Source organism: Bombina bombina, chromosome 5 (genome assembly GCF_027579735.1).
Source record: "Bombina bombina isolate aBomBom1 chromosome 5, aBomBom1.pri, whole genome shotgun sequence".
Taxonomy (NCBI): Eukaryota; Metazoa; Chordata; class Amphibia; order Anura; family Bombinatoridae; genus Bombina; species Bombina bombina.
The window spans coordinates 402,212,400-402,284,488 of record NC_069503.1 but is presented as its reverse complement, the minus strand read 5'-3'; positions in this window follow the sequence as shown (position 1 = coordinate 402,284,488).

The following is a 72,089-nucleotide window of genomic DNA, read 5'->3' as shown; positions in this document are numbered from 1 at the left end:
ACTTGGTGATAAAACTTATTGGGGCTTGATTTTTACCACATGGCCATTTTTGTTTTCTGCATAGAAACAGTTTCTGAGCTTTCCCACTGTTGTAATATGAGTTGGAGGGGCCTATTTTAGCGCTTTTTTGCGCAGTAAAAATTCAGTCACAATCTGTCTACTTCATCCTCCATGATCCAGATCGTCTCTAGAGAGCTCAGGGGTCTTCAAAATCCATTTTGAGGGAGGTAATCAGTCACAGTAGTCCTGTGACAGTGTATTTGACTGTGAGAAAAACGTTAATTATATAATTGTTATCCGTTTTTGGGTACTAAGGGGTTAATCATCCATTTGCTGGTGGGTGCAATCCTTTGCTAACTTAATACATTTACTGTGAAAATTTGGTTGCTATAACTATTTTTGTTCATTGTTATTTCAACTGTGTCAGTTTTTCTGTGCTTCTTAAAGGCACAGTAACGTTTTTTTTATATTGCTTGTAAATTAATTTTGAAAAGTATTTCCAAGTTTGCTAGTCTCATTGCTAGTTTGTTTAAACATGTCTGACTCAGATGAATCTCTTTGTTCACTATGTTTAAAGGCCAATGTGGAGCCCAATAGAAATTTATGTACTAATTGCATTGATGCTACTTTAAATAAAAGTCAATCTTTACATGTAAAGAAATTATCACCAGACGACGAGGGGGAAGTTATGCCGACTAACTCTCCTCACGTGTCAGTACCTGCGCCTCCCGCTCAGGAGGTGCGTGATTTTGTGGCGCCAAGTACATCAGGGAGGCCCTTACAAATCACTTTGCAAGACATGGCTACTGTTATGACAGAAGTATTATCTAAGTTGCCAGATTTAAGAGGCAAGCGCGATAGCTCTGGGTTAAGGATAGAGCGCGCGGATGAGATGAGAGCCATGTCAGATACTGCGTCACAGTTTGCAGAACGTGAGGACGGAGAGCTTCATTCTGTGGGTGACAGATCTGATCCAGGGAGACTGGATTCAGAGATTTCCAATTTTAAATTTAAGCTAGAGAACCTCCGCACATTGCTAGGGGAGGTATTAGTGGCTCTGAATGATTGTAACACGGTTGCAATTCCAGAGAAATTATGTAGGTTGGATAAATACTATGCGGTACCGGTGTATACTGACGTATTTCCTATACCAAAAAGGCTTACAGAGATTATTAGCAAGGAGTGGGATAGACCTGGTGTGCCTTTTACCCCTCCTCCCATATTTAGGAAAATGTTTCCTATTGACGCCACCACACGAGACTTATGGCAGATGGTCCCTAAGGTGGAGGGAGCAGTTTCTACTTTAGCTAAGCGTACCACTATCCCGGTGGAGGATAGTTGTGCCTTTTCAGATCCAATGGATAAAAAATTAGAGGGTTACCTTAAGAAAATGTTTGTTCAACAAGGTTTTATTTTACAGCCCCTTGCATGCATTGCGATTGTCACTGCTGCGGCAGCATTCTGGTTTGAGTCTCTGGAAGAGGCCATTCGCTCAGCTCCATTGGATGAAATAATGAACAAGCTTAAAACACTTAAGCTAGCGAACGCATTTGTTTCTGATGCCGTTGTGCATTTAACCAAACTTACGGCTAAGAACTCCGGATTCGCCATCCAAGCGCGCAGAGCGCTATGGCTTAAATCCTGGTCAGCTGACGTGACTTCTAAATCTAAATTGCTTAATATTCCTTTCAAAGGGCAGACCTTATTCGGGCCCGGCTTGAAAGAAATTATTGCTGACATTACAGGAGGTAAGGGCCATGCTCTACCTCAGGACAGGGCCAAATCAAAAGGCCAAACAGTCTAATTTTCGTGCCTTTCGTAACTTCAAGGCAGGAGCAGCATCAACTTCCTCCGCTCCAAAACAGGAAGGAGCTGTGGCTCGTTACAGGCAGGGCTGGAAAGTTAACCAGTCCTGGAACAGGGGCAAGCAGGCCAAGAAACCTGCTGCTGCCCCCAAGACAGCATGAAGAGAGGGCCCCCTATCCGGAAACGGATCTAGTGGGGGGCAGACTTTCTCTCTTCGCCCAGGCTTGGGCAAGAGATGTCCAGGATCCCTGGGCGTTGGAGATCATATCCCAGGGATACCTCCTGGACTTCAAGACTTCTCCTCCACGGGGGAGATTTCATCTTTCAAGGTTATCAGCAAACCAAACAAAGAAAGAGGCGTTTCTACGCTGTGTACAAGACCTCTTACTAATGGGGGTAATCCACCCAGTTCCGCGGACGGAACACGGGCAGGGATTCTATTCAAATCTATTTGTGGTTCCCAAAAAAGAGGGAACCTTCAGACCAATCTTAGACTTAAAAATCCTAAACAAATTTCTAAGAGTTCCATCATTCAAAATGGAGACTATTCGAACCATCCTTCCCATGATCCAAGAGGGTCAGTACATGACCACGGTGGACTTAAAGGATGCCTACCTTCACATACCGATTCACAAGGACCATTACCGGTATTTGAGATTTGCCTTCCTAGACAGGCATTACCAGTTTGTAGCTCTTCCCTTCGGATTAGCTACGGCTCCAAGAATCTTTACAAAAATTCTAGGATCACTTCTGGCGGTAATAAGACCGCGAGGCATAGCGGTGACTCCGTACCTAGACGACATTCTGATACAAGCGTCAAGTTTTCAAACTGCCAAGTCTCATACAGAGATAGTTCTGGCATTTCTGAGGTCGCATGGGTGGAAGGTGAACGTGGAAAAGAGTTCTCTATTACCACTTACAAGAGTTCCCTTTCTAGGGACTCTTATAGATTCTGTAGAGATGAAAATTTACCTGACAGAGGCCAGGTTATTAAAACTTCTAAATGCTTGCCGTGTCCTTCACTCCATTCCACACCCGTCAGTAGCTCAGTGCATGGAAGTAATCGGCTTAATGGTAGCGGCAATGGACATAGTACCATTTGCGCGCCTGCATCTCAGACCGCTGCAATTGTGCATGCTAAGTCAGTGGAACGGGGATTACTCAGATTTGTCCCCCCTACTAAATCTGGATCAAGAGACCAGAGATTCTCTTCTATGGTGGCTCTCTCGGCCACATCTGTCCAAGGGGATGACCTTTCGCAGGCCAGATTGGACGATTGTAACAACAGACGCCAGCCTTCTAGGCTGGGGAGCAGTCTGGAATTCCCTGAAAGCTCAGGGATTATGGACTCAGGAGGAGAAACTCCTCCCAATAAATATTCTGGAGTTAAGAGCAATATTCAATGCTCTCCTAGCTTGGCCTCAGTTAGCAACTCTGAGGTTCATCAGATTTCAGTCGGACAACATCATGACTGTGGCTTATATCAACCATCAAGGGGGAACCAGAAGTTCCCTAGCGATGTTGGAAGTCTCAAAGATAATTCGCTGGGCAGAGTCTCACTCTTGCCACCTGTCAGTGATCTACATCCCAGGCGTGGAGAACTGGGAGGCGGATTTTCTAAGTCGCCAGACTTTTCATCCGGGAGAGTGGGAACTTCATCCGGAGGTCTTTGCTCAACTGGTTCGTCGTTGGGGCAAACCAGATCTGGATCTCATGGCGTCTCGTCAGAACGCCAAGCTTCCTTGTTACGGATCCAGGTCCAGGGACCCGGGAGCGGTGCTGATAGATGCTCTGACAGCCCCTTGGGTCTTCAACATGGCTTATGTGTTTCCACCATTCCCAATGCTTCCTCGTTTGATTGCCAAGATCAAACAGGAGAGAGCTTCGGTGATTCTGATAGCGCCTGTGTGGCCACGCAGGACCTGGTATGCAGACCTAGTGGACATGTCGTCCTGTCCACCGTGGTCTCTGCCTTCTAATTCAGGGTCCTTTCAAACATCCAAATCTAATTTCTCTGAGGCTGACTGCATGGAGATTGAACGCTTGATTCTATCAAAGCGTGGTTTCTCGGAGTCGGTTATTGATACCTTAATACAGGCTAGGAAGCCTGTTACCAGAAAAATTTACCATAAAATATGGCGTAAATATTTACATTGGTGCGAATCCAAGTGTTACTCATGGAGTAAGGTTAGGATTCTTAGGATATTGTCCTTTCTACAAGAGGGTTTAGAAAAGGGCTTATCTACTAGTTCGTTAAAGGGACAGATTTCTGCTCTGTCTATTCTTCTACACAAACGTCTGGCTGAAGTTCCAGACGTTCAGGCTTTCTGTCAGGCTTTAACTAGGATTAAGCCTGTGTTTAAGTCTGTTGCTCCGCCGTGGTGCTTAAACTTAGTTCTTAATGTTCTTCAAGGTGTTCCATTTGAACCCCTTCATTCCATTGATATCAAGTTGTTATCTTGGAAAGTTCTGTTTTTGATGGCTATTTCCTCGGCTCGGAGAGTCTCTGAGTTATCTGCCTTACATTGTGATTCTCCTTATCTGATTTTCCATTCAGACAAGGTAGTTCTGCGTACTAAACCTGGGTTCTTACCTAAGGTAGTTACTAACAAGAATATCAATCAAGAGATTGTTGTTCCATCTCTGTGTCCTAACCCTTCTTCAAAGAAGGAACGACTTTTGCATAATCTGGACGTAGTCCGTGCCCTGAAATTCTATTTGCAGGCAACTAAGGATTTTCGTCAAACTTCTTCCCTGTTTGTCGTTTACTCTGGACAGAGGAGAGGTCAAAATGCTTCGGCTACCTCTCTCTCTTTTTGGCTTCGTAGCATAATACGATTAGCCTATGAGACTGCTGGACAGCAGCCCCCTGAAAGGATTACAGCTCATTCTACTAGAGCTGTGGCTTCCACCTGGGCCTTTAAAAATGAGGCCTCTGTTGAACAGATTTGCAAGGCTGCGACTTGGTCTTCGCTTCACACTTTTTCAAAATTTTACAAATTTGACACTTTTGCTTCCTCGGAGGCTGTGTTTGGGAGAAAGGTACTTCAGGCAGTGGTTCCTTCTGTTTAATGTTCCTGCCTTGTCCCTCCCTTCATCCGTGTACTTTAGCTTTGGTATTGGTATTCCATAAGTAATGGATGACCCGTGGACTGACTACACTTAACAGGAGAAAACATAATTTATGCTTACCTGATAAATTCCTTTCTCCTGTAGTGTAGTCAGTCCACGGCCCGCCCTGTTTTTACGGCAGGTCTAAATTTTAATTAAACTCCAGTCACCACTGTACCCTATGGTTCCTCCTTTCTCGTATGCTTGGTCGAATGACTGAGTATGACAGGTGAGGGGAGGAGCTATATAGCAAGCTCTGCTGGGTAATTCTCTTGCAGTTTCCTGTTAGGAAGAGAAATATTCCATAAGTAATGGATGACCCGTGGACTGACTACACTACAGGAGAAAGGAATTTATCAGGTAAGCATAAATTATGTTTTTATAGGTAAGTATTTAGTTTTAAATAGGAATAATTTATTTAATTATAGAAATTTTATTTAGATTTATTAAAAATAGATTTAAGGTAGGGGGTGTTAGGGTTAGGGTTAGACTTAGGTTTAGGGATTAATACATTTAATATGGAAGCAGCGACGTTGAGGGCAGCAGATTAGGGGTTAATAAATATAATATAGGTGTCGGCGATGTTAGGGGCAGCAGATTAGGGGTTCATAGGGATAATGTAGGTGGCGGCGGTGTCTGGAGCGGCAGATTAGGGGTTAATAATATAATGTAGGTGGCGACGATGTTGGGGGCGGCAGATTAGAGGTTAATAAGTGTAAGGTTAGGGGTGTTTAGACTCGGGGTTCATGTTAGGGTGTTAGGTGTAGACTTCGAAAGTGTTCTCCCATGCGTTAGGAGCTGAACACTGCTTTTTTGCAGGTGTTAGACTTTTTTCAGCCAGCTCAGCCCCATTGTTTCCTATGGGGAAATCATGCACGAGCATGTTTTGCCAGCTTACCGCTACCGTAAGCAACGCTGGTATTACAGGTAGAAGTGGCGCTAAATTTGCTTAATGCTCACTTTTCTGAGGCTAACACAGCCATTCAGAAAACTTGTAATACCAGCGTTGTTTAAAGTGTGCACTGGAATAAAAAGGCTTGTTAGCACCGCAAGTTTTCCCCCACAAAACTTGTAATCTAGCCATAAGTATCTTGTATTTCCTTTACAGTGTACCTTTAGTACTATTATTTTTGTAACCGTTTATTCCACCTTGTGAAGAAAAGTTACATTAGCAGAAGAGTTTTATTACTTTCAGATTTAAAAAAAAACGGTAACATTAAATTTATATTTTATATTAAAAAAAAACCCAATATTTACTAAATTATGCTAAATATGATACATAACAGTGAAAAAGCATGAAACAGCTCAGTATGCACATATTTAAAAAAATATTAATGTCAATTCTTCTACAGACAATTTCAGTTGCTTGAGGTTTGTGGTTTAAATAATGTTTTTGTTTACAGTTTGCTATTAAAATATATACTGATTTTATTATTTTGTTTTATTATAACCATCATGCTTGAGTTCCTGTTTATGAATCTTTTAGAACTTTGTCTTGGAGTAATGTTGGCATAGCAACTCATTCCACTTCACACTTGTCTTGTTATCGATTGCAGTAATGTTTAATGACTGTTTACAAAAAAGATTTAAACATTTTTATTCCAAACTAAATTACATTTTTTACACAAAGTTTTAAATAAAAATAATATTGACAATATGAATAAATAAGGTTTAATTGCAAAAGTGTTTTATATATTTATTTCAAATTATATGAATTGCAGGTCCAATGTTGCTCGCTATACCCCAGAAACAAAATCTATTATGTTGGTAAAGAAATTCAGCATCTACAAGTATACTTCAGTGCTCTGTTCTGGAACAAATTGCTAAAAATTGTAAAAAAAAATACTATAGTAACAATCTAAATAATTCCCCATCCCAATCCATCCATTTGAACTGTTTGTGAAATACTTGTGTATATATATATATATATATATATATATATATATATATATATATATATATATATATATATATATATATATATATATATATATATATATATATATTCCATCCAATAAGATGCTCTTGTATTGAATAAAAATACTTCAGTTAGTAAATTTGTATAAAAGGAATATGTAGCTAACACCCCCTAAGAAAAAAAATATAAGAAACAGATGTATTACACTTGTAAAATATGACAGTTAAATCATTCAGTATTGAGGTTGACTGATGATTAATAATACATGCACAATGAGTGCTATACTACCACTTCTCATTGAAAGTATAGGGCATATTATTTATTTATCAAGTGCATTAAAATACCTTGGTTAAATTACATTTTAACCAACAAAATATAGTATCCAATCATGCGTTATTGTTTGTCTGATGCTGAGTGCAAAATATTGTAACACATGCTTACACTTATACTAGTCTGGTAATCTAGGCCTTAATATTTTAACTGCAGTTTAGAAGTGGGGTTGTCATCCCTTTTATATGGTTTGAACTTTCTAATTGGGGCATTGTTAAGACTTCCCTTTTACTTCTCAATATTTGAGTTATTTCTGTATTACAGTATCTACAGTTGGATAAAAGAAGCATATATAGTTGTTTACATATGCTTCACATCTGAGCGTTCTGTGACTGGAGTACTGTATTCATATTTGGTGGTGTCTGGATGGTCTAAGCATCCAGGTCACACAGTATGTGTATCACACCATGTAATCTGGACATTGGTGAGTTGCTTCTGTGAAAATTGTTGTTAACCACTATGTATACATATTAAGAAAATCCTTCATTGTTTTAGTATGTTTATTTGGAAATTTCCTACATTGTTAGATTTTATCATGCCTGTGCCTCATAATATATGGCTATTGGATTGACTTTATTGAAACAGATTTTAAATTTTTTGTAAATATTGTTTAGAATTATGTTTATTAATATAGCAATGCAATGTATAGTACATAGAAATGTGCTTTTACTAAAACTCAGTGCTAGATACATTAGATACAACAAGACTATGGCAATAAAGCTCTCAAAACCTTATTGATATTGTGACTTGACATTACTCTGAGATTCATTATAAAAAGAGGGTGAACCTCTGAGTGACAGAAAGTTGCAAACTTATGGATATGTTCATACCTGTTAGAATATAGTATGATGTTTATCTGTGTATTCAAATTCCAGGCCATGACAGTCCATCATATTTAGAATGATTAACTATTGTTTATTGATTACTTTTTTTGCCATTTTCATTTTTTAGATTCTATGCATTGGGCATCTTCAAAAGCAATATTCCAATCCATACTTTTGTATGATTTATGTATGTTTTTAATCCATACCCTCTAAAAAAAAAGATCTTGACTTTTGCATGCTTTTTTTTTTAGGCTGACAATCCCATGCATGCTCAGTTCATATTTAATCAAACATTTCTGTATATTACAGTTTTAAACCATGAAATTGAATTACATAAAATGATAGGAAATGACTGCATACATTGTCATGCATTTATATAATTAAAAATATAAATACAGCTTTGTAAAACACAAGGCAATCATGAATATTGAACCCATTTGTTGCTGGGTTTTTCTTTTGACATAGCTCTTTATATTTTGATTCCATGTAGTTCTATAGGTTTTTATTTATATACCTATTTATATATAAATAATCTAATCATTTAAATGTTATTGCATTTAGCTTAATTTAACAATTTAAAAACTGGAATAGCATAGGAAGTGAAAATATTTTCAAGTTTAACATATAGCAGATTGGAATCTCACCCCATCATCTCACATGTCTATGCACTTTATAGCAGCAGAACATTATCCCATATTATAAAAGAATAAAAAATGTGTACAAAAAAATAAAATAAAATTTAAACTTTCTAGAATCAACAATATTTATGAAAATTCTCACCTAGATTACAAGTTTGGCGCTATACAGGGTGCGAAACTAACGCAACAAAAGTTGCGTTATTTCACCCTCCATAGCGCTGCTATTACAAGTTTTGAAACAGCCGGCTTGTGCATGCGATATGGTGCTTTTAAGCTTCATACCGCACACAATTCAAGCTCTGTTTTGACGTGCTTGTGCACGCTTTCCCCATAGACATGAGATTTCCCATAGACATGATATTGGAATCAGCCAATAGAATGAGAGCTGCTTAAATGCTGTTGGCTGATTTAAACAACCAAAAGGATTTTAGCAGATTTAATTTGAAAAATTTGAATCAGCCAATAGGAATAAAACGGCTCCCTTGCATTAAAGATTCAGTTTACGGTGGCGACCATATGAAGAGGATGCTCCTCGCCGGATGTTTTCAGGATCAAACAGCTCCACGCCGCCGGGATCAAGATAGAAGATGCCGTCTGGATGAAGACTTCTCACCGCTTGGATGAGAACTTCGCCGCCGGGATGAAGATAGAAGAGGCCGCCTGGATGAAGTTTGAAGAGGCCGTCTGGATGAAGACTTCTCGCCACCTGGATGAAGATCATTCAAAAAGGACTTCAAAATCTGTAAGTTTTTCTTCGGGGGTTAGTGATAGGTTTTTTTTTAAGGTTTTTTTGGGTGGTTTTATTGAGTTTAGGGTTTGGGCAGCAAAAGAGCTAAATGCCTTTTTAAGGGCAATGCCCATCCAAATGCCCTTTTCAGGGCAATGGGTAGCTTAGGTATTTTTTAGGGTTAGGTTTTTTATTTTGGGGGGTTGATTGGGTGGGGGGTTTTACTGTTCGGGGGGTCTTTCTATATTTTTTTTACAGGTAAAAGAGCTATTTAACTTAGGGCAATGCCCTACAAAAGGCCCTTTTAAGGGCTATTGGTAGTTTATTGTAGGTTAGGTTTTTTTTTTATTTTGGGTGGGCTTTTTTATTTTGATAGGGCTATTAGATTAGGTGTAATTCTTTTCTATTTTGTATAATTTCGTTTGTTATTTTTCGTAATTTAGTGTGTGTTATTTTTTGTAATTTAGTCTTTTTTATTTTTTGTAATTAGATACTTTGTAGTGTAGTGTTAGGATTTTTTTAATGTGTAGTTTAGTTTAATTTAATTTAATTGGTAGTTAGTTTAATTTTAGTTTAAACTTAGTTTTTTTTTTAACTTAACAGGTAACTTATAATTTAATTTAAGATAGGAAAAATGTAATTTTAATCTAAAGCTAGGAGGGCGTTAGGTTTAGGGGTTACTAGTTTATTGCAATGTGGGGGCTTTCGGTTTAGGGGTTAATATTTTTACTTTAGTATATTTCGTTGTGGGGGGCTTGCGGTTTAGGGGTTAATAGGTTTATTATAGTGGCGACGGTGTAGGGCTTAATATCTTAAGTATAGTGGGGGCGGACAGCAGATTAGGAGTTAATAATATTTAAAGTGTCAGTAAACTTTAAAAATAATGTTATATAATTCTGCACATAGTGCAGAATTATATAACATTATATTAGCCAAACATTATAAAACATAATGTACCCTATTAATTTTTTTTAAAAAAAGGCTGTTTTACAGACCCGCTCTCTGTACTCTGCTGAGCGGGTCTGTTATATTTACTCAGCGCATCGGGCCAGCTGTATAGTCAGAGCCCGGCCCGACCACGCCATAAGACTAAGTGCAGCTCGCTCCTGCTGTCAGACAGGTAGTTTATGGGTGTTTAGAGCACTTTGCAGTAGTTTAGTTCTGAGTTTTATGTTACAGATTTGTAGCTTAAAACTCATAACTACTGCTTTTAGATGGTGTTACGGATCTTGTCGTTTTAGGGTGTAACACAGGTTTTTTAGCCTCATCGCAAAACTCGTAATGGCATCGCTATGAGAATCCCATGAAAAAAAATTAATTTTTACAAGTGCGAGACTGACGTTGCGTTACCGGCTAAAAGGCTTGCAGTACAGCTATACCGACAAGACTCGTAATGGCTGCGGTGCTGTTTTATTGCTGAAATTACCATTTTTTCAGCGTTAAAACAAACGCACAACTCGTAATTTAGGTGTCTGTGTATTGAATTACAGGGCTTAAGTTATTGTGGCCCAGATTAGAAGTGGAGCGCTATCAATGCAGGTTGTGCTATCAATATCGCAGGTCAGTTCTTAAAATAGTACAAATCTGGTATCGCACGTCAATTGCAAAAATGAATTAAAAGAGAATGTTTAGCACAGCCGAGATCTCTTTAAAGTGCCCTATACTTTTAATGTATAGTGCAGTCGCGCTAAACGTCTCTCAAATTACAAGTTGTGAGTTATGTGTCGCATGCAAACTGAAGTAAACTGTTAAGACTAGAGGAAAAGTATAACAAAAACAGGTTAATCATATTAAAATAAAGTATTATATATATATATATATATATATATATATATATATATATATATATATATATATATATATATATATATTTATATAAAATATGAAATATAGGTTTATTATTTAAATAAATATATAAAATATCTTTTAAAGGGATACGGTATATGACAATGTCTTTGACTGGGAAGGGCCCAAAGTTGTATACATACATACATACAAAAACATATAAGGAGAATGACTTATATTTTTTCTAGTGACAATAGGTAGTAAGCTGGGATAAATGATGCATGTACACATCACAGTTTTCTTCATTTGCAAAGACAAAATGGCAATACCATATAGCCAACTGGGATTTTTTAAAATTATTTTTAATTAGTTTCAGTTGATCCAGATTCCTGTCTCAGATACATTAAACTAAAGTTGTCATGTTATTCATAAATTATACCCATTGGACTTTAATTATTGTTTTGCACCTGATCCAACTTATTGCTGAGACCCAACAACCTTTAAAGTAAATAAGGTAAGAGAACCTCAAGGTTAGGGTTTTAAACAGCACTCATTCCTGCTAAGGTTTCTTAAAAATTGAATTTTTATTATAAGTTTAAGTTAAAAAAGAAAAAAGGATAACACCTTTATGAAAACGTACCCACTAAGCCGCTGTTCACCTTGTCCCCCTGTTTCCTGGCCGATAGCAGTACCCTCGGCTTCAGGTGACAGGGACAAGGGACAGCTAGTTAAAACCAACAAATGTGCACAGACGTGCTTACAGAGAGCACAAACGAGTTTTGGCTGTACTATTCAGCCTTTATCAATGTGGCAGGACAAACAGAGGCCCGGGTGCCACCGGTTATAAGTATATAGTACTCATAACCGGTCTAATAGCCAATCACATGTTTCCCTTTAAAACGCCCTTTAATTCGCCAATAGAAGGCTGTGTGCTGGGGGCGTATGGGAAAGCTTGTATCTGATAGGTGTTAATACGTCACCTTCGGCAATTACGATTGGTTGTGTGTTATAAACATTCTCGACTCTATCTGTTCATTGGATATTTGTTCTAACATTTTCAACAATATATGTTAAGCGGACATAGTGATAATATATATCATACCGTCCGTAATCGCACTTAAAGTATTTTCAGTTAAACACCCTTACAGTCTCATGTACATCCATCTTATGAGCGCAATTGTTTAAAAGCGCAAGTGTTTATATGTCATAGTATTCACCGTACACTGCATTATATGAGAGAACGTCTTTAGTTATCATCCATCAAATTACCGAACAGTGCTATAAAATTAATGCTGTGAAGTGTCCTTTCCTGTACATATGTTAGGAGTGTTGTCTTATATCCTATTTGATCAGTGCTGGCCTCTTTGTAAATTCATATGTATTGCGGCTGAGTCATGAAACGTATTCGCCGTAGATAGTGATTATAACGGTTAAAGTCATACACGTAGATTACCTAAATGGATTAATAGTTGCATTCATGTCATCTCAAATGTAATAAACTGATAATCAGCAATTAAAAACGAGAATGAAACCACCATATTCTACATTTGTATAATGGCTAATAACCTTTTCACTATTCTGGCCTGTTGATAATTTTTGGTCCCGATATGTTAGGACCCAGTCATACATTTTCAAAGACTGTGTGTGTGATTGTCCATTCCATAACGGACAATGTTTTTTTTTACAGGCAAAAGAGCAGAATTCTTTGGGGCATGCCCCGCAAAAGGCCCTTTTAAGGGCTGGTAAGGTAAAAGAGCTTTACAATTTTTATTTTAGAATAGGGTAGGGCATTTTTTTATTTTAGGGGGCTTTGTTATTTTTTTAGGGGGCTTAGAGTAGGTGTAATTAGTTTAAAATTCTTGTAAGCTTTTTTTATTTTTTGTAATTTAGTGTTTTTTTTTGTAATTTAGTGTTTGTTTGTTTTTTGTAATTTAGTTTAGTTGATTTAATTGTAGATAATTGTAGATAGTTTATTTAATTTATTTATTGATAGTGTAGTGTTAGGTTTAATTGTAACTTAGGTTAGGATTTATTTTATAGGTAATTTTGTAATTATTTCAACTAGGTAACTATTAAATAGTTATCAACTATTTAATAGCTATTGTACCTGGTTAAAATAAATACAAATTTGCCTGTAAAATAAATATAAATCCTAAAATAGCTACAATATAATTATTTTCTCTTGTAAGGTTTATCCAGTCCATGGATCATCCATTACTTGTGGGATATTCTCATTCCCAGCAGGAAGTTGCAAGAGGACACCCACAGCAGAGCTGTAATATAGCTCCTCCCCTAACTGTCATAGCCAGTCATTCTCTTGCAACTCTAAACAAGCAAGGACGTTGTAGGAGAGAGTGGTTAAATATAGCTAGTTTATTTTCTTCAATCAAAAGTTTGTTATTTTTAAATAGTACCGGAGTTGTGCTATTTTATCTCAGGCAGTAAATAGAAGAAGAATATGCCTGAGGTTTCTATGATCTTAGCAGGTTGTAACTAAGATCCATCGCTGTTCTCACATGTGTCTGAGGGGATTACACAGATGAGGTAACTTCAGCGAGAGAATGGCGTGCAGTTTATTCTGCTATCAGGTATGTGCAGTTATAATTTTTTCTAGAGATGGAAAACACTAGAAAATGCTGCTGATACCGGATTAATGTAAGTTAAGCCTGAATACAGTGATTTAATAATGACTGGTATCATCCTTACTCCCAGGGGTAATACCCTTATGATATTGCAATATAAAACGTTTGCTGGCATGTTTAATCGTTTTTATATATGCTTTGGTGATAAAACTTTATTGGGGCCTAGTTTTTTCCACATGGCTAGCTTAAATTTTGACTAGAAACAGTTTCCTGAGGCTTTCCACTGTTGTATTATAAAAGTTACAGTTGGTGCAGTTAAAATTACAAACTGTGACATCCAGCTTCCCTCAAAGGCCCTCTGAATGCTATAGGACATCTCTAAAGGGCCCAAAGGCTTTCCAAAGTCATTTATTGGGGAAGGTAGGGCCACAGCTTGCTGTGGCAGTTGGTTGTGACTGTTAAAAAATGTCTATTTCATTTTTTTTTTATCCGTTTTTTTAACTAAGGGGTTAATCATCCATTTGCAAGTGGGTGCAATGCTCTGTTAGCCTACTATACACACTGTAAAAATTGTGTTTGATTTACTGCATTTTTTCACTGTTTTTCAAATTCTGTCAAAATTTGTTTCTCTTAAAGGCACAGTACCGTTTTTTATATTTGCTTGTTAACTTGATTTAAAGTGTTTTCCAAGCTTGCTAGTCTCATTGCTAGTCTGTATAAACATGTCTGACATAGAAGAAACTCCTTGTTTATTATGTTTAAAAGCCATGGTGGAACCCCCTCTTAGAATGTGTACCAAATGTACTGATTTCATTTTATGCAAGATCATTTTCTGTCTTTAAAAAATTTATCACCAGAGGAATCTGACGAGGGGGAAGTTATGCCGACTAACTTTCCCCACGTGTCAGACCCTTTGACTCCCGCTTAAGGGACTCACGCTCAAATGGCGCCAAGTACATCTAGGGCGCCCATAGCGTTTACTTTACAAGACATGGCGGCAGTCATGGATAATACACTGTCAGCGGTATTAGCCAGACTACCTGAACTTAGAGGTAAACAAGATAGCTCTGGGGTGAGACAAAATGCAGAGCATACTGACGCTTTAAAAACCATGTCTGATACTGCCTCACAATATGCAGAAGCTGAGGAAAGAGAGCTTCAGTCAGTGGGTGATGTTAATGACTCAGGAAATACACCTGATTCTTATATTTCTACATTTAAATTTAAGCTTGAACACCTCAGCGTGTTGCTTAGGGAGGTTTTAGCTGCTCTGAATGACTGTGATACCATTGCAGTGCCAGATAAATTGTGTAGACTGGATAAATACTTTGCAGTGCCGGTGTGTACTGATGTTTTTCCAAATACCTAAAAGGTTTACAGAAATTATTAATAAGGAATGGGATAGACCAGGTGTGCCGTTCTCTTCCCCTCCTATTTTTAGAAAAATGTTTCCAATAGACGTCACCACACGGGACTTATGGCAGACAGTCCCTAAGGTGGAGGGAGCAGTTTCTACTCTAGTAAAGCGTACTACTATCCCTGTCGAGGACAATTGTGCTTTTTTTAGATCCAATGGATAAAAAATTAGAGGTTACCTTAAGAAAATATTTATTCAACAAGGTTTTATCCTACAGCCCCTTGCATGCATTGCCCCTGTCACTGCTGCTGCGGCGTACTGGTTTGAGTCTCTGGAAGAGGCTTTACAGGTAGCGACTCCATTGGATGACATACTTGGCAAACTTAGAGCACTTAAGCTAGCCAATTCTTTTATTCTGATGCCATTGTTCATTTGACTAAACTAACGGCTAAGAATTCTGGTTTTGCTATACAGGCGCACAGAGCGGTATGGCTTAGATCATGGTCAGCTGACGTGACTTCAAAATCTAAGCTACTTAACATTCCCTTCAAGGGGCAGACCCTATTCGGGCCTGGTTGAAGGAGATTATTGCTGATATCACTGGAGGAAAAGGTCATGCCCTTCCTCAGGACAGGTCCAAATCTAGGGCCAAACAGTCTATTTTCGTGCCTTTCAAAACTTCAAGGCAGGTGCGGCATCAACTTCCTCTAATAATAAACAAGAGGGAACTTTTGCTCAATCCAAGACGGTCTGGAGACCAAACCTGACCTGGAAAAAAGGTAAGCAGGTAAAAAAGCCTGCTGCTGCCTCTAAGACAGCATGAAGGAATGGCCCCCTATCCGGGAACGGATCTAGTAGGGGGCAGACTTTCACTCTTCGCCCAGGCGTGGGCAAGAGATGTTCAGGATCCCTGGGCGTTGGAAATTATATCCCAGGAATATCTTCTGGACTTCAAAGCTTCCCCCCCAAAAGGGAGATTTCACCTTTCACAATTATCTGCACACCAGATAAAGAGAGAGGCATTCTTACACTGTGTATGAGACCTCCTAGTTATGGGAGTGATCCATCCAGTTCCAAAGGAGGAACAGGGACAGGGTTTTTACTCAAATCTGTTTGTGGTTCCCAAAAATGAGGGAACCTTAAGACCAAATTCCTCAAAGTTCCGTCGTTCAAGATGGAAACTATTCGTACCATCCTACCACTGATCCAGGAGGGTCAATATATGACTACAGTGGATCTAAAGGATGCTTATCTTCACATTCCGATACACAAAGATCATCATCGGTTTCTCAGGTTTGCCTTTCAAGACAGGCATTACCAGTTGTAGCTCTTCCCTGGGATTAGCTACAGCCCCTAAGAATCTTTACAAAGGTTCTAGGGTCGCTTATGGCGGTCCTAAGGCCGCGGGGCATAGCAATAGCCCCTTATTTAGACAACATCCTGATACAGGCGTCAAACTTCCAAATTGCCAAGTCTCATACGGATGTAGTACTGGCATTTCTGAGGTCGCATGGGTGGAAAGTGAATGAGGAAAATAGTTCTCTATCCCCACTCACAAGAGTTTCCTTTCTAGGGACTCTGATAGATTCTGTAGAAATGAAAATTCACCTGACGGAGTCCAGGTTATCAAAGCTTCTAAATTCCTGCCGGGTTCTTCATTCCATTCCGCGCCCTTCGGTGGTTCAGTGTATGGAAGTAATCGGCTTAATGGTAGTGGCAATGGACATAGTGCCGTTTGCACGCTTACATCTCAGACCGCTGCAACTATGCATGCTCAGTCAGTGGAACAGGGATTACACAGATTTGTCCCCTCAACTGAATCTGGACCAAGAGACCAGGGATTCTCTTCTCTGGTGGCTATCTCGGGTCCATCTGTCCAAAGGTATGACCTTTCCCAGGCCAGATTGGACAATTGTTACGACAGATGCCAGCCTTCTAGGTTGGGGTGCAGTCTGGAACTCCCTGAAGGCTCAGGGATTGTGGACTCAGGAGGAGTCTCTCCTTCCATTAAATATTCTGGAACTAAGAGCGATATTCAAGGCTCTTCAGGCTTGGCCTCAGTTAGCAACTCTGAGGTACATCAGATTTCAGTCGGACAACATCACGACTGTAGCTTACATCAACCATGTTAGAGATGTTAGAAGTTTCAAAAATAATTCGCTGGGCAGAGATTCACTCTTGCCACCTATCAGCTATCCATATCCCAGGTGTAAAGCACTGGGAGGCGGATTTTCTAAGTCGTCAGACTTTTCATCCGGGAGAGTGGGAACTCCATCCGGAGGTATTTGCACAACTGATTCATCGTTGGGGCAAACCAGAACTGGATCTCATGGCATCTTGCCAGAACGCCAAGCTTCCGTGTTACGGATCCAGGTCCAGGGATCCCAAGGCGACACTGATAGATGCTCTAGCAGCACCCTGGTCTTTCAACCTGGCTTATGTGTTTCCAACGTTTCCTCTGCTCTCTCGACTGATTGCCAAGATCAAGCAGGAGAGAGCATTGGTGATTCTGATAGCACCTGCGTGGCCACGCAGGACCTGGTATGCAGATCTAGTGGACATGTCATCCTTTCCACCATGGTCTCTGCCTCTGAAACAGGACCTTCTACTTCAGGGTCCTTTCAACCATCCAAATCTAATTTCTCTGAGGCTGACTGCCTGGAGATTGAACGCTTGATTTTATCAAAGTGTGGCTTCTCCGAGTCAGTTATTGATACCTTAAGACAGGCACGAAAGCCTGTCACCAGGAAAATTTACCATAAGGTATGGCGTAGATATCTTTATTGGTGTGAATCCAAGGGTTACTCATGGAGTAAGGTCAGGATTGCTAGGATATTATCTTTTCTCCAAGAAGGTTTGGAAAAAGGATTGTCAGCTAGTTAAGCGTCTGGCAGATGTTCCAGACGTTCAGGCATTTTGTCAGGCTTTAGTTAGAATCAAGCCTGTGTTTAAACCTGTTGCTCCACCATGGAGCTTAAACTTGGTTCTTAACGTTCTTCAAGGAGTTCCGTTTGAACCTCTTCATTCCATAGATATCAAGCTTTTATCCTGGAAAGTCCTTTTTTTTTTTTTGGTAGCTATTTACTCGGCTCGTAGAGTCTCTGATCTATCTGCCTTACAATGTGATTCTCCTTATCTGATTTTTCATAAAGATAAGGTAGTCCTGTGTACCAAACCTGGGTTCTTACCTAAGGTGGTATCTAACAAGAATATCAATCAAGAGATTGTTGTTCCATCCTTGTGTTACACGATCTGGACATGGTCCGTGCTTTAAAGTTTTACTTGCAAGCTACTAAAGATTTTCGTCAAACATCTGCTTTGTTTGTTGTCTACTCTGGACAGAGGAGAGGTCAAAAGGCTTCGGCAACCTCTTTTTCTTTTTGACTAAGAAGCTTAATCCGCTTAGCCTATGAGACTGCAGCCTCCTGAAAGGATTACAGCTCATTCCACTAGAGCTGTGGCTTCCACTTGGGCCTTTAAAAATGAGGCTTCTTTTGATCAGATTTGCAAGGCGACGACTTGGTCTTCGCTTCATAATTTTTCAAAAATTTACAAATTTGATACTTTTGCTTCTTCGGAGGCTATATTTGGGAGAAAGGTTTTACGAGCAGTGGTTCCTTCCATTTAAGTTCCTGCCTTGTCCCTCCCTTCATCCGTGTACTTTAGCTTTGGTATTGGTATCCCACAAGTAATGGATGATCCATGGACTGGATACACCTTACAAGAGAAAACACAATTTATGCTTACCTGATAAATTTATTTCTCTTGTGGTGTATCCAGTCCACGGCCCGCCCTGTCATTTTAAGGCAGGTAATTTTTAAATTTAAACTACAGTAACCACTGCACCCTATGGTTCCTCCTTTCTCGGCTTGTTTTCGGTCGAATGACTGGCTATGACAGTTAGGGGAGGAGCTATATTACATCTTCTGTGGGTGTCCTCTTGCAACTTCCTGTTGGGAATGAGAATATCCCACAAGTAATGGATGATCCGTGGACTGGATACACCACAAGAGAAATAAATTTATCAGGTAAGCATAAATTGTGTTATTTATATTGTAGCTATATTAGGGTTTATTTTACAGGTAAGTATTTAGCTTTAAATAGGAATAATTTATTTAATAAGATTTATTTTATTTCGTTAGATTAAAATTATATTTAATTTAGGGGGGTGTTAGGGTTAGATTTAGCTTTAGGGGTTAATACATTTATTATAGTAGCGGTGAGGTCCGGTCGGCAGATTAGGGGTTAATACTTGAAGTTAGGTGTCGGCGATCTTAGGGAGGGCAGATTAGGGGTTAATACTATTTATTATAGGGTTTTTGAGGCGGGAGTGAGGCGGATTAGTGGTTAATAACTTTATTATAGTAGCGGTGAGGTCCGGTCAGCAGATTAGGGGTTAATAATTGTAGGTAGGTAGCGGCGATGTTGGGGGGGGCAGATTAGGGGTTAATAAATATTATGTAGGGGTCGGCGATGTTAGGGGCAGCAGATTAGGGGTACATAGGGATAATGTAGGTGGCGGCGGTGTGCAGTCGGCAGATTAGGGGTTAAAAAAATTTAATATAGTGGCGGCAATGTGGGGGGCCTCGGTTTAGGGGTACATAGGTAGTTTATGGGTGTTAGTGTACTTTAGAGCACAGTAGTTAAGAGCTTTAGGAACCGGCGTTAGCCCAGAAAGCTCTTAACTCCTGGCTTTTCTCTGCGGCTGGAGTCTTGTCGTTAGATTTCTAACGCTCACTTCAGCCAAGACTCTAAATACCGGCGTTAGAAAGATCCCATTGAAAAGATAGGATACGCAATTGGCATAGGGGGATCTGCGGTATGGAAAAGTCGCGGCTGGAAAGTGAGCGTTAGACTCTAAATACCAGCGGGCGGTAAAAACCAGCGTTAGGACCCCCTAACGCTGGTTTTGACGGCTAACGCAGAGCTCTAAATCTAGGTTTGTTCGTTTATAGAGATGGAATGTAAACAATCGCCATTACTCTATATAGGTAACTATTAATGTGAGATGTTTTCCTTTATTTGATGCCTTAGTATGATGATACATATGTATCGTTTTGGAAAACAAAATGTATAACTTAATGTATTGAATTTCATTCAAAAGTATTAATCTAAAAACAATACCAATCCGATGGAACCAAGTTGTTAGAGATTGACATCAAGGTAGTTATAAAAAGTACTATGGGTGGCATTTAGATATTATATTTCATTTTGTATATCTTCTATTCGAGTTAATTACTATGAGGTCGGGATATTTTTTCATATGACCATTTCAGATCACCTCTCATAGTTAGAATATCCTTCAGTGTACCTCTGAATTGTTTACAACCATTTTCATTACAAGTGGTAGAATATAATATGAAATAGAATACAGAGTATAAATACTGCTAGTTATTCATCATATAGTTTATAGGAATACCCAATAATTATTGGCTTCATTCATTCTGTGTGGCATTACTGTATTTAATTTGAATATCCAGCCTGTTTCCTTTTGTAACAGAATATTTTCAGTGTTTCCACCTCTGATACCAGGTTTAACTCTTTCTATACCCCAGCACTTGAAGGATGTAGTTTTACCTGCATGACATTGCAGGAAATGTTTCGCTACGCTTGTGATTTTTTTACCTTCTTTCTGATCTTTTTAGGCGTTGCGTATATTACTGAGGTGTTCTGTAACTCTGGTGCTCAATTTACGAGTTGTCATGCCTGTATATACCAAATTACATGAGCATGATAAACAGTATATGACATTATCACTCTGACAGTTAATATGAGTTTTTATTTTCCAATTGTTTGAAAATCTGTCAGTATAAATTCTTTTTTAGTCATAAATTGGCAGGTTTTACAGTGGCCACATGGGGTAGAGCCTTGATGGATTGGCTTTTTATTCCTATTTCTTTCAAAGTGGCTTTTCCTGAGATTATCCATTAAGTTCCTGGCACCTCTAAAAGAAAAGGACGGTCTGTCTGGTAGTAACACTTTTAACCATTCATCACTTTGGAGGATATGCCAGTATTTTTTAACAATCAAACTCACTTTCTCACTTTGATTACTATAAGTAGATATAAATCTAATAGTATTTTGTTCTGATACACATTTTTTGTTCTTAGGTTTAAGAAGATCTGACCTATTTTTAGCTAGTGCTTTTTGATAAGCCTTTGCTAGTAATTTCCTATAGTAGCCCCATTGGAGAAGTCTTTCTCTTAGTTCTAACGCCGATTTTTTTGAAAGAATTTATGTCTGTGCAATTTTTCCTTATTCTAAGATATTCACCATATGGGAGACTGGTTATTGTAGACGGGTAATGATTGCTCTGTGCGTGTAAAATATTATTTGTAGCAGTGGCTTTTCTATATGTATTCGTCACTAGTTTGTCACTATTCTTAGAAATTGTCAGGTCCAAAAATTCAACTTTATCATAACTCACATTATATGTCAGATATAATCCGAAGGGATTGGTGTTGAGTAGTTTAATGAATTTTTCCAACAATTCGATTGGACCCTCCCATATAAAGAGAATGTTATCTATATACCTGGACCAGTGGGAGATATATTGTGTGTATTGGTTCATGTTGTCATTGAACACAATCATCTCTTCCCACCAGCCCAGGTATATATTGGCATAAGTCAGCGCGCAAGATGTGCCCATTGCGGTGCCACAGACTTGTAAAAAGAATTTATCATCGAACACAAAATAGTTGTGTGTAAGGACAAATTTAAGTAACCTGATGATAAATTCTTTAGTTGCTAGATCCATATTAATATCCTTTTGAAGAAAGTGTGCCACAGCTTTGATGCCCCATTCAGTTTTGATACTCGTGTAGAGAGACTCTAAATCACATGTTACTAGTATGGAGTGTTCAGTTGTTGTAATGCTTTGCATCTTATTTAAAATGTGCCTCCTTCCTTGCATAAACTATATCTAGTGCCAGTTCTCATCTTTGTATTTAACCCAACAACCTTTCTAATTTATCGATACAGCATCCATACTTTATATTCAGTATTTCCTACTCATACTCAGAAATGTACATGTATACCTACATTAAGTATTTTAGTCACAAATGCATTTCATTCTTGAACTTTAGCTGATGTCAGTGTGATTTTATAGTGATGACAATCACAAAATGCTTCTGTTAAGAACCATCAAGCATGAAATTGTCACCTACTGAAATCCTTATCTACCTTGTTAATCTTCCGAAATTCAAAAACTAAAAGGCCAAGATTAGTGATGTCGCGAATAGTTCGCAGGGGGAATAGTTCCCGGTGAACATAGCATGTTCGCGTCCGCCACAGATGGCGAACATATGCGATGTTCGGTCCGCCCCCTATTCTTTATCATTGAGTAAACTCTGACCCTGTACCTCATAGTCAGAAGACACATTACAGCCAATCAGCAGCAGACCCTCCCTCCCTCCCAGACCCTCCCACCTCCTGGACAGCATCCATTTTAGATTAATTTGGAAGCTGCAGTCTTAATGAGAGGAGGGACAGTGTAGCTGCTGCTTATTTAATAGGGAAATCGATAGCTAGGCTAGTGTATTCAGTGTCCAATACAGTCCTGAAGGACTCATCTGATCTCTGCTGTAAGGAGAGCACCCCAAAAAGCCCTTTTTAGGGCTAGAACATCAGTCTGCTTTTTTTTTTTTTCCTGTGTAATCTAATTGCAGTTGCCTGCCTGCCTGCCAGCGTGTGTGTCAGGCTCACAGCGTATACTGTGCCCACTTGCCCAGTGCCACCACTCATATCTGGTGTAACAGTAGTGTACATTTAAAAAAAACAACACTTTTTTGACTGTGAAATAATAGCAGACAGCTGCCAGTACCCAAGATGGCGGCCAATATGGCAGATGGGGAGGGTTAGAGAGCTGTTTTGGGGGGATCAGGGAGGTTGGGGACTAAGGGGGGATGCTACACCACAGCATATGTAAATATGCTAAAAAATAAATAAATAAAAAATGAAAAATTTTATTTTAGTACTGGCAGACTTTCTGCCAGTACTTAAGATGGCGGGGACAATTGTGGGGTGGGGAGGGAAGGGAGCTGTTTGGGAGGGATCAGGGGGTCTGATGTGTCAGGTGGGAGGCTGATCTCTACACTAAAGCTAAAATTAACCCTGCAAGCTCCCTACAAACTACCTAATTAACCCCTTCACTGCTAGCCATAATACACTTGTGATGCGCAGCAGCATTTAGCGGCCTTCTAATTACCAGAAAGCAACGCCAAAGTCATATATGTCTGCTATTTCTGAACAAAGGGGATCCCAGAGAAGCATTTACAACCAATTGTGCCATAATTGCACAAGCTGTTTGTAAATAATTTCAGTGAGAAACCTAAAATTGCGAAAAAGTTTAAGTTTTTTTTAAATTTGATCGCATTTGGCGGTGAAATGGTGGCATGAAATATACCAAAATGGGCCTAGATCAATACTTTGGGTTGTCTACTACACTACACTTAAGCTAAAATTAACTCTACAAGCTCCCTACATGCTCCCTAATTAACCCCTTCACTGCTGGGCATAAAACACGTGTGGTGCGCAGTGGCATTTAGCACCCTTCTAATTACCAAAAAGCAACGCCAAAGCCATATAAGTCTGCTATTTCTGAACAAAGGGGATCCCAGAGAAGCATTTACAACCATTTTTGCCATAATTGCATAAGTTGTTTGTAAATAATTTCTGTGAGAAACCTAAAGTTTGTGAAAAAGTGAAAAAAATGTTTTATTTGATCGCATTTGGCGGTGAAATGGTGGCATTAAATATACCAAAATGGGCCTAGATCAATACTTTGAGTTGTCTACTACAGTACACTTAAGCTAAAATTAATCTACAAGCTGCCTACATGCTCCCTAATTAACCCCTTCACTGCTGGGCATAAAACACGTGTGGTGCTCAGTGGCATTTAGCAGCCTTCTAATTACCAAAAAGCAACGCCAAAGCCATATAAGTCTGCTATAATGGCATGTCTGGCACACAGTGTTGGGGCAAGGGTCAATCTGACCACTGATACCTGGTCTGCAAAGCATGGTCAGGGCAGGTATATCACCTACACTGTGCACTGTGAAGTGGGCGTAACCCTTACACTACCTGATCGATACAACATCATACCTGATGTTTTAAAGCACGTTATTCCAAACAATTTAGGAATGTTAGGTGATTTATGCCCTTTATGGCTTAAAACCAGACTCTGCATCAACTATGTAATTTTCCATGGGAGTTTTGCCATGGATCCCCCTCCGGCATGCCACAGTCCAGGTGTTAGTCCCCTTGAAACAACTTTTCCATCACTATTGTGGCCAGAAAGAGTCCCTGTGGGTTTTAAAATTCGCCTGCCTATTGAAGTCTATGGCGGTTCGCCCAGTTCGCCGGTTCGCGAACAGTTGCGAAAGTTCGCGTTCGACATTCGCGAACCCAAATTTTTATGTTCGTGACATCACTAGCCAAGATTAACAACACACAATTACTAACAAATACATCACAGGTTGAAGGGCCTATATGTTGTTTGATCCAATTTAGGGCTAGATTACAAGTGAGGCTCTAGCTTAACGTGTGCCCATAAAGGGTCAAATTTGCCCATTTAAGGGCGTACATTAAATAAACAGCCATTACAAGTGGCTGGTTAATACTACCACAAGCTCACTTTTACAATTAGCGATTAAAAAATCCTTAACCAAAGATTAGACCACTGGTTAACAAAAAAAAAAAAAAGTTTCCCCATTTGCCCCCAAAAAAAAGAGAACAGTACAGTGACATCAAATATAAATATGACCATTTTTATTTAAAAGCAAAAAAAACACAAAGCAGTTATAATGGTTTAAAGTGGAGGGATGTGGGGTGTTGGAAAACCTGATTTCTCTTTGAGAGTGGGCTTGCTAATGCAAAAGTATGATTTTATGTATGTCAAATTCTGTGATGTTTGGCATTTTGATGGAATGATGTAATCGAAATTTGGTCTTATTATCAAGACTCCAATTAAATAATTAAACTCATACAACATGTGTATGTAAGGCTCAAGCATGTCTTGCACAAACCTGGTGTAATAGACCTTTTACACAGCAGTTATTTTGACATGAAATAGTAGGACAAATACAGGTGTTAGCAATGACATTAATTAGGGTTCCATTCCATTTAGGTTTACGAGAGCTAGGTTCCTGCTATTGATCAAGTGTAAGGGGAGGTCATACTAAATACTTGCCACTTTAGCCTATAAAGTAGTTTTTCTGGGGGGTTTTCTGTTTTTTTTTTAATACTGCATACAAATATCCTGTATTCTGGTTGTATTCTAATAAAGAGACTGAGAAATAATTATATATGGTCATTATACCATTGCTAAAACAACAAACTAATGGTGGATTAAGACGTTTGCACAGTACTGTATGTATGTCTGTGAATACCTATATACACATATAAATACATACATATGTAAACACATATACATATAACTTTTTGTGTGCTATTTTTGTTTAATCATTTTTATTAAATTTTGTTATTATGAGTGTAACTGTACTTTTAAATGTATTTTTCATGTGTTTTTTTATACTATTTTTGTTTGGCAAAACAGTTAACCAGAGCTCTGAGGATGTAGTAATCATTCATAATTGCGCTCAAGCTATATTTACTTTCTACTTGTAATACAAATGCTAAATCTGGTGTACATAAACACCTGTAATAAACCCCTTTTTACTTGTGCTTAACTTTTAACGCACCACTTGTAATATTTCAAAAACATCTGTTTAAGAAAATTAGACAATACCACGTTCCTTTGCATAGATACAGGGATTCATTTTTAAATCCTGTTTTGATGTAAGCCAATTGAATGTATTAGGTATTTTACTTTCCTCTCGTTGCACCTTTCAACAAATACATCCTATCTCTTCCCTCACTTTTCCCTCATTCGAAGCCCACATGATTCGCTTATTCTCCCCTCTCTCTGTATGTGTTGCAGTCATATACCGACCCCCTGGCTCCTCAACTCAATTTCTAGAACACTTGGCTGCCTGGCTACCCTATTTCCTTTCCTCAGAACTTAGTTCATTCTCCCCTGTTACTGAGGAAGAAGTTTCGGCACTTATACAGCGCTCTCACCTCACTACCTGTCCCCTTGACCCTATCCCCTCACAGCTACTCCCCTCCCTCTCTGCTACCCTTACCCCTATACTAACACACATTTTCAACCTCTCCCTCAGCACTGGTACATTTCCCTCATTGATGAAACATGCACTGGTCACACCTATCCTCAAAAAACCTTCCCTTGATCCTACCTCCCTATCCAACTACCGCCCTATTTCCCTCCTCCCTCTTGCTTCAAAGCTTCTCAAAAAACTAGTATATGCATGCCTATCCCATTTCCTTACATTAAACTCCCTTCTTGACCCGCTGCAATCTGGATTTTGTCCCTATCACTCCACAGAGACAGCTATTGTTAAGGTCACCAACGACCTACTTACAGCAAAATCAAAAGGCCACTTCTCTCTGCTTATCCTCCTTGATCTGTCCGCAGCCTTTAACACTGTCAACCACCCTCTTTTGCTCCAAACCCTCCAATCCTTCGGCATCTGTGACACAGCCCTTTCGTGGCTCTCTTCCTACCTATCAAACTGTACCTTCAGTGTAGCCTTCTCTGGGGCCTCCTCTGCCCCGTCACCACTTTCTGTCAGAGTACCGCAAGGCTCTGTCCTCGTCCCCTTCTCTTCTCAATCTATACGTCATCACTAGGTTCCCTAATTAAGTCCCATGGTTTCCAATATCTTTTGTATGCCGATGACACCCAAATCTACTTCTCTGCACCAGACCTATCTCCTTCCTTGCTAACCCGTGTCGCTAACTTTCTTTCTCACATCTCTTCCTGGATGTCCTATAACTACCTCAAGCTAAATCTCTCCAAAACTGAGCTCTTCATTTTCCCCCCTTCTTCCAAAATCTCCACCCCCAATATCTCTATAACTGTCGACAACTCCATCATTACCCCTACCCCGCATGCCCGATGTTTCGGGGTCACATTTGACTCAGATCTTTCCTTCACTCCTCACATTCAGTCCTTGGCTAAAGCCTGCCATTTTCACCTCAAAAACATCTCCAAAATTAGACACTTCTTTACACAAGACACAACTAAGATTTTAATCCACTCTCTCATTCTTTCCCGCCTTGATTACTGCAACTCTGTCCTCTCTGGTCTCCCCACCTGCTGCCTAGCTCCCTTACAATCCATAATGAATGCCTCTGCCAGACTCATCTTCCATACACGTCGCTCTTCATCTGCTGCTCCTCTCTGCAAATCCCTTCACTGGCTTCCTCTTGCCTCTAGGATCAAACACAAAATTCTCACTCTGACATACAAAGCCCTCAACTGCACTGCTCCCCCCTATATCTTAGACCTTGTCTCCAGATACTCTCCCTCCTGTCCCCTTCGCTCTGCTCATGACCTCCTACTCTCCTCCTCTCTGGTTACCTCATCGCACTCCCGTTTACAGGACTTCTCCAGACTGGCTCCCATCTTGTGGAACTCTCTGCCGCGCCCAACAAGACTCTCCCCTAGTTTTAACAGCTTGAAGCACTCCCTAAAGACTCTACTGTTCAGGGATGCATACAACCTATGCTAACCTTACTTTATACCAGTTCCACTCCTCCATTGATATCCCCTGAACCCCCTTAAGTCCAGCTGTTTGTAGATCACCTTCTTAAGAGCTAATTACAACAGTGCAACTCTTGGCAGTGCCCTCTACCCATCTGATCCCTTTAATTGTTTTGTTGTACTACCCTCTGTTTACAGCACTGCGGAATCTGTTGGCGCTCTACAAATAACTGATAATAATAATAATAATGTATTACAGTTGACATTTTTCACCATTTTGAGAAGGCTGCACAGATATGAAATTATGCATGTGAGTTAGTGTATATAAAACAGCATTTTGGTGCACATAGTACAAATGAAGTCTCAAATCAATTTATATAAATCCCTCTCTACTTTAAAATCATTAAAAAATGTAATAATAGACAGCTAGATTATGAGTTTTGAGCGCAATAGGGAAATTAACGACCGCAACAAAAGCGGTGGTATTTCACCTCCCTATAGCGCTGCTATTACAGGTTTTAAAAAACCCGGCGTGTGCGGGCGATATGGTGGCGTTGAGCTCCATACCTCACCCAAATACAAGCGGTATTTTGACGTGCTCGTGCACGATTTCCCCATAGACATCAATGGGGAGAGTCGGCAAAAAAAAGCCTAAAACCTGCGATCGTGTTAACAAAAGCTCCGTAATGCAGCCCCATTGATGTCTATGGGGAAAGAAAAAGTTATGTTTAAATCTAACACCCTAACATAAAATCCACGTCTAAACACCCCTAATCTGCTGCCCCCCACATTGCCGCAACCTACATAATGTTATTGACCCCTAATCTGCCGCCCCCAACATCGCTGCCACCTACATTACAGTTATTAACCCCTAATCTGCCGCCCCCAACATCTCTGTCACCTACATAAATGTATTAACCCCTAATCTGCTGGCGCTAACATCGCCGCCACCTACCTACACTTATTAGCCCCTAATCTTCCGCCCCCAATGTCACAGCCACTATACTAAAGTTATTAACCCCTAAACCTCTGGCCTCCCACATCACTAACACTACATAAATATATAAACCCTTAAACCTAACCCGAAACCCAACGTAACCGTAAGCCTAACCCTAACCCCCCTAACTTAAATATAATTAAAATAAATCTAAATAAAATGTACAATTATCAGCTAAATAATTCCTATTTAAAACTAAATAAATACTTACCTGTAAAATAAAACCAAAGCTAGCTACAATATTAGTTATATTGTAGCTATCTTAGGTTTAATATTTATTTCACATGTAAGTTTGTATTTATTTTAACTAGGTAGAATAGTTAGTAAATAGTTATTAACTATTTACTAGCTATCTAGTTAAAATAAATACAAACTTACCTGTCAAATAAAACCTAACCTGCCTTACACTAAAACCTAACATTACAATAAAATTAAATAAATTAAATTAATAAAATACAATTATCTAAATTTACAATATACCATTTTAAATTGTAACTATAATATACTTCAAATGCTTTTAGCAAGTCTTTTCTTTAGCACTAGTAATGGTAACATTAACCTATGGGCTCCAATTCAGTCTTTTTTATGATATACTTCAAACTCAATTGAGCAATTTTTCTGGCTTCCTTGCTAAGTAAATTTGTTGCTTTATCATGTGTATGCTATATTGTGTAAGCACGTAAATAGGTAAGCATCATGGTGTTTTCATTAGCTTTTTACAGACCACCATGGAAAGAGGTAATACGCAGCCAGTGTGTTCATTATCAAAAATCAGTACTCTTTTGTGCCCTCTGTAAGGCAAGGAAAACTGAATGAATTGTATCTCAGTAGTTGCAGCTGGAGAGGGCTAGGCAGGTTTTTATGATGGCTGAAATTTAGTGAGTTTCTAGAATTAGTTATTACAGTCTGAAGATAGGGACAGTCTACTCCAGATTTTTTTTAAAAATAATCTTTTATTGAGATTCTTGGTGTATAAACATCAGTTGAATAACATGACAAGCAATATACATGAACCAGTAATGTTGTCTCTTCCCAAAGAATACATAATTGACTGTTAAGTCTCATACATCGAAGGGTGATAATTGTACATAGCCATTGATATTTTGAGAATCTCATTTTTTAACATGTAAATGATAGCATTAAACAGTGGTTAGTTCAATGGTTACACGTGAACCAACTGATATAGGAAACAATATTGCACTAAAGATGAAAACCACAGAAATTTACATATAAAGCGTATGTTCAGCGGGTAAACACTGCTAAAAGGATAGGAAAAAGGAGGGGGGAGGGGGGTCAGAGGGGAGAATGTTGTTGGACTTAACTCTCTGATGGGATAAATCGCCTTGTATGATTATATTTTAAACAGTCACGACCATTTCAGTGAAATGGAAGTAATGGCAGGTTGTAGCTGTTATTACTATTGAAAAGTCCTTTGTCAATAATATGCAACTTCATGAAGCAAGTATATCAGACTCATTATATTATATGTAAAAGGTGAGGATAATTATAATTATTGCCCGAACCCCAGAATATGCACCTACTTGTTAATGTTACATAGTATCGTAGCACTTCTGCCCATTGGAAGCTCTAATATGTTTAAGCTGTCTGATATAGGATACCGTATGTGTTACAGTTTTGTAAGCTCCAAATCGTAAGAGTCTGTAGAAGCGTATACTGTATAAATAGTCAAGTTCCCTCTGTATAGATAGCCGCAACCTTATAAGGATTGTGTATGCAATATCAAACAGACAGCAATCAGAACCAACATCCCCTACCACTGTCAACAGCAATACCCCTCCCTCCTCTGCCGGCTAGGGGAGAGAGAGGATCCATGTTTTAGTATACACACAAGGGGAGAAAATAAAGCTCAATTTGATGCGATATTAGATAGACCTCCCAAGGATATTTAATAAGCTGTTTATAAGTTGGCTGTACATACTATATGGTTACCTACTCAAACAACACCATAAAAATTTACATGGGTTACTATAATGTAGAACTTCATTTTGTGACATCTTTGCATAAACTGTGTGCCTGAGATAGGCCTGCTGCTTAGTTATAAAATGTAGCAGTACTGCGTATGATCAATAGAACTCTAAGGGAAATAGACTACATTGGCGTTCGACAAATAATGATAAAACAAAAATTTATAAAGCTAACCTAACTTCCGTTAATAAACTGACAGTATATACTATAAATTTAGGTATAAGATACAACAGGAGCATTACACATTACACGCTAATATGGAGATGAACTCTAATGTATACTGAGCGTGCATAGAGCTCGATTTTAAAACCTTGCATTAACATTAGTGTATATAGACAAGCAATATATAATAGCATATTACCAAGTGTGTAGTACAGATCTGTATGCTGCAAACTTAACAAAGACGTATTAGGATCTGTTCTGGTTGCCATAAATCTATAGTTAATTGTACATGCATCCTATATAATTAGTATGTCCCTCCGAGTAAGCCAAATAGAGACCTGTATTTTAATATATATGCTAATGAGGGTAGTGTATAACCTTAATGCAAAATACATAACATCATTATGGACTTCCAAATATAATCCACATAATGGCTAATTGTAAAAATGCGTGAAAGTAAATGGCCCAGCATATATGACAAGAACACAAATATATAACATGCCCTAGAAGAGTAGGGTATGAAGAGTAATTGGATATATTATTGCTATTGGGAATGTACCTACAGGAGATATAATGTCTATAGCCAAAACATAAAAGAGCACACTGAGAAGTGTGCTAGAAGAGCCTAAAGATTAACCTGAATGTCTTTCTACCCCACTCACATAAACAAATGAATAATTATAGCATATACCTAAAGTTCTAGGCAATTTGTGCATACAAATATATCACCAGATAGCAAGAAAGATTGGAAAAACACTCACGGAGCTCATTGCAATCTGGGCATGGGCACAGAGAAAGTTGAGATAAGTGTGCTTTAGGGATGTACAGTTAATACCGGACTAGTAACAGTAAACCCTTGAATTGAACTGCTTTATGACCGTATTAACCATTTTCTTTTGAGCTATCTTTACCATGTCTAATTATTGTTGCTGAAGGTATTCAGTGTGCTGAGAAGCAGGTGCAGCCCAACTTTTAGTAAAACCAACAGAGCTCTAGAAAGTATAGTAATCTAGCAATCTGTAAAAACATATACACATAGAGTAGTGTAATGATAGCTGGATAGTCATATATAATAACCTTTGCAAGTCCTTATAATAGTTATGGTAGGGGTGTTTAGAATTAGGCAACCTAGTAGACAAGGAAAAAAAAAAAAATAAGGACCCTGATCAAACAAACATCAAATGACCCATGGGGCTAGGGAATAATAAACCCCCTCTGAATGTAGAAAACTGATATACAGAATAGCATACAACAAACATGAGGGCATATCTCAGGCTGCTAGCCATCATCATCAGGTTATAATGTCCTCCTTAGTTTGTCCTTAAAGTTATATGTGAGGCGTTCTTGGACTATGAATACCTTAGATAACGGTATCCCACGGAGTATACATCTCATTATTAGCTGAACCCAACTCTGCTAGAACAATTACAAAAATATTTTAAAAATGTGATTTTCCAGGACCACATATATTGGAGAGAGAACTGCTTGCAATTTGGTACTGCAGTTGATAGGCCTGGGCTCCACGTCGTAGGAACCAACACAGGCTTCTCCCAAAGCACTATAGGTATATCCGTCTCATCGCTTATGGCCAAGGAGAGTCCAGGAGCTCCCAACAATGTGCAGGGCAGGAGCTGAGTAGATATTATCTTGGGCAGTGGGAGGCTCATATTCGACAGGCTTCTCTCTTTTGTCCCCACCAGAGATGATGCGTACCTTGCGGCTTTCATGTTGCATGTTTCCTCTCCAACTCCTGTAGCTTTTTTGGCACTGAGGGGAGAATGGCTTGTGGTCTGACTCCCTAGTCTTCACTCTAGTAGTCGCGTGTTTTGAAAGCTGCTGCAACTCACAGTCAGCGTCGGGCACCGGCAGTGCTTCAGGCAAGCCTGCTTGCAGTCTTGGGGAATATCCTGTCTGAGGTCCCCTAGTAGGGCAGCTGGACACATACCTTAGGGTGTATATAAGATATGCCTGTTGTCGGTCAATGTGAGAGCTGAATTCAGCCAAGATGCAAGCTAGATCCATTTTTTCTTGAGAGAGGCATTGCCGCTAAAGGTTCAAGGTAGTAGTATGTGCATTAGTCACTTCTGCAATACGAAGACTGATGGCTCCCACCATATGTTGCAAATTGCAGCAGTACTTGTCTTCGTTATCTGAAGAGATAGGGTTGAGTGGCAGCACCTTACTCGTGATACATGGTATGAATCTCCAGAGCTCAAGAGCTGGTAGGCTAGAAACAAAGAGTTGTGCCCATACTTGAGTAGCAGTCTGCCACATGGCTTCTCTATCACACTTAAATTAGTCATGCTGCTTGAAAATTCAGTTCTTGGAGTCCACTAGAGGTTTGAGGAAACTAGTATAGTTAGAGAAACTTGGAGAATAGAACCAAATTCCAAACTGAATACTGGAGCTCCATTAGGATGCGTCCTTCCATTGTGGTAGTTGGCTCCGCTCCTCGTCTACTCCAGAATTTTAATTGTTTAAAAAATAGATAATTCCTTTATTACCAATTCTCCAGTTTTATATAACCAACACAGTTACTATATCAATACACGTTTTATCTGTGTGATTACCTTGTATTGAAGCCTCTGCAAACTGCCCCTTTATCTCAGTTCTTTTGACAGACTTTTTAGCCAAAAAGTGATGATTCATAAATAACCTTTATATGGCACACATGAACTAACCCTGTCTAGCTGTGAAAAACTTTCAAAATGAACTGAGAGAAGAGGTGTTTTTTTAACAGTTTCAAAATTGTCTACCTAGGTTTAGCTTTCAGCAAAAAATACCAAGAGAACATTTATGATAAAAGTAAATTGGAAAGTTGTATGCCCTATCTGAATCATGAAAGTTTTTTTTGACTAGGCTGTCCCTTTAATGAAATATTTAAAAACAGACAGGTTGGAGCATTGTGTTAATGCTTTAAACAGCCAACTCAATATTTAAATAGGTATCAAGTGTTGTTTCTGTATTTCTAGATCCCTTCCAGTCAAATTATGCTGAAATGGTAGGCACTGTTAGGTAGCTGATGGGGAAGAACACCATAGAAACATATATAATTGGTGTATGTTCAGCTAAAACATGACATTTAATATGTTTACTTATTTGTGCTGGTTTACATGTGCAATGAGCATCTTAACATCCATGACAAATGAAAACAAGCCATTAGGTTTCAAGGCAAGCAAGTATGAGATGTGCATCAATGACAGATGTGTTGAATGACGGCATAATATCAAAAGCTCAAAATATGACCATCAGTGCCAACCCAAGTACAGTCTTTGTGTCATGTCACTTTATTCTCATGGTATTCTCTGTTGCAGAGAGTACCTAGGTAGGTAGCATGCACGTCTCTGGAGCACTATATTGCAAGAGTTTTGCAAAAAATGCTTTTAAGCACTAGATGTTTGGCATTGTATAACATTGTGAAATTCATTCTTGAAAGACTGCTGCCATCGAGTGCATCAGACATGAGCTTGCTCCTGAGTCCTTCTTCCTGGTTTTCAACAAAGAATACAAGAGAATAAAGTACATTTGATATTATACTTTCTTAAAATTGTGTGATCTGTCTGAATCATAAAATATGTTTTTGGGTTCCATGCAAATGATTAAATCTATCCCACCCACCTACCCACTCTTGCTCAGATTATCCCTCTGTCTCTTTTGCTCAACTAAAGAGTTGCTCTAGTATCTCAATAAAAAAATAGATCTGGCTTGCTAATGAATGACTTGGTATTAACCTGTTGCTTTCCATAATATCCCAATACACTTAGGGCTAGATTACAAGTTGAGCGCTAATTTAATGTGCGCACATAAACGGGCAAATTCGCCTATTTAAAGGTGCACGTTAAATATCCAGCCATTAGAAGTGGCTGGTTAATGCAACCACAAGCTGGTGGTAGCAACTAGTGCTCCAAAAATAACCAGAGTTCAAATCTCTGGTCAATTTTAAAAATGTCCCCCAATTGCCCCCAAAATAAAGTGTAGTGTTGCTTTTAAAATAAAAAAATGTAGCATTTTCTTTTTTAAATAATAACAGTGCAAAGCAGTTTTAAGGGCTTAAAGTTTGCGGATACAGAGTGTTAGAAAAAACGGCACTGAAAAGTGCCTTTACATTGCGGTCTATGGGAATTGTCTTATTGCACAAAATATATATGTATATGCTCATAAACATATATATTTGTGTTAATATGTGTATATACACATATAAACACACAATTATATATGTATATATTCATATACCTATATATTTATACTTTGCTGCCCATCACTGCGCAACTTACCCCCTTCGCTGTGTTAGGTTCTGTGCCATGTATGACTGCATCAGAACTAGGCTCCCATTGGTGTTTATGGAAGCGTTCTCTTCTCAGCGCACATGCGAACGTGAGGTCCAGTTTGCACTGCACTGAACGTATAATACCAGCGCATATTTGCGTGCACTGGTATTAAGAATGGAGCACAAATATCACACTCACAAAAGCACAATTTTGTGCTCCACTCCACCCACTGCCTCCTCTGCAAAACAACTTCTGCAACTCACTACCTCTTTCAGTCTGTCACAATGGACTGACTCTCCCTCTCACAAAAATGGTCACAGCCTTGATCTGATCTTTAGCTATCAATGCGTTATTTCAGACTTCACAAACTCCCCTTTATCTCCTCACTTCACAAAAGTATTATGTCATTAGATCAGCAACAGCTTGCTTGTTCTCTCGAACCTCTCCTCTCATCTGTCTCCTCCTTTTCCTGCCCTGACCAATCTATCTGCCACTATAATTCCACCCTTACATTGGTCCTTGACAATCTGGCCCCACCTACCATAGCTTGGAAATCACACACTCACCCTCAGCCCTGGCATACTCCTCTGACACGGAACCTACACAGATGTTCCTGTACTGCTGAGCGGCACTGGAGAAAATCTCGGAGTTCAGCTGACTTGCTTCACTACAAGTTCATCTTGAACTTCTACTACTCCGCCCTTAATCGTTATAAGCAACACTACTTCTCTACTTTTATCTCCACCCTTTCTTCAAATCCAAAATGTCTGTTCTCCACTTTCAACACTCTTCTTCGCCCACCTCCACCTTCTAATACATCTTCTTTGTCAGCTCAAGATTTTGCCAGCCACTTCAATAACAAAATTGATTCCATCAGCTCTCAACATGCTTCTAGCCTCTCACCCCCTCAAAAGTTTGCAACTAACCAAAACCCACATAGCAATATATTTAGCTCTTTCACCCCTTACTGAGGAAGAAGTTCCTGCACTTATACTGTGCTCTCACCTCACTACCTGTCCCCTCGATCCCATCCCCTCACAGCTACTCCGCTACCTCTCTTCTACCCTTACCCCTATACTGACACATATTTTCAACCTCTCCCTCAGCACTGGTATATTTCCCTCATCTCTAAAACATGCACTGGTCACACCTATCCTCAAAAAATGTTCTCGATCCAACTTACCCATTCAACTACCATCCTATTCCCCTACTCCCTCTTGCCTCAAAGCTTCTAGAAAAGCTAGTACATTCACGCCTATCCCATTTCCTTACATTACACTCCGTACTTGACGCACTGCAATCTGGATTTCACCCATCACTCCACAGAAACAGCAATCGTTAAGGTTACAAATGATTTACTTACAGCAAAATCCAAAGGCCACTTCTCTCTGCTTATTCTCCTTGATCTATCTGCAGCCTTCAATACTGTTGGCCACCCTCTTTTGCTCCAAACCCTCCAATCCTTCGGCATTTGTGACACAGCCCTCTCGTTGTTCTCATCCTACCTGTCTAACCGTACCTTTAGTTTAGCCTTCTCTTTGGCTTCCTCTACCCCATTATGATTTTCTGTTGGGGTACCAAAAGGCTCTGTCCTTGGTCCCCTTGTCTTCTCAATCTACACATAATCATTAGGTTCCCTAATAAAGTCGCACAGGTTTCAATATCATTTGTTTGCTGATGACACTCAAACCTACATCTCTGCTTCATACCTATCTCCTTCCTTGCTAACCTGTGTCACTAACTGTCTTTCTCACATGTCATCATGGACATCCTCTCACTACCTTAAGCAAAATCTCTCCAAAACTGAGCTCCTTATTTCCCCCCTTCTTCTAAAATCTCTACCCCCATCTCTCTATAACTGTAGACAACTCCATTATTACCCCTACCCCACATGCCCGATGTCTTGGGGTCACACTTGACTCAGATCTTTTTTTCACTCCTCACATTCAGGCTTTAGCAAAATCCTGCAGCTTCCACCTTAAATACATCTCTAAAATTAGACATTTCCTTACACAAGACACAACTAAAATTGTATTCCACTCTCTCATTCTTTCCCACCTTGACTACTGCAACTCCATCCTCTCTGGTCTCCCTAGCTGCTGTCTAGCTCCTTTACAATCCAAGGGATAAGGTAAGTTCTGTTTTAATACTGAGTTTTATACACTGTCTGGCTATTTTGTAAAAAATGCACAATATCTTAATATCCCTTTTTGCCACCTTTTGTCTGTTTAACAAACTACTTTACTCAATTACTCCTTACCCCTCACCACCTGCACTGCTCATTAGCCCATCTCTTTTAACCTCACCTTACTTTTGTATTCATGAACTTCACACATTCCTAAAGACTCTCTCTCCCCCTTGCAACTCATCACGAAAACAGTCTAACTACTGCAAATCCGCATCTCATCTCATGTCACTCTCCCTCTTGCTCATACTAGCTGCTGGTGACATCTCCCCTAATCCTGGTCCCCCACAACTTCCTTGCCCTGCACACCCATGTGCGCCCTTCAATAGACTTAAAAAACAAAACTCTGGTAACCTTAATCTTATTCCTCTTGCATCTAAAGCCACCACCCCCTTCCCTAGTGCACTATGGAACTCTTGCTTTGTTTGCAACAAACTCACTTATATCCATGACCTCTTTATCTCCTACTCTCTCAATCTTCTGGCTCTTACAGAAACCTGGTTCTCTCCTTTAGACACTGCTTCCTCTGCTGCACTGTCACATGGGGTCTCCACTTCAGCCACACTCCTAGGTCTGGCAATAGACAAGGAGGTGGTGTTGTTTTTACTTTCCTCTCATTGCACCTTTCAGCAAATACATCCCTTCTCTTCCCTCACATTTTCTTCATTCGAAACACACTTGATTCGCTTATTCTCTCCCCTCTCTATACGTGTTGCAGTCATATACTGCCCCCCTGGCTCTGCAACTCTATTTCTAGATCACTTTGCCACCTGGCTACCTTACTTCCTTTCCTCGGATACCCCTTCCCTCATTCTCGGTGACTTCAACCTCCCTGTTGATAATCCAACTGCCTTTTTTTTTTTGCAAAACAACTTCTGCCACTCACTTCCTCTTTTGGCCTGTCACAATGGACTGACTCTCCCACTCACAAAGATGGTCACTCCCTTGATCTGATTTTCAGTTATAGATGCACTATCTCAAACTTCACAAACTCACCTTTTCCTCTTTCTGACCACCACCTCCTCACTTGTACCATCACCTCCCTCCCTACAACTCTCCTTCCTTCTTCCCCTCACACTAAACTTCAGAAGAATCAAGTCATTAGATCAGCAACAGCTCGCTAGCTCTCTCGAACCTCTTCTCTTTTCCATCCCCTCCTTTTCCTGTCCAGATGAATCCATCTGCCACTATAACTCCACCCTTACATAGGTCCTTTATAACATGGCCCCACCTACCATAGCTTGGAAAACATACACTCATCCTCAGCCCTGGCATACTCCTCTGACACGGTACCTATGCAGATGATCCCGAACTGCTGAGTGACACTGGAGGGAATCTCAGAGTTCTGCTGACTTTCTTCACTATAAGTTCATCTTGAACTCTTACTATTCTGCCCTTAATCTATATAAGCAATATTACTTCTCTACTCTTATCTCTACTCTTTCTTCAAACCCAAAACGTCTGTTCTCCACATTCAATACTCTTCTCCACCCACCCCCACCTCCCACCACAACTTTTCTCTCAGCCCAAGATTTTGCCAGCTACTTCAACAACAAAATCGATTCCATCAGAAGTGAAATCAGCTCTCAACATACTCCCGGTCTCAAACCCCCTCAAAAGCTCACAATCATCCAAAACCCACATAGTCATAAATTCAGCTCTTTTGCCCCTGTTACAGAGGATGACGTTTCTGCCCTTATACTATCCTCTCACCTCACTACCTGTCTGCTCGACCCATCCCCTCACAACTACTCCCCTCCCTTTCTTCTACCCTTACCCCTATACTCACACAAATCTTCAACCTCTCCCTCAGCACTGGTATAGTTCCCACATCTCTTAAACATGCATTAGTCACACCTATTCTCAAAAAACTTTTACTCGATCCAACCTCCCCATCCAACTACTGCCCTATTTCCCTACTACCTCTTGCCTCAAAGCTTCTTGAAAAGCTAGTATATGCATGTCTATCCCATTTCCTTACATTAAACTCCCTCCTTGACCCACTGCAATCTGGATTTCGCCCCTTCACTCAACAGAGACAGAAATTGTTAAGGTTACCAACGACCTACTTACAGCAAAATCAAAAGACCACTTCTCTCTACTTATCCTCCTTGATCTGTCTGCGGCCTTTGATACTGTCGACCACCCTCTTTTGCTCCATACCCTCCAATCCTTCGGCATCTGTGATGCAGCTCTCTCTTGGTTCTCTTCCTATCTGTCTAACCGTACCTTTTGTGTAGCCTTCCCTGGGGTATCCTCTGCCCCGTTACCTCTTTCTGTTGGGGTACCGCAAGGCTCTGTCCTCAGTCCCCTTCTATTCTCAATCTACACATCCTCACTAGTTTCCTTAATAAAGTCCCACGAGTTTCATTATCATTTGTATGCCGACGATACCCAAATATACCTCTCTGCCCCAGAATTATCTCCTTCCTTGCTAACACATGTCACTAACTGTCTCTCTCATATCTCATCTTGGATGTCCTCCCACTACCTCAAGCTAAATCTCTCCAAAACTGAGCTCCTTATTTTCCCCCTTCTTCTAAAATCTCCACCCCCCATGTCTCTATAACTTTTGACAACTCCATCATTACCCCAACCTCACATGCCCAATGTCTTGGGCTCACATTCAGTCCATGGCTAAACCCTGCTGCTTCAACCTTAAAAACATTGCTAAAATTAGACATTTCCTTACACAAGACACAACAAAGATTTTAATCCACTCTCTCATCCTTTCACGCCTTGACTACTGCAACTATATCCTCTCTGGTCTCCCTAGCTGCCGCCTATCTCCATTACAATTCATAATGAATGCCTCTGCCAGACTCATCTTCCTTGCACGTCACTCTTCATCTGCCGCACCTCTCTGCCAATCCCTTCACTGGCTTCCTCTTGCCTCCAGGATTAAACACAAAATTCTCACTCTGACACACAAAGTCCTCAATTGCATTGCTCCCCCCTACATCTCAGACTTTGTCTGCAGATACTCTCCCTCCCATCCCCTTCGCTCCGCTCATGATCTCCTACTCTCCTCCTCTCTTGTAACCTTCTCACATTCCCATCTACAAGATTTCTCAAGACTGGCTCCCATCTTATGGAACTCTATGCCTCGCTCCACAAGAATCTCCCCTAGTTTTAAAAGCTTCAAATGCTCCCTGAAGACTCTACTATTCAGGGACACTTACAACTACACTAACCTTCCTATCTCCACTGCTATCCCCTAAAACCCCATAGCATGTAAGCCTATGAGCCCAGCTGTTTGTAGTTCACCTTCATAAGAGCTGACTACAACAACGCAACTCTTGGCAGGACCTGCTACCCATTTGATCCATGTAATAATTTTTTTATATACCACGCATGTTCATAGCACTGTGGAACTTGTTGATGCTCTACAAATACCTGATAATAATAATAATAATGAATGCCTCTACCAGGCTCATTTTCCTTACACGTCGCTCTTCCTTTGCTGCACATCTTTGCCAATCCCTTCCCTGGCTTCTTCTTTTTTCCAGGATTAAACACAAAATTTTGACTCTGAAATACAAAGCCCTCTACTGCACTGCTCCCCTCTACATGTCAGATCTTGTCTCCAAATACTCTCCTTCCTGTCCCCTTCACTCTGCTCACAACCTCCTACTCTCCTCCTCTTTTGTTACCTCCTCACATTTCCGTTTACAGGACTTCTCCAGACTGGCTCCCATCTTGTGGAACTCTCTGCCTCACTCCACAAGACTCTCCCCTAGTTTTGAAAGCTTCAAGCATTCCGTAAATACTCTTCTGTTCAGGGATGCATACAAACTACACTAACCTTTCCTAATACCAGTTCCTCTCCTTCATTGCTATCCACCATGAACCCCCTTAGAATGTAAGCCTAAGAGTCCAACTGCTTGCAGATCACCTTCACCTTCAAGAGCTGACTACAACAGTTTGACTCTAGGCAGGGCCCTCTACCCACTCGATCCCTATAATTGCTACCTTGTACACTGCCTATGTTTATAGCGCTGCGGAATCTTTTGCCGCTCTTTAAATAAACGATAATAATAATAATAATAATAATAATAATCTGATCCTAAATTAATTAAATATATTCAACTTACCCCTTCAATATTTTGTGATAATTAAATATTAAAATACATTTTTTAATCATTTAAACAATCAATTGCAATAATGATATAATGTTTATTGTACTTGTGTGTTAATCTTTATAATTTAAAAGTTTTTTGTGTGACCTGATTGCCTGTAAAAACATTATTATAAAATAAATAATAAACTGCTATACTGAGCAAAAACATTTTTTAAGTTGGAAAGGTAGGCAAATTAAATGCATAAAAAATATTTAAAAATGTTTTGTGAAAACTGTTTTCTAATGCATTGGTATACAGTGAGTAGGGCTTTCAATGCAAAGAATTTGAGGATTTTGAAAGATACAAAACCATAAGAAAAAAAAAAATATCTGCAAGCTTACAGCAGGCAGAATATACAGAGGTAGTTGTCATCATATTGAGTATGTGTGCACGTGACCTGCTTGGTATTGCCAGTAATAGGCCCCTCTGAACATTTCCCATGACATTAGGAGCTGTACTTAGAGCTTTAAAAACATTTTGTTCAGTTAATTACCCTGTTTTACAATGCATACATTTTTGTTAAGTTGGTTTTAAAAGTCTCCTTTAAACTGTTATGCTATAGCAAAATACATACCAATTAATGTATACTGAATAAAATATTACGCCATCTCCATTTAGATTCTGCACTATATTCTTTACAGAGTTTAACTTCAGAATTTTTTTTTATCCTCCAGACAGAAGATGCTGTTGCCAAGTCATCTAAAAGCATTCATCAATACTAGATGACAATTCCTGTCTCTACACCTTTAATGGAGATTAGTCTGCTTCTGCAGGTTAAGAATACATTATTTCTTGAGCATATTTGAAAATCTATATTTCCCCTTCCCTCCAGTGAAAAGTTTTTTTGTTTTTTTTTATAATGCCTGTACATTCCTAGAGTCTCCAGAAGTAATTATCATTTTCACTGCCCAAACAAGAAGGCTTCTGAATTTATCTCTTTATCTATCAGTCTATCTATCTATCATCTATCTATGTCTCTAGTTATCTATCTATACATATATCTATTTATCTATCTATATTGTATGTGTACATATAAACATTAGATTGTTTAATTATCCTCAAGATTATGTATTTTTTTGTTGATTTAAATGCAATGTATTCTACAAAGGCTTTCTGCCAGGAATGCCCAGGAGGATGTTTTATTCTATGATGTGTAAAATAATTATTGCCAGGCACAGATGCTACAATTTTACTAAAAATAACTGAGCAATATTAATTTTGTCATATATGTTTAGATATTAATTCATATTCTAGAAAATTATATAATAAGAAACTGAGATAATGGTATGCTTAAAGGGACAGTCTACTTGAAAATTGTTATTGTTTCAAAAGATAGATAATCCCTTTATTACCCATTTTCCAGCTTTGCATAACAAACACTGTTATATTAATATAATTTTGACCACTGATTACCTTGTATCTATCCTTTGTAAACTGCCCCCTTATCTCAGTTCTTTTGACAGACTTGCCTTTTAGCCAATCCATGTGGACTCATAAATAACTCCACTGGAATGAGCACAAAGTTATCTATATGACACACATGAACTAGCAGTGTCTACCTGTGAAAAACTGTCAAAATGCATTAGATAAGAGGCGGTTGAACAGCTCAGAAAATTAATTTATGAGACTACCTAGTTTTAGGTTTCAACAAAGAGTACCAAGAAAACACATCAAATTTGACGATAAAAATAAATTGGAAAGTTGTTTAAAATTTCATACCCATCTGAATCATGAAAGTTTAATTTTGACTTGACTGTCCCTTTAAAGAAATACATATAATTCAACACCCCACCTTGCAGTATTCAGAGCACTGGAAAATAGTCATCCTGTCTGTTTGTTACTAAACTAAGTCCCAAAAATTACTATTTAGAAACCTAGATCCAAAAAGTTAGTATTACATGCATCACTAGTAATGAGTATCTTATATTATAGTCTATATGATTAATTAGTAGAGTTTTCTTAATTTAATGTGCAAAAAAGTATTACCAGTTGTTTGAACCTATACATGAATCTATGTATTTGAATAGTTAATCTTTCAAAAATAATATGTAACTTTTTGTTAGAATCAAATTATTCTGTATTATATTTTACCCACAAAACATTAGATGGGTTCTTACATCATAACATAAATGTGTTTAGTGAAAAAATGATGAATGTTTGTTTGTACTACGTCTAATGCCCCCACTCTAAATGTTGATATTGTTATTAAAGGGACAGTCTACTTCAGAATTTCTGTTGTTTAAAAAAATGGATAATGCCTTTATTACCCATTCCCCAGTTTTGCATAACCAATATGGTTATATTAATACAATTTTTACCTCAGTGATTACCTTGTATCTAAGCCTCTGCAGACTGCCACTTTATTTCAAATTTTGACAGACTTGCATTTTAGTCACTCAGTGCTGACTCGTTGGAGTGAGCACTATATTATCTATATGGCATACATGAACTAGCGCTGTCTAACTGTAAAAAACTGTCAAAATGCACTGAGATAAGAGGAGGCCTTCAAGGGCTTAGAAATTAGCATATGCACCTACCCAAGTTTAGATAAATCAGCTTGAAAAGTTTAAAAAGAAGCCTCAATAAATATATATTTACAAGTCTTTGAAAGTGGTGGTGTGCAGTTTCATAGTAACTAGCACATCTGTCTAATCATATGGGTTACTATAACCTGGATTGATATCATGGAACCTTGTCCTATAGAGAGGAAGCTGTAGATAGCTGGAAGACATCATCTTGGAATGAAGTGTCATCGAAGAAGACATGTGGAAAATACACCTACAATTAGATAGTGGTACCAATATCATTGATTTTTAGGCTTTTAAAGGACTACCCCTTGGTTGGTGGCATATTGGTGAAAACAGAAGTGTCCGATTAAAGTTGTAAAAGATGACAAGTAGAGACTGGAGCAGTGGTACCACATAGTATCAGCTCCAAATACAAACCCTCTACTGGTCTACCAGACTGGTGCAAATCACTACACAAACAATTGCCTAAGAAGAATATTCCCAGAAGTAGGGATTGATTCTCTCACAAAACAGGGTAGTTAAATCAGGGTTGTAGCATCTTCCCTCCCTCCAAGAAGGCAAATAATATGTTTCATTTGGAACATGCAATAAGCCAAAATAGTCTCATAGATTCCCCCCTCGTCCTGTGCATTACAAAGGCATTCCAATCTATCACATATTGGAGCAGCATGATTCTATTTAGCTCTCTAATGGTCTCTCGGTGTAAATGTTTTATCTTCTTACATGTGTTACTACATAAATAAGAATTTACCTAACCCCCAAGTTTTTATTTTCCAGTTGTAAGATTTCCATATCAAGCATTTTAATTAGGAACACATCTACCTTTTGTGAGCTTTGCTAAAAATCATTAATGTTCAAACTAAGGCCTAGATTAAGAGTGGAGCGCTAATTTATCATGTGCCTGTAAACGGCAAATTCGTCCATTTACTGGCACGCGATACATAACCAGCCATTACACATAATAACACATAAATACATATGTATATATTCATATACATACATACATATATATATATATATATATATATTTAAATTTGCTGTGCGACTTAACCGCTTCACTGTGCTTGGTTCTATGCCATGGCTCATGGCATGAGAACATGGCTCCCACTGGATCCTATAGAAGCTCGCTCTCATGAGCGCAATTCTTCCATGCAATGCGAACTTGAGGTCGCGTTCACATTGCACCTAACTTGTAATACCTGTGCACATTTGTATGCACTGGTATTACTAAGTTGAGTGCAAATATCGCTTTCGTGAAAGCGATATTTTGTGCTCAATTTATAATCTAGCCCTAAATTTTGGAATTTGTCTAGGAACTTTACTAAGCAATGCAAAGTATATATAGACCCCTTCTGAGCATGCTCACCTAGACCATTTTATGTGTTTCCCTATACTCTGTTACAAACAAACATCATCACACTACAATTTCCAAAATTTATATCTAGACCAGAAAATGGATTACAAAATTCCTTTGCTAAAATCCCATTTAGACTATCCAGGTGTGGTGTGACAAAAATCAAGAAGAAATAATTCTGTTTAGGAAAATGATTTACTGTAATTTAGAGTTATAACAGTTCATGGAACTAGTTTCAAAACTTAAACCATTTCACTTATGTATTTAACACATTTCTATTCCTATGTTGCACATATTTGCAGAAATTAACCATCTTTTGCATAAACTTTAATCTGGCAAGGAAAAAATGGGATTCCCTCATGCTCACAATTTATTTGACACCAGAATTGTTTTAAAGGCCCACTTAACACAGTAGAATTTCATAATCAATAAATGCATAATAGAGATACAATGTAGTGGGCACTTAGGCCTAGATTTGGAGTTTTGTCGGTAACGACCCGCGTAGCTAACGCCGGCTTTTTTCTGGCCGCACCATAAAAATAACTCTGGTATTGAGAGTCCACATAAAGGCTGCGTTAGGCTCCAAAAAAGGAGCGTAGAGCATTTTTAACGCAGCTTCAACTCTCGATACCAGAGTTGCTTACGCAAGCAGCCAGCCTCAAAAACGTGCTCGTGCACGATTCTCCCATAGAAAACAATGGGGCTGTTTAAGATGAAAAAAAAACTAACACCTGCAAAAAAGCCGCGTTCAGCTCCTAACGCAGCCCCATTGTTTGCTATGGGGAAACACTTCCTACGTCTGCACCTAACACTCTAACATGTACCCCGAGTCTAAACACCCCTAACCTTACACTTATTAACCCCTAATCTGCTGCCCTCGCTATCGCTGACCCCTGCATATTATTATTAACCCCTAATCTGCCGCTCCGTAAACCGCCGCTACTTAGATTATCCCTATGTACCCCTAATCTGCTGTTCCTAACACCGCCGACCCCTATATTATATTTATTAACCCCTAATCTGCCCCCCACAACGTCGCCTCCACCTGCCTACACTTATTAACCCCTAATCTGCCGCCCACAACGTCGCCTCCACCTGCCTACACTTATTAACCCCTAATCTGCCGAGCGGACCTGAGCGTTACTATAATAAAGTTATTAACCCCTAATCCGCCTCACTAACCCTATAATAAATAGTATTAACCCCTAATCTGCCCTCCCTAACATCGCCGACACCTAACTTCAATTATTAACCCCTAATCTGCCGACCGGAGCTCACCGCTATTCTAATAAATGTATTAACCCCTAAAGCTAAGTCTAACCCTAACACTAACACCCCCCTAAGATAAATATAATTTACATCTAATGAAATTAATTAACTCTTATTAAATAAATTATTCCTATTTAAAGCTAAATACTTACCTGTAAAATAAATCTTAATATAGCTACAATATAAATTATATTTATATTATAGCTATTTTAGGATTTATATTTATTTTACAGGCAACTTTCTAATTATTTTAACCAGGTACAATAGCTATTAAATAGTTAAGAACTATTTAATAGCTACCTAGTTAAAATAAGTACAAAATTACCTGTCAAATAAATCCTAACCTAAGTTACAATTAAAACTAACACTATACTATCATTAAATTAATTAAATAAAATACCTACAATTACCTACAATTAAACCTAACACTACACTATCAATACATTAATTAAATACAATACCTACAAATAACTACAATGAAATAAACTAACTAAAGTACAAAAAATAAAAAAGAACTAAGTTGCAAAAAATAAAAAAATATCTACAAACATAAGAAAAATATTACAACAATTTTAAACTAATTACACCTACTCTAAGCCCCCTAATAAAACAACAAAGCCCCCCAAAATAAAAAAATGCCCTACCCTATTCTAAATTACTAAAGTTAAAAGCTCTTTTACCTTACCAGCCCTGAACAGGGCCCTTTGCGGGGCATGCCCCAAGAAGTTCAGCTCTTTTGCCTGTAAAAAAAACATACAATACCCCCCCCAACATTACAACCCACCACCCACATACCCCTAATCTAACCCAAACCCCCCTTAAATAAACCTAACACTAAGCCCCTGAAGATCTTCCTACCTTGTCTTCACCATACCAGGTTCACCGATCGGTCCTGAAGAGCTCCTCCGATGTCCTGATCCAAGCCCAAGCGGGGGGCTGAAGATGTCCATGATCCGGTAGAAGTCTTCATCCAAGCGGGGCAGAAGAGGTCTTCCATCCGATTGAAGTCTTCATCCAGGCGGCATCTTCTATCGACATCCATCTGGAACGGATCGGCAGCATCCTGAAGACCTCCGACGCGGAACATCCATCCTGGCCGACGACTGAACGACGAATGACGGTTCCTTTAAATGACATCATCCAAGATGGCGTCCCTCGAATTCCGATTGGCTGATAGGATTCTATCAGCCAATCGGAATTAAGGTAGGAATATTCTGATTGGCTGATGGAATCAGCCAATCAGAATCAAGTTCAATCCGATTGGCTGATCCAATCAGCCAATCAGATTGAGCTCGCATTCTATTGGCTGTTCCGATCAGCCAATAGAATGCGAGCTAAATCTGATTGGCTGATTCCATCAGCCAATCAGAATATTCCTACCTTAATTCCGATTGGCTGATAGAATCCTATCAGCCAATCAGAATTCGAGGGACGCCATCTTGGATGACGTCATTTAAAGGAACCGTCATTCATCGTTCAGTCATCGGCCAGGATGGATGTTCCGCGTCGGAGGTCTTCAGGATGCTGCCGCTCCGTTCCAGATGGATGTCGATAGAAGATGCCGCCTGGATGAAGACTTCAATCGGATGGAAGACCTCTTCTGCCCCGCTTGGATGAAGACTTCTACCGGATCATGGACATCTTCAGCCCCCCGCTTGGGCTTGGATCAGGACATCGGAGGAGCTCTTCAGGACCGATCGGTGAACCTGGTATGGTGAAGACAAGGTAGGAAGATCTTCAGGGGCTTAGTGTTAGGTTTATTTAAGGGGGGTTTGGGTTAGATTAGGGGTATGTGGGTGGTGGGTTGTAATGTTGGGGGGGGGGGGTATTGTATGTTTTTTTTTTACAGGCAAAAGAGCTGAACTTCTTGGGGCATGCCCCGCAAAGGTCCCTGTTCAGGGCTGGTAAGGTAAAAGAGCTTTTAACTTTAGTAATTTAGAATAGGGTAGGGCATTTTTTATTTTGGGGGGCTTTGTTGTTTTATTAGGGGGCTTAGAGTAGGTGTAATTAGTTTAAAATTGTTGTAATATTTTTCTTATGTTTGTAGATATTTTTTTATTTTTTGTAACTTAGTTCTTTTTTATTTTTTGTACTTTAGTTAGTTTATTTCATTGTAGTTATTTGTAGGTATTGTATTTAATTAATGTATTGATAGTGTAGTGTTAGGTTTAATTGTAGGTAATTGTAGGTATTTTATTTAATTAATTTAATGATAGTATAGTGTTAGGTTTAATTGTAACTTAGGTTAGGATTTATTTGACAGGTAATTTTGTAATTATTTTAACTAGGTATTTATTAAATAGTTCTTAAATATTTAATAGCTATTGTACCTGGTTAAAATAATTACAAAGTTGCCTGTAAAATAAATATTAATCCTAAAATAGCTACAATGTAATTATAATTTATATTGTAGCTATATTAGGATTTATTTTACAGGTAAGTATTTAGCTTTAAATAGGAATAATTTATTTAATAAGAGTTAATTAATTTTGTTAGATTAAAATTATTTTAATTTAGGGGGGTGTTAGTGTTAGGGTTAGACTTAGCTTTAGGGGTTAATACATTTATTAGAATAGCGGTGAGCTCCGGTCGGCAGATTAGGGGTTAATAATTGAAGTTAGGTGTCGGCGATGTTAGGGAGGGCAGATTAGGGGTTAATACTATTTATTATAGGGTTAGTGAGGCGGATTAGGGGTTAATAACTTTATTATAGTAGCGCTCAGGTCCGCTCGGCAGATTAGGGGTTAATAAGTGTAGGCAGGTGGAGGCGACGTTGTGGGGGGCAGATTAGGGGTTAATAAATATAATATAGGGGTCGGCGGTGTTAGGGGCAGCAGATTAGGGGTACATAAGGATAACGTAGGTGGCGGCGCTTTGCGGTCGGCAGATTAGGGGTTAATAAGTGTAGGTAGCTGGCGGCTACGTTGTGGGGGGCAGGTTAGGGGTTACTAAATATAATATAGGGGTCGGCGGTGTTAGGGGCATCAGATTAGGGGTACATAAGGATAACGTAGGTGGAGGTCGGCAGATTAGGGGTTAAAAAAATTTAATCGAGTGGCGGCGATGTGGGGGGACCTCGGTTTAGGGGTACATAGGTAGTTTATGGGTGTTAGTGTACTTTAGAGCACAGTAGTTAAGAGCTTTATAAACCGGCGTTAGCCCAGAAAGCTCTTAACTACTGACTTTTTTCCTGCGGCTGGAGTTTTGTTGTTAGATGTCTAACGCTCACTTCAGACACAACTCTAAATACCGGAGTTAGAAAGATCCCATTGAAAAGATAGGATACGCAATTTACGTAAAGGGATCTGCGGTATGGAAAAGTCGCGGCTGAAAAGTGAGCGTTAGACCCTATTTTGAGTGACTCCAAATACCGGAGGTAGCCTAAAACCAGCGTTAGGAGCCTCTAACGCTGGTTTTCACGGCTAACGCCAAACTCCAAATCTAGGCCTTAGTTTGAATTTCAAATGAGTAGAACATTTTTTTTAACTAATGTCAAGATTAGTTACATTTTCCTTCCAAATACATCATGTGACAGTTATCAGCCAATCACAAAATACATAGAAGTATATCCTGTAAATATTGCACATACTCAATAGGAGCTAGTGTCTCAGAAAATGTGAATATAAAATGATTGCAAATTTAGAATCATGAAAGTTTCATTTTGACTTAACTGTCCCTTTTAAGCATAAAATTGCCAAGTATAGGGAACCCTAATTTGTTTTGCTAATCTAATTCCTCCATAATTTGATAAAAAAAAACTAATAAAAATTAAAGGGAAAAAGCTAAAGTAAGAAAAGCAAATGGATAACCTATTTGTTACTAAAACGATTAATTTGCCTTGATCCTATATTCATAGCTATAAAAGTAGGTTCATTTATGTTTATTAGAGAACCTGACTCTCTTGCAATATTTTAATACTTGGCTTTGCCAGTGATACAGATACTGTTGCAATAAAAAAGGCTAACTGGAGCAAAACAAACTGTTCACAGTTTATTTAATAGAGTGATTGTTTCTTTGTGTGTGTGTGTCTGAATTCATTTAATTTGCATGCTAAAATACAGGCTTGCCAAAATATGTTTTTTTTTATTATTTCAGCTGTTTCTACAATATTTATTTAAATGTAACAATAGAGCTTTGATCATTTAACCTTGGAAGGTATCATAATCCTGTTTTACAAAGCGTGTTTGTGAAATAATAAGTGAGTCTATTTATGCAGCTTTATTTTTCATCTGTGATCCAGCTGTTTAATATACCATTGGAAAGCATTTGCAATAGTAAACCTACTTACCTAATTCTAGAAGAAACTGGCATTAAGTACTTCAGTGTTTGGAAAGTTGCTAACTGTGAAGATTGTTGGTTCAGTGATTTCATTACAAAGCATAGCAGCGAGAATATTTGTAGTTAAACTGCTGCACAATTAATTACTTTACTAAACCAATACTACAGGATATAATTGCATTTTAATGTACATTTAACTGATATATAGACTTGCATTAAAGGGTTTACTATATAAGTATTGGTGTTAAGAAAAATAGTAATATCATAATTCATTACTTTTTATAGCAGATATACACTAGATTATTTAATTCATGAAAAACCTTTACATAGGTAGATTAATTATTTTGGTGTTAAAAGAAATCTTTTTTAAAAGCCCCATTTGAATATTTTATTTATTTCTAGTGTTTATGAGACACTTACAGTATAATAAACATGCCCCACCAAAAACTACTTAGTGTCCACTCTTTACAGTTACTATCCTGCCAGTGAAAACACCCAGACTCCATATAACTCTTCTCTTAATATTGACCCCAGAGATTACCCTGTTATTGTGGATTCCCAGAACCTAGTGTCTGTTAAAGGGACAGTTTACTTAAAAATGTTCTGCCCTTTAATTTGTTCCCAATGGTCCACTTTACCTGCTGGAGTGTATTCAATTGTTTACATGTATTTCCATTACCCTTATATAGGTAATTGAAATAGTGAATTTAGCCTGTGGTATCCCCACCTATTCTGAAAGTTTTTGGCCTTAAAACCCAGCTGTGTAAACACAGCTAGCAGAAGAAATTACACTTCCAGAAAGGTATAGAAGAGATAAGGTAATGAAATGTTAATTTTCCATTGCTCTCTTCAATTATTGGTGATTGGTTTATGGACAGATGTAAGATAAAGAAGCATGTATATGTGCACAATGTGATAAAATAATGAGATCTAATTACAAGCTAAACCCATTTTATTAGGTTGTGGCTTCAAAAAACAAAATCAGCTAATTAATTTACACAAATAAACCTTAAAAAGCAAATCTCATAGATTGTATACTCTGCAGTTGGTAAAAAAAAAGTAATTGGAAACACATTAAGGGTAAAACACTTTTATAGTAGACTGTCCCTTTAAGGTCTTATACCTTCTCTGACACAATTTAGTACTTGCAAAAATCATCCCTTACAACACTCTGCACCTATCTGTTGTCTTACTGAGGCCTCCCCACCATTACTAATGACACCCATCATCCAACCAACACTCAACTACCCTTTTATAAGGCCATCCCTTTTAAGTTTATTTTGACTCTCTAAATACAATCTATAATACATATACTAAAATACATACCCAGGTGACTACCAGGTGATCACAGTGGGAGCAGCAATACTTTGATAGAACAAGATGCATAGAGGACAAAATAATAGGGAATTTACCATTTCCATTGTTATCCTTCATAACACAAAGTGGTATTTGAGACCCCTTGTTTGATATAGATAATTCTATGTCCTGTGTCCATTCAGCTGCTGGATGACTATCATTACATGTATAAGGTAAAGTAAATATAATGTCTGCAGGAGATACAAGGTTTAGCAGGAACATGCTGTAATGGGCTTTGAAGAAACCATCACTGCTGCTAGATGTTAGGGCACATTCAGAAGGGTATTCCTAAGCCAGATAAAGGCTCGGTAACAAAAGATCAAGCAGGAGCCAGATGTCAAAACAGTAATTCAGGAAACAGAGCCAATGGTCTTTCACCAGGTTATCAGTCCAAAAGTAAGGTACAGATAAGGGCAAGACAAGGTACATAGGTCAGAGGACTGTCCGGAGTCAAGATCAGGAGTGCATTGCATGCCAGGAACAGGAACATTAAAACTGGTACAGAATAGCCAAGCACTGAATAGGAGTTGGAGATGGCTATTCCAAAGACTCCTTAGAGTGGCTCGGAAACCCCACTTGCCAAAACCTTCTGGGGAACAGAATGCCCACCAACCCTGCCACACTTGGTGAATGTTGTGCATTCTTTACTGCGCTTTGGGACCGGACACAATGACAAATACCTCACAGTACTAGTTCTATCAGGGGGGTCTGGCAGTGTTTAAACAATAGGATTTATGTTGTGTTTATCCTTTAAGAGATCATGATAATAATAATGATCCTCTGGCAACAGCCATTAGCTTTATTCTGGTATCAGGGCTCATAGATCCTTGTTTCATTGAGCTAACATAAAAAACATTGCCATGATAACCTAATAATGGTACTAGTTTCATGAAGGATTAATGTTTGCTCTTATAACCTTGTGAAAGTATGTGTATAAGCTTCCTAGACAGATATACATATGTATATCCCTATAATTGAGCTCTAATTATTGTATGTTATCAGGGAACTAAATATGCCAAACAAGTCATATGTAATATCTAAACAATCCATTAGGTCCTGTGATATAATCAGGCATTATTATATATTCAGTAAGCATATCTTGGGAACTTGTTTATTGCCCACAATAAATATGGCGTCAACCCCCTCTGAAAGAAGGCCAGGTTTCAAAAGTAAACTGGGGAACTGTGATTTTTTTACTACGCTAATGGCCAGATAATGAGTGAAGCACTATCCTTAGCGTGAACAGCATAAAAAAAAGTAGTGCACTGTTTAAATTACTGCAAATTTGTTTGCGTAAACTTGCGGTAATTAATGCTACCCATATTTTCTATGGGTAGCATATTACAAGTTAAAAATAAATGTGATTGCTCAAACAGTTGCACTAAACTACTCTATTAACCCTAAACTTTAAACCACCACAACCCCCATCGCAAACTACCCCTCTACACTATTAAAGCCTTAACCAACACACCCTCACATCGCATAATACCACATTCCTCTATTAACCCTTAAACCACCACACCTGCACATCGTAAACTATCACTCTACACTATTGACTCCTAAACCACCACAACCCCAAATGCAAATACTCACTAACATCTAAATCCCCTAACCAGCTAACACCCCTAATCTATCACCCCATAAATTACTCCAAAAAAACTAACCTTACCTGAAAAAAAACTAACCTTGCCAGAAAAAACATTACATGAAAAAGCTACCATTACAGGAAAAAAAAACTACCAAAATTAAAAAAATAAATAAAAATGTTATGCCTATTCTGTTCTAAAACTAAAGCCCCACCTAAAAAAAAAAAAAGGATAAGCTACCCACAAAAATAAATAAAACCATACTAAAACTAAATTATAACAATAGCCTTTAAAAGGGCTAAAGTTGTATTTATTTTTTAAAAAAACACTACACCATTTAACTAGTAACCCCCGCCCCCAAAAAAAGGCTACTCTAAAATTTGTCCTCAAAAAAAGTGCCCAGTATAATAATGCAAAATTTTACCAAATGGCTTCTGAAATAGATAAAATAGGAGAATGGCTTTAAAGAGATTCGGCTAGATTACGAGTTGTGCGGTAAGAGCGGCTTGGTACTAACTTGCAAGTTATTTCCACCACTCGCCTCCCTATAGCGCCGCTATTACAGGTTTTCATAAACCCCGCGTTAGCATGCAATATGTGAGCGTTGAGCAAAATTGAGCTCTATACTACACACAAATACCAGCGCTGCTTTGAGTTGGTTTTACGTGCTCGTGCACGATTTCCCCATAGACATCAATGGGGAGAGCCGGCTAATAAAAGCCTAACATCTGCAATAAAGGAGCGTAAAGCTCCGTAACGCAGCCCCATTGATTCCTTTTGAGAAAAAAAAGTTATGTTTACACCTAACACCCTAACATAAACCCTGAGTCTAAACACCCCTAATCTGCTGCGCCCGACATCGCCGACACCTACATTACACTTATTAACCCCTAATCTGCCACCCCCGACATCGCTGCAACCTACCTACATTTATTAACCCCTAATCTGCCGCCCCCAATGTCGCCGCCACCTACATAAATTTAATAACCCCTAATCTGCCACGGCCGCCACCGCCGCCACCTACATATTTATTAACCCCTAATATGCTGCCCCTAACATCTCCGCCACCTACATTATACTTATTAACCCCTAATCTGCTGCCCCCAATGTTGCCACCACCTACATAAATTTATTAACCCCTAATCTGCCGCCCCCAACGTCGCCGCCACTATACTAAAGTTATAAACCCCTAAACCTAACCCTAAGTCTAACCCTAACACCCACTAACTTTAATATAATTAAAATAAATCTAAATAAAAATTACTATCATTAACTAAATAATTCCTATTTAAAACTAAACCTACCTATAAAATAAACCATAAAATAGCTACAATATAACTCATAGTTAAATTGTAGCTAGCTTAGGTTTTATTTTTATTTCACAGGCAAGATTGCATTTATTTTAATTAGGTAGAATAGTTACTAAATAGATATTAACTATTTACTAACTACCTAGTTAAAATAAATACAAATTTACCTGTAAAATAAAACCTAACCTGCGTTACACTAACACCTAACCTTACACTACAATTAAATAAATTACACTAAATTACATGAAATAAAAAAGAAATTATCAAATATTTATACTAATTACACATAATCTAATAGCCCTATCAAAATAAAAAAGCCCCCCCAAAATAAAAAAAACCCTAGCCTACAATAAACTACCAATGGCCCTTAAAAGGGCTTTTTGCGGGGCATTGCCCCAAAGAAATCATCTCTTTTACCTGTAAACAAAATACAAACAACCTCCCAACAGTGAAACCCACCACCCACACAACCAAACCCCCCAAATAAAATCCTATCTAATAAAACCTAAGCTCCCCATTGCCCTGAAAAGGGCATTTGTATGGGAATTGCCCTTAAAAGGGCATTTAGCTCTTTTTCCGCCCAAACCCTAAGCTAAAAATAAAACCCACCCAATAAACCCTTAAAAAAAACTAACACTAACCCCCGAAGATCCACTTACAGATTTTAAAGACCCGACATCCATCCTCAACAAAGCGACAGAAGTCCTCATCGAAGCCGGCAGAAGTCTTCATCCAAGCGGGCTGAAGTCTTCATCCAAGCCAGCAGAAGTCTTCATCCAGATGGCATCTTCTATCTTCATCCAGACGGCATCTTCTATCTTCAAGACATCCGGTGCAGAGCATCCTCTTCAATCGACAGCTCTTCCAGAATGAAGGTTCCTTTAAGGGATGTCATCCAAGATGGCGTCCCTTGAATTCCAATTGGCTGATAGAATTCTATCAGCCAATTGGAATTAAAGGGTAAAAAATCCTATTGGCTGATGCAATCAGCCAATAGGATTGAGCTTGCATTCTATTGGCTGATTGGAACAGCCAATAGAGTGCGAGCTCAATCTTATTGGCTGATTGGATCAGCCAATAGGATTGAAGCTCAATCCTATTGGCTGATTGCATCAGCCAATAGGATTTTGTACCCTTTAATTCCGATTGGCCAATCGGAATTCAAGGGACGCCATCTTGGATGACGTCCCTTAAAGGAACCTTCATTCTGGAAGAGACGTCGATTGAAGAGGATGCTCCGCGCCGGATGTCTTGAAGATGGAAGATGCCATCTGGATGAAGACTTCTGCGAGCTTGGATGAAGACTTCAGCCTGCTTGGATGAAGACTTCTGCAGCTTCGTTGAGGATGGATGTCGGGTCTTCAAAAACTGTAAGTGGATCTTCGGGGGTTAGTGTTAGGTTTTTTTAAGGGTTTATTGGGTGGTTTTTATTTTTAGCTTAGGGTTTGGGCAGAAAAAGAGCTAAATGCCCTTTTAAGGGCAATTCCCATACAAATGCCCTTTTCAGGGCAATGGGGAGCTTAGGTTTTTTTAGATAGGATTTTATTTGGGGGGTTTGGTTGTGTGGGGGGTGGGTTTTACTGTTGAGGGGTTGTTTGTATTATTTTTTTTACAGGTAAAGGAGCTGATTTTTTGGGGCAATGCCCTGCAAAAGGCCCTTTTAAGGGCCATTGGTAGTTTATTGTAGACTAGGGTTTTTTTTATTTTGGGGGGACTTTTTTATATTGATAGGGCTATTAGATTAGCTGTAATTAGTTTAAATATTTGATCATTTATTTTTTATTTTGTGTAATTTAGTGTTTGTTTTTTGTAATTTAGTTAATTGTATCTAATTAATTAAATGTATTTAATTGTAGTGTAAGGTTAGGTGTTAGTGTAACTCAGGTTAGGTTTTCTTTTACAGGTAAATTTGTATTTATTTTAGCTAGGTAGCTAATAAATAGTTAATAACTATTTACTAACTAGTCTACCTAGTTAAAATAAATACAAATTTACCTGTGAAAGAAAAATAAAACCTAAGATAGATACAATGTAACTATATAATGTAACTTAGGTTTTATTTTATAGGTAAGTATTTAGTTTTAAATAGGAATGATTTAGTTGATAGTAATTTTTATTTAGATTTATTTTAATTATATTAAAGTTAGGGGTGTTAGGGTTAGACTTAGGGTTAGGTTTAGGGGTTAATAACTTTAGTATAGTGGTGGCGATGTTAGGGACAGCAGATTAGGGGTTAATAACAGTAATGTAACTTGCGGCGATGTTAGGGACAGCAGATTAGGGGTTAATAATATTTAACGAGTGTTTACAATGCGGGAGTGCGGCGGTTTAGGGGTTAATATGTTTATTATAGTGGCGGCAGGAGCGTATTATGGCCTAGGCGAACAAGGCCAGTGCCTAGGGCAGAAGATTTGGGAGGGGCAGCACATCTGCCCTATCCTCTCTCTAAAATCCAGCACACAGTACAGTGAGCAATAAAGTGCAGGCTTATACAGAGAAGACAAGGCACATGCACTGATTAAGGTCGCTCTTCACAGGCAGTGCTCCTTTAAACCATTGCTTCATTTAGAGCCGCCAGCATTTTTGCAGTGAAAGCGTTCTTGGTGAGAAACTTGCCTGGGGATATGCTTACAAGGTGAGGCTGGAGGAGAAGACCTTGTGCCGATATGCTGCCTCCCCTTGTCAGATGTGGTGGATCTGCGAGCGCAGTGCTTATTGCAGGTCTTAGTAACTAACAGACTGGATGTGTCTGTTTACTGCTTAGATCAGCTTGTGATGTCTAATCATAAACTCTCAACGCTAATGTACGTTAGTTACTAATAGCTAGCTTTCTCTGCATTCATGAACCCACGGAGTAAATAGTAAATGGACACTTAAAAAGTTTCATTACTTGAATGATGGTAATTACTGTATGTTGTTGCATGTGAAGGGCAGTGATTGTTTCATAGTGTATTCTTCTTTCCCTCCCTTCCTATCTCCCTTCCTCCCTCAACTCACTCCCTCCCTTCTTTCTTTCCCTCCTCCCCTCCCTTCTTTCTTTCCCTCCCTCCCTTTTTTCCCTCCCTCGCTCCCTTCTTTCACTCCTTCCTTTCCCTCCCTTCTTTTCCTCCCCCCTTTTCTCCTCTCCCTCTCCACTTTTCTCTTCTCTCTCTCTCTCCCTCCCTTCTTTCCTTTCTCTCCCTTTTCTCTCCTCCCCTTCTTTTATCTCCCTTCCCTCAGGGATAAAATGGTATGAGATGCATGCAATTCAACCCACCTGTATGCAAGTGTTTTGCTAGCCCATTTTCTTTTGAATTGTTATGAAAAAAAAAATAACAAAAAACATTTTACACATTGACCCAAAAAAATATTAAGGGGAACAAAGGCCTAAAACATTTGGGTGGAGGGGGGGGGGGGGGCAGCAGAATTTTGAGTGCCTATGGCAGCACAAAACCTAAATACGCCACTGAGTGGCGGCAATGTCCGGAGCAGCAGATTAGGGGTTAATCATTTTATTTTAGTGTTTACATTGCAGGAGGGCCTCGGTTTAGGGGTTAATAGGTAGTTTATGGTTGTAAGTGTACTCTTTAGCACTTAAGTTATGAGTTGTATGTTACGGCGTTGTAGCATAAAACCCATAACTACTGACTTTCATTTTACATTATGGATCTTGATGGTATAGGCTGTACCGCTCACTTTTTCAACTCCCAGGAAAACTCGTAATACTGGCGCAAAGGAAGTCCCATTGAGAAAGGACTTATGGAAAGCTGCGGTAGTTACGTTGCGTTACGGCCAAAAAAGTTTGCAGTGAAGCTAAACCTTCAAGACTCGTAATACCAGTGGTAGTGAAAAAGAGCCATAACGATGCTTTTTCACACATACCGCAAAACTCGTAATCTAGCCGATTGTTAGGTATAGGAAGAAAAATAATAGCATGGTGACTAATAACCATTTTATTGCAGTTGTACTCAGCAGCCTAATGTCCCTTTAAGAAAATCATACATAATATGTTATGATTCATCTTTATATTATGAGTTTATATCTACAGAGTATTATGCTGTGCACATTCTCTTAAATAGAAAGGTAACATTATAGAAGGAAAATATCATGGGATTAAAAAAAATGTGTTGCTATAGTTACAGACAAAAAGCATTTAATATAAACTGTAATGTGTATTTTTTAATTAATCAGTGTTATATTAAAAGAACATTAAGTGTTCTCACTAAGCACTCATTTAAACCTCTTGCCACCAATTAAAATACACTGGAAAAAAGAAGCAATGGCATTGAGTGGGAAACTCAATGAGTGCATGGTCATTTTTCATATTATACACTTAAATTACTGTTGTAGTGCAATGTAATATCTCCCCAAGGTAATTATTCTGACATTCCATAATTCCAAACAGAGTAAAATCCATTCCTTTTTGATTTTTTTTTTTTTGTAATCTTATTATTTATGATTAACATCCAGTTTGTGGCATCATAGGAGCAAATTTGTTTTCCCACCTATCTTCTTAAAATCCCTATCTTTAACACAAACATTATTTATTCTCTATTCTCAAAGGTATCAACTGAGACATGGTCCAGCTATCTCAGAAACCCACCTATCCAGCTATACAATTCCTCTCTAGCTTCCATACTCCCTTGCAGTTTACATGCAATAAGGACTGAATTGGGAGAGTATAAGACAGGCGTAATACTTTCCCCAGTAAAACAACTTTTAACAGGACAAGACTTAAGCAGGGTAAGCCAATCAGAACAAGAGGGTGGAGTAAATAGCTTGATTGACAGCCTTGCTAGTGCTAAATAACAATATAAGCATGACAGAGGAAGCTGTCCATGCCTAACATGGTGTAAATGCGTTAAATAAATTATGCAATATATTATTAAATAAAATGTAGGCTATATAGTCTAAATGTAAATAAATATATATTAATCATATGAAACACTATTTCACATCTGTTCTCCAGATCACACTATAAAATAAAAAATCGACTGATGCACCTCAATTCTTGTGTGATCACTAGTGATGTTGCGAACCTAAAATTTTGCGTTCGTGAACGACGAACTTCCTCAAATGTCCGTGAACCTGCAAACTGGGCGAACCGTCATTGACTTCAATGGGCAGGCGAATTTTAAAACCCACAGGGACTCTTTCTGGCCACAATAGTGATGGAAAAGTTGTTTCAAGGGGACTAACACCTGGACTGTGGCATGCCGGAGGGGGATCCATGGCAAAACTCCCATGGAAAATGACATAGTTGATGCAGAGTCTGCTTTTAAGCCATAAAGGGCTTAAATCACCTAACATTCCTAAATTCTTTGGAATAACATGCTTTAAAACATCAGGTATGATGTTGTATCGATCAGGTAGTGTAAGGGTTACGCCCGCTTCACAGTGACAGACCAAACTCCCCGTTTAACGCACCGCAAACAACCGCAAACAGTCCATTTGCACAACCATGAGATCGATAGATTTGATAGATAGATACATAGATTACATAGATCAATAGATGCAATATACATTTGATAGATACCAATTACATAGACCAAAAGATGCAATATACATTTGATAGATACGAATTACATCAATCAATAGATGCAATATACATTTGGCACACACGATGGCAGGCAGGCAACTGCAATTCAATTGCACTAGCAGACTGATGATTCACAGTCAAAAAAGATTTTATTTTAAATATTTACAATACTGTTATAACAAATATGATTGGTGGCACTAGTTGGCAAGTGGGCCTGGCATACATGCTGGCAGGCAGGCAACTTCAATTAGATTACACTAGCAGATTGATGTTTCACAGTCAAAAAAGTTATTTTTTAAAATATTTACACTACTGTTATAACAAATATGATTGGTGGCACTGGTTGGCAAGTGGGCCTGGCACACACGCTGGGAGGCAGGCAACTGCAATTAGATTACACTAGCTGACTGATGTTTCACAGTCAAAAAAGTTTTTTTTTTAAATATTTACAATACTGTTATAACAAATATGATTGGTGGAACTAGTTGGCAAGTGGGACTGGCACACATGCTGGCAGGCAGGCAACTGAAATTCAATTGCTCTAGCAGACTGATGATTCACAGTCAAAAAAGTTTTTATTTTAAATATTTACAATACTGTTATAACAAATATGATTGGTGGCACTAGTTGACAAGTGGGCCTGGCACACACGCTGGCAGGCAGGCAACTTCAATTAGATTACACTAGCAGACTGATGATTCACAGTCAAAAAAAAGTTTGTTTTTTTAAATATTTACACTACTGTTATAACAAATATGATTGGTGGCACTAGTTGGCAAGTGGGCCTGGCACACACGCTGGCAGGCAGGCAACTGCAATTAGATTACACTAGCTGACTGATGTTTCACAGTCAAAAAAGTTTTTTTTAAAAATATTTACACTACTGTTATAACAAATATGATTGGTGGCACTAGTTGGCAAGTGGGCCTGGCACACACGCTGGCAGGCAGGCAGGCAACTGCAATTAGATTACACTAGCTGACTGATGTTTCACAGTCAAAAAAGTTTTTTTTTTAAATATTTACAATACTGTTATAACAAATATGATTGGTGGCACTAGTTGGCAAGTGGGCATGGCACACACGCTGGCAGGTAGGCAACTACAATTCAATTGCACTAGCAGACTGATGATTCACAGTCAAAAAAGTTTTTTTTTAAAATATTTACAATACTGTTATAACAAATATGATTGGTGGCACTAGTTGGCAAGTGGGCCTGGCACACATGCTGGCAGGCAGGCAACTGCAATTCAATTGCACTAGCAGACTGATGATTCACAGTCAAAAACGTTTTTATTTTAAATATTTACACTACTGTTATAACAAATATGATTCGTGGCACTAGTTGGAAAGTGGGCCTAGCACACACGCTGACAGACAGGCAACTGCAATTAAATAACACTAGCAGACTGATGTAAAAGTTTTGTTTTAAAAAAGTTACACTAATGTTACAACAGATAGGAGTGGTGGCACTGAGGATGGAAGTAGGCACAGTATATGCTGGCAGCCTGACACACAAGCTGGCACTAAGTGGCAAGCTGCCCTGGCAACTAAAAATTAAATAACACTAGAAGACTCATGTAAAAGTTTTTTTTTTAAATTTACACTAATGTTACACCAGATATAAGTGGTGGAAAACAGAGCTATTAATCACAGTATTTGATGTGGGCCTGACACACAGGCCTGATGGAAAATGAAATTAGATTACACTAGCAAAATGATGTAATTTTTTTATTTTTTTATTTACACTAATGTTAACCAGATATCAGTGGTTGCACAGAAGAATTAATCACAGTATATGATGTTGGCCTGACACACAGGCCTGATAGAAAATGAAATTAGATTACACTAGCAAAATGATGTAAAAGTTTTTTTTTTTTAAATTTACACTAATGGTAAGCAGATATCAGTGGTGGCACTAATCACAGTATATGCTGTGAGCCTCACACACAGGCTGACAGGCAGGGAAATGCAAATAAAATTACAAAAAAAAAAGAAGTTCTAGCCCTAAAAAGGGCTTTTTGGGATTTTGAGATTAGATGAGTTCTTCAGGACTGTAGTGGACACTAAATACACTAGCCTAGCTATCTATTTCCCTATAAAATCAGCAGCACTAAACCTCCTCTCACAAAGAAAGCAGGATCGTAATGAATCTAAAATGGCTGCTGCCCAGGAGCTGGGAGGGTCTGTGAGGGAGTGTCTGCTGCTGATTGGCTGAACTGTGTCTGCAGACTGTGAGATACAGGGTCAAAGTTTCCTCAATGATGACAAATAGGGGGCGGATCAAACATCGCATATGTTCGCCCGCCGTGGCGAACGCGAACAAGCTAAGATCGCTGGGAACTGTTCTCCAGCGAACAGTTCGCGACATCACTAGTGATCACCCACAGTAAGAAATCTGCCTACATTTGCATTTGTCATATCTAATACTTAATGGGGTTCTGTAACATTGTAAGCACTACAATGTTGTATCCAGCTTCTTTATCCATAATGACTATATTTTCTAAACCATTTAATAAAAAAATTGCAAAAATGAATTGTATTTTTAAAAAATATAAAAAATCAGTATTATCCTTTTTTAAAAATCTAATAACACCTAACTAATACCCTGGTGCTTTGAAAGGATACTGCTGAAATGAGGGCCTGCTCTAGGGCTCAGTGAGATCTAGTTACATCATTGTGAAGAACTTTTATTAAATATAATACAGAGTATAAATTGAGTAAATTGATGTTAAATTGGGATTAAATTGGCAGTAAAATAGGAAGGATTTTTTTTACAGAAGATGCCTTGTGTTTTTAGTGGTCATACTGCAGTAATTTTTAAGTTTTCATCTTTTTTAGCTATGCTTTAAAATGATTCAGGTGCTTAGTGCTCAATATTAAATTAAATATAATGTCTCTCTCAAATATAGCTATGTTTATATGTAGCTATGACAATATGGTAATGGTACCTTTATAAGCAAGACTCATAGGCCCTGTCCGGATTTATTCCCTAATGATCAAAGCATTGTGGTAATGGTGACATTTTAAAAGGGGACCCGTTGCAGATCGAGACTGCCTGTAAAATTTTAAAAAGGGCTGAAATCAGTGTTTGAAGACAATCTCACAGAGATGCATTTTACTATGCATCTCTGTGGGTGGTGATATTTTAAAAGCAGCATCACCACCTACATTGATGGGGTAATATAAATGATCCCTTTAGACAGTATTATTTGGCAAAATAATTTACGTGTCAACCAAAACTCAACCCATTTTGTTACAATACAATAGTGAAACTAGGGCATCAAAAATACACCTATAGATAACAAACAAATACAGAGGCACCACATGGCCAAGAACAGTTGGATAGTGACTAATAAATTATGAAATATCAATAGATTATTTTGCACCAATGAGTGTAAATTGCAAATCAGGCAAGCTGGATTCTCACAGTCATCCAGCAGACTGGTATCCCGTGATAAACCAATGGAGTGGTCAGCAATCTTCCAGCAGACCAGCTGGATAAGCAACAAGGCCAGTCTTCGGGTGACAGGATTGATTTCTTCCAAATGATACTGTGATACCAAGGACCTTCTCTAATGTCACACATAAATCTCTAGCTCCCAGCTCCTGACAGGGCACAGATTGGTTTCTATTCTCAGTCTCACCAACAGACTACACCCTGTTAGGAGATGGAAGCTAGATCTTTTAGATTTTGTGTGTGTGATATTAATATTTCATAGAAGACAGTAGCTATGACTTTCTAGTTTTGTTTATTTATTGCCCATATAAGGTCTCACTCCCCTCAGCTCCTATAGTTTTTTTTGTTGTTCTTTATTAACAATATAGATTGCAAACATAATTAATATATAGGTATTCTGTGGGTGATGCATGGTCACTGCATGGGAGTAACTAGTATTTTAATAGGGAAACATTGTCATTAGTTTCTAATTTTTAAAGCTCTGTCCCCCATCTTTGGAATGCTTATGGGATATTCCTCTATCAGACCAAACTTGGCCAGTAGTCTTCTTATCCCGGCATCAAGTGGAATTATAGGAAATATCCCACAGCAGAGAGAGTTTGTAAAATGAGGTAAGCATTACTCACAGTAGGCAGGGTACTTGGCGGCAACAGGAAGACAATCCAGCAGTATAATAGTTCAGGGGTAAACCAATAGAAGGACCAGGAACAGGCAGGAGTCAGCAACAAAAGGAAATCCAGCAGTATAACAGTTCAGGGGTAAACCAATAGAAGGACCAGACAGGCAGAGTTCAGTAACAGTATAGCAATCCAACAGTTCAGGGGTTAAGCATGCAGAGTGGTCAGACAGGCAGAGTTCAGCAACAGTATAGCAATCCAGCAGTTCATGGGTTAAGCAGGCAGAGTGGTCATACAGGCAGAGTTCAGCAACAGTAAAGCAATCCAGCAGTTCAGGGGTTAAGCAGGCAGAGTGGTCAGACAAGCAGAGTTCAGCAACAATATAACAGTCCAGCATAAAGTAATATAACACCCAGGAGCACACTAAGCAACACCTATACTTGGACAGTGAAGATAGTGAGTGAAAGACTTACATAGGCACAGGATTCACGCCACAGGAGATCCAGTCCGGCTTCAGACATGGAGACGGGGAGAGACATGCAGCGATGACGTCTTTGCCGCACACTGATAAGAACTGCCACATCCCTGGAAACAGCCAGAGCTACAACCGCCACATCCCTGCCAACAGCCAGAGCGGCGTGGCGTGACAATTCCCCCCCTTCAAGGGTACCCTCCAGGAACCAGAGTCGGTTTCAAAGGATGAGTAGCATGGAATCTGGAGACCAATGATGGAGCATGTACATCATGGGCAGGAACCCAAAAACGATCTGTCACAGAGTAACCCTTCCAATGCACGAGGTACTGTAGTTGCCTGCACTTAGCAACCTCATACTCAGGATCACCATGGATCAGGAGCGGAGGAGGTTGAAGCTGAGTATATCTGTTCCTGATGTAGGGCTTGAGTAGTGAGATGTGGAAGACTGGGTGTATGCGCAGGGTTCTGGGCAAGGCCACTCTGTAGGTAACAGGAGACAGTCTTTTAAGAATCTTGTAAGGGCCAATAAACCTAGGCCCTAATTTGTGACTGGGTTGATGTAGACGAATATGTCGAGTAGAGACCCAAACACGTTCACCTACTGAAAAGGCACAAGTAGAAGATCTATGATGATCAGCAAACAAGCTGAACATAACTGAGAACGAATACGTTGTCAATGAGTAGTGAGGTTAGTAACGTGTCGGTCGGCAGCAGGAACCCCTGTGGACTGAGCAGAAAGAGGAAAGACACAAGGTTGGTAACCTGCTGCAGCTTGAAATGGAGAACATCGTAGAGAAGAATGCCAATGAGTGTTCTTTGCCAGCTCAGTTGGGGGTAAAAATTCCGACCAGTTGGTATAGAGAGTATTAACAAAATTTTTGAGATAGGCTTCCAGATCTTGATTCACTTTCTCAGTCAGCACATTAGTCTAACGGTAGCCAGAAGACAAGGAAACAGTGGTTCCAATAAATGTTGTTTTCAACACTTTGGGCAATGTACATGGCCATTGGTTTTATATTTTTTGTTTTAATAAAATTCTAAATGCACTATATGGAAGGTTGACCCCCTTTTTTGGACCTTGCTTTGGCACTTCTGAGCCCCTACATCCTCCTGAGGATCAGTTAGCTGGGAAACTGTGAGGTTCCAGCCTGTGTCATTTAGCCCATTGGTGCTGCTCATTTTGTGAGTATATTTTCTATCCTAGTTCTGTTATTATTAGTGTAACTCACAGTATTATACTAGGAGGTGCCCTGGTGTTTTGTGTTTATTATCTACAGATATACAGACTCTGGGCACCCCAAGCCCCTACGTCCCCTGGAGGATCAGTTCGCTGGGAAACTGAGAGATCTCAGCCTGTACCAATTAGCACATTGGTGCTGCCTATTTTGTGAGTATATTTCCTTTTCTAATCAAGAATATTGGCAACACTCGCAGTATTATACTAGGAGGCGCCCTCTTGTTTTGTGATCATCCACAGATATCGTTCCCTTGCTTGTTTTAGGAGAGGAGCTGCCATGATTACAGACACTTACTTTCATTTTTGAAACTTGATACAACTTTAGAAGACCACATTGAGATTTCCTTTACTATTACAGTGTCATTCACCAAAGACTCTGATAAGATACGACTCTTGTACACTGTGACCATTAGCACCATTTGGTATTTGTTCTCATTAGCACCAAATTAGCTATTCAGATGTGAATGTGTAGATTATATATGTTCTGATGTGTATATTTTAAGCAGTGTGTGCCATCCCAGCACCCCCTAGAGTTGGACACATGAGTGTTACAACAGGTTCGATCATATCCTGAAAGTTTACTATCATGAGCCCAGGATAGCACAGGGGTGTGTAGGTTCAGAGGTACAAAGAAGTTATTGGGAGCCGTGGGGGCTTCAGGAGGCTTTCTAGACTGGGCACGTTGCAGAATTTGAAGAATATTGGTGTTAAGTTGAGCAACCACACAGGAGAGGGGTATGATGTGTTCAATAGGAGCTTCAGAGGAATCACTAGACTGAGGAAACTGATGGGAAAGAGCGTCAGCTTTTTTATTTTGGTCCCAGGAAGATAAGAGACCACAAAATTAAAACGGGAAAAGAACAAGGCCCACCTGGCCTGTCGAAGATTGAGTCGATGAGCAGTCTCTAGGTATGTCAGATTCTTCAGGGTTAGCAGAATCCTCTAGCCAATGATGCCATTCAGTGAAGGCCATCTTAATGGCTAAGAGTTCATTATTTAAAAGGTTTACTTGCATTCATATTTTTATAGACAATGGTTACAGTATATGGGGTCAAACAATGACATATCATAATCACACCATTTTACACAGCATAAGTTAGAACAAAGAAGCACACTACACATATAGAAGCAAGGAGTTATACTGAGAAACAAACAGTTTTAGATAACGGTGTATCTGGGCGCATCACCAGGACATAGCAAGGCCATCCTGAAAAATTATTGAGATAAAGTGTTCAGCTTAGAACATCAAATATAACTATAATAAACCATTCTTAAAATGGAGGAATAAGACAAAGTAAAGACAAAATGGTGTCAGTATTGTTATATATATTCTTACATTCCACACTTTTATTCTAACAGAATACTATGAAAATAAAACATCTACATGAAAGGCACAGAAAATTAGTACATCTATTAAAAACAATATAAGCCTAATACTGCAGTATGACAGGAATCTATGTGAGAATACTGTAGAGAAATTCATTCACATATACTGCTATAATAGGTAACTATAATAAAACTCTGAATAGGCCAAAAGGGCACAATATGTCACTGCACATGAGTACGGTCTCTCCAATACTCTCTGTCTACCTCCCAGCATCCCCAAACTACTGGTCACTTTGCAAACAAATTTGGGGTTTCTAAACATAGACTCCACTTTTTCTGTAGTGTAGCTGCCCCCCTCAATACCCGCCCACTCCAAGATCCCTTTCCAAATATTATTCCCCCCTCCTCTACAACCACCATCTCCCACCACCCTCTTCCAAACTTTAACAAGATTGGGATCACAGGCGGCGCATGCACAAGCCCCCGCCTCCCGCACGCACTTCTGCATGCACCCGGGAGTGATTTCCCACTGCTGGTTGGAAACTCATCAGCGTTAGGCTGCAAAACCACCTCCCTGCAATGGCTCCTTCCTACCAACGATCAGCACCATCTCTGGCATATGTAGAGAGGGCCACAGAGTGGCTCTCTCTGCATCGGTGTGCCGAAAAAGGTATTGCAGTGGTGCCTCAGTATCAAGGCATCACAGCAATACCTTGAAAGCAGCTGGAAGTGATCAGGATTGCTTCCAGCCACTTTAAACCCCTAATAACGTACAGGGTACGTCGTTGGTCTTTAATGACCAGTTTGGGTATGACGTACCCTTTACGACGTGTGTCGTTAAGGGGTTAAGAACAGTCTTTGTCCTCCTAGAGCTCCACCTCCCTCAGACACTCTGCTTCAATACAATAGTCCATTTGCAGTAGGGGGCTTTGCACATGAGAAAGTGTCCATTTGCAGATACATACTGGAAGTACAATGGTTTGTTCATGGGGTAGACAAGGGAAACAGGTGGATCCTCATAGCAACAGACACTCGAGTCAGCAGGAGTCTAAGAAGGAAACAAAACAGCACAAGATGAGCACGCACCCTGATACAATCACAATTATGCCCAAAACAACGTTTGCACTTTTTTGTAAGCATCACAATTTCCTTTAATAGCTTAACTTATCCTATGTAATTTAAAACCAGGAAAACATTGTGGATATATAATACAACATAAATACATTTATTATACTTTTACAGAGAATAACTCACAGCTTCTTTAAACAATTTAAATGATACCTTAAACATGAATACTAAGCAAGTAAAAACTGCTAGACTTCATCAAGAGGCTGTATGGCTATGCTAAGTAACTTGTGCGAAGACCTGCCCTGCAACAAAAATGAAAAGTAAAACAGTCAATAAAAACATTTTTTTTTAATTAATTTCTTCACACTTTCTCTTTGAACTACTAAAAAAAAACAAAAAAAACTAGTGTTGCTTTATTCTGCAAAGCTAATATATGTAATATTTATAATTTGCCAAATATGATCTTAGTAGAATCAGCTGTCTCATCTGATATAAACACTACTAAGTACTAATTTACTAATTATTTTATGCAACCTAAATTCTCTCACACTCCTGTATGAGGAAATAATATAATCATAACATTATTAAAACTACACAATCTTTTTAAAAGTAAACACATCTTTATGGTAAGATAATTCCTTTTGCTGACAAACAACTGGAATTACAAAACTCAAATAGCAGATATCATACCAGTTAATAAAGGGAAAAATACATATGCTTTAGTAACACAGATCCAATAAGAGCCACTGTAGGTAGAAAATACTGTATACCATCTATACCATTAAAATTATACTACTCCGAAAACTCATATTTCTCTGTATAATTGATATAAATTTCTAGCTGAGACGTGTCCTCACTCTTTTATTTCCAGTAGTTTGACAATACACTAAGGAATGATTAAAATGGAAATACCTACAAAAACGTCCTATTCTCATACCTTTCTCCATTGTAAGACACATATATCCCTTCTTCGCTTAAATATTAAGGGGCAGTATATATATTAGGGTTTATTTTACAGGTAAGTATTTATTTTTAAATAGGATTCATTTATTTAAGTAATTTAATGATAGTGTAGTGTTAGGTGTAATTGTAACTTAGGTTAGGATTTATTTTACAGGTAAATTTATATTTATTTTAGCTAGGTAGTTATTAAATAGTTATTAACCATTTAGTAACTATTGTACCTAGTTAAAATAAATACAAAGTTGCCTGTAAAATAAATATAAATCCTAAAATAGCTACAATGTAACTATTAGTTATATTGTAGCTATATTAATAGCTAGTAGGGGGCTTAGATTAGGTGTAATTAGTTTAAAATTATTGTAATATTTTATTATTTTTGGTAATTTAGTGTTTGTTTGTTTTTTGGTACTTTTCTGATGGATGGAAGACATCTTCTTGCCCCGCTTGGATGAAGACTTCTGCCGGTCTGGATGTCCTCTTCTGCCCCATCGGATGAAGACTTCGGCCCGGCTGGGTGAACACAACTCAAGGTAGGGAGATCTTCAGGGGGGTAGTGTTAGGTTTATTTAAGGAGGTTTGGGTTAGAGTAGGGGTATGTGGGTGGTGGGTTGTAATGTGGGGGGGGGGTATTGTGTTTTTTTTTACAGGCAAAAGAGCTGTTTTCTTTGGGGCATGCCCCGCAAAAGGCCCTTTTAAGGGCTGGTAAGGTAATAGAGCTGTTAACTTTTGTAATTTAGTATAGGGTAGGGCATTTTTTTATTTTGGGGGGCTTTGTTATTTTATTAGGGGGCTTAGATTAGGTGTAATTAGTTTAAAATTCTTGTAATATTTTTTTATTTTTTGTAATTTAGTGGGGTTTTTTTTGTAATTTAGTTTAGTTTATTTAATTGTATTTAATTGTAGGTACTTGTAGTTAATTTATTTAATGATAGTGTAGTGTTTAATTGTAACTTAGGTTAGGATTTATTTTACAGGTAATTTTGTAATTATTTTAACTAGGTAGATATTAAATAGTCAATATCTATTTAATAGCTATTGTACCTAGTTAAAATAAATACAAAGTTGCCTGTAAAATAAATATAAATTCTAAAATAGCTACAATGTAACTATTAGTTATATTGCAGCTATATTAGGGTTTATTTTACAGGTAAGTATTTAGTTTTATATAGGATTCATTTATTTAATTAATTTAATGATAGTGTAGTGTTAGGTGTAATTGTAACTTAGGTTATGATTTATTTTACAGGTAAATTTGTATTTATTTTAGCTAGGTAGTTATTAAATAGTTATTAACTATTTAATAACTATTGTACCTAGTTAAAATAAATACAAAGTTGCCTGTAAAATAAATATAAATCCTAAAATAGCTACAATGTAACTATTAGTTATATTGTAGCTATATTAATAGCTAGTAGGAGGCTTAAATTAGGTGTAATTAGTTTAAAATTATTGTAATATTTTATGATTTTTGGTAATTTAGTGTTTGTTTGTATTTTGGTACATGTATGATTGATGGAAGACCTCTTCTTGCCCCGCTTGGATGAAGACTTCTGCCGGTCTGGATGTACTCTTCTGCCCCATCGGATGAAGACTTCGGCCTGGCTGGGTGAACACGACTCAAGGTAGGGAGATCTTCAGGGGGTAGTGTTAGGTTTATTTAAGGGGGGTTTGGGTTAGAGTAGGGGTATGTGGGTGGTGGGTTGTAATGTGGGGGGGGGTATTGTGTTTTTTTTTACAGGCAAAAGAGCTGTTTTCTTTGGGGCATGCCCCGCAAAAGGCCCTTTTAAGGGTTGTTAAGGTAATAGAGCTGTTAACTTTTGTAATTTAGTATAGGGTAGGGCATTTTTTTATTTTGGGGGGCTTTGTTATTTTATTAGGGGGCTTAGATTAGGTGTAATTAGTTTAAAATTTTTGTAATATTTTTTTATTTTTTGTAATTTAGTGGGGGGTTTTTTGTAATTTAGTGGGGGTTTTTTTGTACTTTAGTTTATTTAATTGTAGATAATTGTAGGTACTTGTAGTTAATTTATTTAATGATAGTGTAGTGTTAGGTTTAATTGTAACTTAGGTTAGGATTTATTTTACAGGTAATTTTTTAATCATTTTAACTAGGTAGCTATTAATTAGTCAATAACTATTTAATAGCTATTGTACCTAGTTAAAATAAATACAAAGTTGCCTGTAAAATAAATATAAATGCTAAAATAGCTACAATGTAACTATTAGTTATATTGCAGCTATATTAGGGTTTATTTTACAGGTAAGTATTTAGTTTTAAATAGGATTCATTTATTTAAATAATTTAATGATAGTGTAGTGTTAGGTGTAATTGTAACTTAGGTTAGGATTTATTTTACAGGTAAATTTGTATTTATTTTAGCTA